Raw genomic sequence first — 72,089 nt, 5'->3', positions numbered from 1 at the left:
TAGTCATGCATTCTCGTAACCATGCGTTCTGGAAGCTTCGTAGTCCTATAGCCTCGCGATGACGTAACCTTGAAGACGTGCAATCGCATAGTCTCGTAACCTCATGGCTCGTAGTCTCTTAGTCATGATGTATTGGAGCCTCGTAGACTTGAAGCTACGTAATCAAGTAGCTTTGTAATCTTATAACATAATGCTGATGGCGTGGATGTAGCAAAAGAGAAAATTCCATCGAAGACAGATGTGTCAATTGGAGCCTTGTAGACGAGTAGCTTCGTAGTCAAGAACTCATGCAAACTTGTATTCCTGTATCCACGCAGTCACGTAAACTCGTTTTCTAGAGGCTTCGTAGCTCTGTAGCCTCACAGTCTCGTAAACATGAAGATTCGTAGTCACGTAATCTCGTAACCTCATGGCTCGAAGTCGCGTAGTCATGAAGTCTTAGGACCTCGTAGAATTGAAGCTACGTATCCAAGTATCCTCGTAGACTTGAAGCTACATAAGCAAGCGGCCTTGTAATCTTATAACATAATGCTGGTGGTGCAGTTGGAGCAAAAGAGAAAATTCTGACGAAAACAGATGCTGTAATTGTAGCCTTGTAGACGAGTAGCTTCGTAGTCAAGTACTCATGCAGACTGGTAGTCCTGTATCCTCACAGTCACGTAAACCTGTGTACTAGAGGCTTCGTAGCTCTGTAGCCTCGCAGTCTCGTAAACTTGAAGATTCGTAGTCACGTAGTCTCGTAACCTCATGGCTCGTAGTCGCGTAGACAGGATGTCTTGGGACCTCGTAGAATTGTAGCCTCGCAGTCTCGTAACCATGCGTTCTGGAAGCTTCGTAGTCCTATAGCCTCGCGATCACGTAACCTAGAAGACTCGCAATCGCATAGACTCGTAACCTCATGGCTCGTAGTCTCGTAGTCATGATGCATTGGAGGCTCGTAGACTTGAAGCTACGTAAGCAAGAGGCCTTGTAATCTTATAACATAATGCTGATGGAGCAGTTGGAGCAAAAGAGAAAATTCTGTCGAAGACAGATGCGGTAACTGGAGTCATGTAGACGAGTACCTTCGTAGTCAAGTACTCTTGCAGACTTGTAGTCCTGTATCCTCGCAGTCATGTAAACCTGTGTACTAGAAACTTCGTAGCTCTGTAGCCTCGCAAGCCATGTATAACTCGTAACCAGCTAGATCATTTTAGACTCGTAGCCATGTGGTCTCATAGTCTCTTAGACTCGAAGAATTCTAGCCTAATATATTTGGGGCCAAAAGACTTTTGGAACCAAAAGACTGTAGGTGTAAATGACTGATGGAGCCAATGAATATTGGAGTCAATGAATATTGGAGCCATTGAATATTGGAGCCAATGAATATTGGAGCCAATGAATATTGGAACCAATGAATATTGCAGTCAATGACAAATTAATGTGCTTCCTTTTCGTCGATGGTGCTGCCTTTTCGTTGTCGGTGCTTCCAAATGTGCTTCCTTTTCGTTGGCGGTGCTGCCTTTTCTTTGTCGGTGCTTCCAAATGTGCTTCCTTTTCGTGGGCGGTGCTGCCTTTTCTTTGCCGGTGCTTCCAAATGTGCTTCCTTTTCGTTGGCGGTGCGGCCTTTTCGTTGATGGTGCTTCCTTTTCGTTGTCGGTGCTTCCAAATGTGCTGTCTTTTCTTTGGCGGTGCTGCCTTTTCTTTGTCGGTGCTTCCAAATGTGCTGCCTTTTCGTTGTCGGTGCTGCCTTTTCGTTGTCGGTGCTTCCAAATGTGCTGCCTTTTCGTTGTTGGTGCTGCCTTTTCGTTGTCGGTGCTTCCAAATGTGCTGCCTTTTCGTTGTCGGTGCTGCCTTTTCGTTGTCGGTGCTTCCAAATGTGCTGCCTTTTCGTTGTCGGTGCTGCCTTTTCGTTGTCGGTGCTTCCAAATGTGCTGCCTTTTCGTTGATGGTCCTTCTATTTTTAATGTTGTTTTGACTCTGGTATTATAGTAAGTGGTTCTTGATTTGACTTGCGTATTATTCCATCCGGTGCATGTATATAAGCGAGTCCTAGACAGCAGGTCGCTCAGTTTGTTACTGTCGTCGACGGTGTAAGGATCACCTAGATTATTTCATCTGGTGAATAAGTCGCGTAATTACCTGTTCTTGAGAACTCGATGGCATATTTACCGACTTTAACGCCGAACTCGATGGACGTTGTATCATCGTCTACGGGAACCTTGACGACAGCGACGACAATGGTGGAGCAGATCCCGTTGGCAACGACGACGATGTCAACATTGGAGGAGATTTCAACAGATGTGTTACCACCAGCAGAAGATAGCTTAATGACTACTGAGCTGGATGTGCAGGAAACCACGACGATCGACGATACGACCTCGATGGAGACTTCAATGGATGCTGATTTGACAACTAGCGAACATCGGTGCTGTTACTGTGACAAGATTTTCTCAAACAACAGCAATGCTCGGCGACACGAGAGGAGCGAATGTGCCAAGAACCTATATCGTAAAATGTTTGTTTGTGAGAAATGTCATAAGCAGTTTGCCAGAAAAGATAATATGAAAACGCACATGAAGGCATGCAAAGGTCCTGCTGTGCGGCAGAAAGTAAAGGTTTCGGCGCAACAACGATGCATCGATGTGCATAAGAGAATGCCTGGAAATGGTACTACTGTTGCAACGCCTGTATCTGGATCGGGTCTGAAAGGATCGTCTTCATCACCACGGTATCCTTGCAGCTACTGTGATACGTCGTTCGCATTTTACCATGATGCACGAAGACATGAGCGGAGCAAATGCGCGAAGAATCCTTCTCGCATGAAGTTTCGATGTGATGAGTGCCTTAAATGGTTTACTCGAATTGACAGTTTGCGACATCATGCGAAAAAATGTAAAGGTGGAGTCTGTGCTCCTACTGCTGAACTACCTGCCGACATTTCGACTCCTCGCTTTAGATTGGAGACACGAAAGCGTACAACCAAAAAAACAGATGCCCAGCAACCGATTGTTATGACGTCTGAACATGGAACTAAACCTAAGACTGTGTTCGTAGCATTACAAGTGAACGATAATGGCTTCTACTTGGCGCAGTCTGCATTTCGTGGAACGTTGAAAGACTACTATTATCTAAATACGTTCGGTGAGTCGAAGGACATTTGTAATTTTCTTGACGATATCAGACAGAAGATAATCAATCAGCTTACTGATGATGTAGCAACAAACGGACCTTTGAAATATAACTTGTGGTTGGACTGTATATATGGAAAGCCATATCCGTTCGATGACGAAGTGAAGAAGTGTGCATTCAAGACATCTGCTGCAGTAATTTACAGTTCTAACGATGTGAAGCAAACTGTTAAAAACGGTATCCAGAAACTCTGTCAAGAAGAGGTGGACTATGTCTGTAAAGGTTCTGGCTGGACTCTGTCTAGTATAAACCGATTGGAGCTAAGAATTAGTCATTTCACACCGCTGCGGAACTAAATGATTATAAGATTGTTGGCTTTCGTAAGTGATCCTGTAGTAGAATAGAAATTATGTAATAAATATTATGTTTGTAAAAGAACTTGCGGTGTTTAATTCCTCGAACCTGTTACTATTATGTTAAATTGATGATATATTTAATTTTTTTTTTGCATCATCCTAGATCGTACCAAGGATCTTAGTCGATCTAATTAATCAGTATATTGATCGGAAATTTATTTAATGATTTCTGAACTTTTTCCCGGATCTCTAGCATTAAAATTACACATTTCCAATATGGTGGTCTTGATGTCTGATAGGATGGTGGTAGTAGAGGATTTAAAGTCTCTTTAAGAATGTTGAACATGGTTTATTTAAATTATTTTTTTTACATAAGATTAAACATTATTGCAACGATCGGGTATCGAACCGAGGACGGGAATCGATCGAATCAATATGTAAATTAATGAGTGATTTATTTAATGAATTTTGGAACTTTTCCCGAATTTCTAGCTGAATAATTACGGATTTTCAAGATGGCGGCCAAATGACAAGATGGCGGATGTCACAGTAATAAATGATTACTGCACTCTTGCGGATACGAATTAAACTAACATGTCATCGGCGCACTCTAGCCGACGATACAATGATGATGGCTTCCAGCATCGAAGACAAGATGGCGGCCATGACGTCATACTAGATGATGATAAAAAGTGGTGGGAGTCAGTATGCCTGCAGCCACCTCGGGGGAAGGATCGGTCGCCATTTTTATTTTTTTTTGCACTCGTCGGGTTCGAACCGAGGACTCCGAGCTCCGTGTCGTACATGTTTTTTAAATATTTTATTAAAAATTTTATTATTTAATTTGTTTTATGAATTTTAAATTTTTTTTCATTAAAATCGGATAATAAATTTAAAGATGGCGGCCGTAACGGAAATTGCAACGATGACGTCATAATTCAAGATGGCGGTCATGGTATCCTTATTCCTAGAAATGGCTTAACTGAGGCTTGAGTTAAGGATGCTTAAGCCAGTTTTAGGAATTTTCAGCCGCTGGGATTTTTAAGGACTAAAAACGGGAATTTTTCCCTCGAAACGGGAAATTTTTCCCTCGAAATGAGAAATTTTTAATTTGTGGAATTTTTTGAGATTTTTTGGCGGAACTTTTTTCCACAGAAATGGAAATTTTGGCGATTTTTGAGAAATTTTGGGCAAATTTTGCCCAATTTTGGCGGATTTTGGCGATTTTTGAGGATCAAATTCAAGGTCAAGGTCAAAGGTCAAGGTCACAACCATCCAAGATGGCCGCTGTGACGTCACAATCCAAGATGGTGGAGCCGGCTCTCGGCTCCACCGCCTGACGCCTGTTTCAGGACCGGCTATTATATACTACTCAAATTGTAGCGGCATTTAGCTATCCGCAGTGTCACAGACAAGTCTCTGAGAGTCAAGTCTACAGAACATGCAGACATGCGTCACTCTGTGTGAATGCTAAATAGTTTAGTTGGGCAATGCTTGAAGAATTTAGAGGCAGGGGTATGCAACAACAGTTTATTAGGGATAAATACAATAACAATAAAACAATCAATGGGTAGTGCTTCGATAGTTCAGTTTGCGAAATGGCCCCCCAAGGATTCTGAGTAATCTTGCACTGCAAACATGTGTAACAAAAATTACTGCCACTGCAAATAATACTCGGTGACTTTCTACAACTAAAGTTTTCAGTTTGTGAGAAACCAAATGGCGGGCCAAAACATGAAGGTAATTATGACTGATCAACCTTCTCTTAAAAGGCCTCAACCCGCATGCAAGTATAGCAGAAATATGGTCAACTGCAATGAACAGGGCAAAGATGAAACAAGACAATACAAGTGACTCGCTCGGGGCGTACTGCGCTGTCTCCAGGGCGTGGTCCCGGCGGGAGGCCGACACGAGCACCTGGTGGGGCGCAGCTCCGGGAGACGTCAGCCATGTCTTCCCTCCTCGTCGTGACGTCATGCTCCCTCGCACTGCTCCCAGCAGGGCTGCCCTGCGGCCGGCCAGGCGACGGCATGCTCCCGTCAGCCGGGCATGCACTCTCCTTTTTTTTCCTAACCTAACTAAAACTAAGTGTATTTGGGAGGGGTCCGGGTTAGGGAGGGACCTAGGTGCGTATCAGGCCGAAGCCTATACGCCTAGTCATGCTGGGATTAGCCATGCAGGGAGAGGGTCGCATGCATCGTGTGCTAGGAGGGGATTAGCCAGCCATGGCAGCGATTGGCGCCATGACTAACTCCCCTCACTCATAAATCTAGTAATCTAGACTATAACTAGAGACAGGTTGGGCCCAGGTAAAACCTGCACAGACACAGAGAAAACCCTGGGCACATTCATGCGGGATGTAAATTGGCATGCATTACGTGTAGGAATTTACAGGAGACAGAGTATGGTCTGGATGAAGTGTTGGACAGAGTAGAAAAAAGTCTACCATGCGGGGGTTGGGCACTTGGACTCGTGGTCCGCCTTGCTAATTGTCCAGTACTGGATTTAGTGACCAGGGACGCAAGCGCCCCTGGTGGTGAGTGGTTGCACTGACCACTCACTCCGCCGCCAGTCAGCACCTAAAAAACTAAGAAACTAAGACAGAAAACAGATAAATGACTTACAAACTAGGCATTTCGTTACGAAATATGCAAACACCCAACTCAGGGATGGACGTGCTGTTCTTAAGATAAAACTAAAATAAGAACAAGAAATATTCTTTTATTATTTTTATTTTATTTTTTTATTATTTTTTAATTATTATTTTAGAAATATATATTTCTGATGACTATTACTTATTATCTAGGACTTATTACTAATTTACAAATCTCTAATATCCACTACTATACTACTAGTTAAATATAGAGGAACTGTCGGTGTATAAAGTTACAGGTGAATTAAGTCAAGACCTATTCGCATTTTGGTATTTGTTGCAAGCTGGCAATTCAAAATCCCATGTCTTTCAGAAACACAACCGGCACTGGAGGTGAAGCCTGCCAAGCGGGCCATGCCCATCGTACATAGGGAGTCAGCCCTAACACAACAGGCAGTGAACTCCCGGGAGCCGAACCTACACCTGCGTGCTTCGGACCATTTTGAATTAGCTAATTATTCATTAATGTCTATAATTTAAGTTTCAACTCGCGGGAGACTGATTGGCCGATCGCTCAGCTAGCCACAGCACATTACGGAGGTCTGTGAGCCAAGATTGAATTAGGCATTTTATATTTTCCATGCAACTCTGGACCTTGTTCGCCCAGTGATGAAATATATGGGTTTCTGCTTATGGCACATTTATCATAGAATTTTTGCGCAGTTCGGAAATAATAATGTTTTAAAAGTTCGAGTTTGAGCTCTCTGTGCATAGCCCTTACGGGGCAATACACAGGCGCATCTGTCGCAATACGAATACTCTTATTCTGAAAACAAAGAAAGAAAACAAATTATGTCCAAATCTATGTTCAGTTACGTTGGGCACATGTTTATTAATTTTCATAAGTATATTTGTTATTTGCCTCCAGCTAGTCAGACACGAGACTCGGATTCCTAGGACTACTGGACCTGTGTGCGACAGTTTGATGAAATAGTTCGTTATATCTAACAACATTATTAAAAACACATCAATCGCTAATTCCGTGCGTGATTTTAATAGTGTTCACTGTGACGGAGCTATCGACTCGCGGCGCAAACGTCTCTAAATGATGGTGCAGCCAGCCATACCTGAGTCCTGGTACAAGGGACTTTCTCAACCTTATAATTCGCGGCAAAGTCGTCGCCGAGCGCTGCCTTCATTTGCTGACGTCCGGAGTGATTCGTTCTCGCGTTTAACTACACCTTTGTAGTTAGCCACGACGCTGGTTTGCTTCAAACTTCCAAATTCCGCACGGGAATTATCGCCGAATCACGCCATATTCCCGGCGTCAGGAGCACTTTTTTTCTTAATATTTTAAATTTCACATTGTCGGTATTAATTGGCCAATCCAAACGTCGACGCTAGGCGTCATTATTACAAGCGACCAACTACAATGTTATTGTTTCGAACCACGGCCGAATGTGGTTGATTTCATGCGTCGTTATGGCAACGTCCGAGGCCGCTGACGCTCGTGACCACGCCAAACAAAACACTGTCGAAAGTCCGGGAACGAAACAAAACAAAACAAATGAGCATCAAAAACAGTTGCAGTGAACCTGTAAAGGTGGGTTTACGATTGAAAATTAAGAATTAAGACTTAATACTTATTAGTGTACTTACCATATGACTCTATGTAAACTAGTGGAATGGTTTATGATTGTCGTGTGTAAATTTTGACGGGTCGTGTGCGAACCAAAGACTTAACAGAAATGGTTATATTTTATATTTTTCGTTAAGACTTAAGGGAAGCAACCAATCACAACAAACCGGAACCTTTCAACCGGAAGTTTATGTCTTATTATTGGACCGAGCGAGGCAGTATTTTGGGTTAGAATTCGTATATTTGTCATTTGTAATCATCATCCATTTCGAAAAATAGATATCCCATTTGTCAATAACCTATTTCAAAGCTGCTTCTCCGTTTCGAACAATGGCCGACCATGTGTTGTGTGCTGTGATTGGTTAGAATTAACGACTTCTATGCCAATCATAAACTGGAAAATGTAGTTTTGACTTAATTGTGTGCTCCATTTTAAGTTATAATTCTTAAGGAAATCAATCGTAACCCCAGCTTAAATTCCGTAGTATTACACACCACAACCTGAAGCCTGTCCCAGGATTTACATTTTTATACTACTACGGTAAAATAATGCAAGTAGTTGGCGGTACTAAATCGGTACAAAACATACAATTATTTTTATTTAAGAAACAGCGAAAAATTTTCAAATGAAACAATCAAAATTGATATATTTACAAACATGGAAAAAATTAAATCATTGTAGTTATCTTTAAAAGATTTGTGCAATGAGAGTGCATGACTTGATGTAAGTTTTTGGACATACGTCATTGCAAAGAACTTTTTCTGTTGAAGAAAAACTAATAAATAAAATAAATAAATAAAAATACCCAAAAAAGACAAAAAAAAAACACACAAAATTAAGCAAACAATTGCTGTTGTCAACAAGGATATGAACACCATAAAATATTCCGAAACAGGAATATGGTCAACAAACAAAGAAAAACAAAGAAAAATGTACTAAGAGAACGAAAAAAACCCACAAATGATGACGAGACAAAAAATTGAACCCAAAGTAATTCAGCACAACAATAGAAACGAGACAAAAACACGACAAAACGAAAAGACAAACAAATACAATAGGTTGTTTCTGTTTTGGTAAAACTATTGTATTCCAATACGATAACCGTTTCCATGCCATTTTCCCTCTGCTCAATCCTATTCCATCCCACAATTTTGGTGTATCGACCTTGAAACTCATAACGTTTTGGAACCCGTTTCCATGGACGTTTTCGAATCGGTAATTGTTCTTAAAACTTTTTAAACCCGACATGGAAACGTGGTAATTGTTACTGAAGCGACAAGTGCTGCGACGGGTGTGTCTAAATCAACGGTAAAAAGGATTTTGGCTGAGGGGAAAGTAAAAAGTAAAATTGGTCTGAACTTTTCAACACCTACTGGCAAAAAAAAAAAAAAGAACGCAAAAAAGGTTAGAAGTCGACGATTTTACGTGTGGTGCTGTGAGGAGAAAAGTGCATGAATTTTACACTGTCAGGAAAACTGTTCCAACTTTAAATAAATTAAAGACGGCTTTGCGAGATGATGGTGTTTTGGACTGCAGTAAAGAATTTTTGAGAAAACTGTTAAAGAGACTGGGATTCCGTTGGACGAAGTGTCAGTCGAGGAGAAGGATTTTGATTGAGAAGCCTGATATAGCAGCATGGAAGGGGCGTTTCCTACAAGAAATGCGCAAGTTTCGAAACGATGGTCGTTCAATCGTTTATGTAGATGAAACGTACATCCATGCTACCTACCCACAGCGTTAGTTCTTTTTGGCGATCGGACAATGAGCTGGGTGTTACAGAGCCAATCGGGAAAGGCCAGCGTTTAATAATTGTGAATTCAGGAGGAGAGGAGGGATTTGTACAGAATGCATTGTTGATATTACGGTCAAAACAAACAACGGGAGATTATCATAATGACATGAATTTCGAAAACTTTTCGAAATGGGTTACACATAAACTGCTTCCAAATTTGCCTGAAAACTTCGTCATTGTTCTCGACAATGCAAGTTATCACAATGTACAGACAAATAAGAAGTCGACTTCCGCTAACACCAAACAAGTGATTGAAGAGTGGCTAAAAATAAACTATGTAACTTTCTCCTCTGACCTAACAAAAGCCAACTTACTATTACTTGCGAAACAAGTGCCCACTTCCAAAACTTACAAAATTGACGAAATCATTAAAATGAACTCCCACGAAGTAATCAGGCTTCCACCCTATCATCCTGACCTCAATCCGATTGAGTTAGTGTGGGGATATATTAAAGGAAAAGTGTGTGAAGAAATATCATCCTCACTCGAAGACATTATGTGAACAGCTGTTTAGTAGCTACTCTAAAGAGCAATGGAAAGAATGCTGCCGGCATGTGGAAAAAATTGAGAATGAATACTGGAACAGTGATAGGTTATTAGATACTGAAATAGATAAGATTATTGTTAATCTTGAAGAATCTACAGACGAAGATTCCTCTAGTGAAACGGAAAATGCCAGCTTCACATCAGACTCAGATTAGGTAAATAACATAATATAATAACTATCTAACTATTAAAATATTACGTTGGCATCTTAAAATTATGTATCTATAATCAACACGCGTTTTTGCGTCGAACATTAGTGACGGAAAAAGTAGTGACAAAACGCAAATGTTATGTATTTTACCTTAAAAAAAAATGCTATTTTTACAGAACCCTTAACCAAATGATAATTTGATAACAAAGCCTTCAAAGAAAGAGTTATTTTAACACATGCAGCATTTTTGTTTATGATAATATAGTTTCTTCACAGAGAGATTTTTTATGACTGCAACAAATAGCGTGACTGTTAGCATGCTGATATTCTGTTATCTTGAGTTATTTTTGTAAATATGTATGTGTTTGAATGATCTGGACATGGGTTAAGGATGTAGTGTATTTTCCAGTTGCGATTACATGATGCAGTTCATGCGTTATAACCCTTGTGTCGTGTTCGTGTAAGACGGGCTGACACTCCATCGCCTTGATTTGGAGTCGCCACGCCTTCCCCTCCAGACACTGTCGTTGCGCTAGGGGCGGTAAAGGGGAAGGCAGACCATGCGCACAGCGATAACAGAGACGGTTCAGATTTAACTTTTCCCCCTATAGTAAAACGTTGAATTTAATGCAGGAATTAATATATTATATTATTATTATATTACGCAGATACCAAAAATGATGCTTGCATTTTAAGTTAGCCAAAGTTATTCGTATACAACAATTAAGTTAAAATCTACAATTAAATCTAATATTAATTTTAACTATGGAAATTATGTGAACTAATGAAAATATCTAATCATATAATTCACTCTTTCTTAGATTCATATAATCACTTTGCCTGCCAAATTTTAAACAGTACAACTGAAAAACCCTGCGCCCTTGTTGGCTAATTGTGTATGCATCTGTCATAAATTTATAATGTTTAATAACTGGGTGTATTTTGTCGACCAAACATCATATTTTGGTAGGAGGCCATGTGTTCGCCACATGTTACAGATTCTCAACTTCACAGTCATGTTGAAAGATTCGTCTGGAAAGCCTATTACTTGGGATTGCAAACTTACGTTGCGCTAACTTCAGTAACAAAGCAGTTTTATATGCTATTGTATTTTATAATTTGTAGTTAGATATGCTCACTGTCTTAACCGTCTTCTTCTTTTTCGTTGGTCGTAATGGTCTGGATCCGAAGTTAGGGTTTCAAGGCGTGGTTCACAAAGAAGAAAACACATTGAAATGTCACAGTTGTTTATTCTGATGAAATGTAACTGGAGTCAGGATGTGTGAGGCTGTTGGGATCCAGTGCCATGACACTGGTGGACAGGCATAGCTGGGAGGTAGCTGGGTCCAGGATGTGTGAGGCTGTTGGGATCCAGTGCCGTGACACTGGTGGACAGAGGGTTCTGGGAGGTAGCTGGGTCCATGACGGACACTCAGCGAGGTGCTAGATCATCAAGGTCACAAGGACACGAACTGGCTATTTCAACAGCACCTTGTACAACACGTGTCTGGCAAGTGGCGCATCCCTCTCGCGAGTGGCACTGCACTGGCACTCTCTCAGGCACGCCTCGGGCTGGGCGCTGGGCCCTGCCTCCTGGTCCAGACGGGGGCGGAGCGGCGACCGCGGCGGTGGTCCATGGCGCTGCACGCGCCTCGCTTCGTCACGAAGTAGTCTGCAACACCGGCACCTCGCTAGCACTTGCACACTGCGGTGTCCCTTGGCAGGCCTGATCCAAGCCAACACGACAACTTGCAAGGTTGCGGCAATATACGTGGTTCAAAGGAGGCTCGATTCAAGCTTTGTGTCCAAGTTACACAACAAGCCTAATGCAAGATTGTAAACTATCCGGGAGGACCCCAACCAGGCATATCTGAGGGAATCTCCTCAAGCGAGCGCCAATCACTGAGTAGCATAACTCCCCAATACCTATGTACTATATCAGATGGACTGAAAGCTTGTGAGGTCTTCTTTTATGCTCTGAAGGAGACTCTCCCATTAATGTGTGTGACCTAACATGTAGACATGCTAGGCCAGACTATATGGCTATGTGAATGCAACAGTGGTGGTTGATAAGGGCGATAGATTCAAAGGCTTTCACGCCAATATGGCTTAAGGTAGACCTTCAAGACGAGGCACAATCCACCGGGTCAACTAGTGTTCATCCAGGACTACCATGCACTAACAGTCCCATTAAAAAAAATACTTAAACATACATTCATAATTGCTTCTAACTCTACATTTTAAGGTGTGTTAATGACTATCATTATAGAATTATTTTTAATTTTATTCGAAGTTTCATGTATATATATTACATGTTAAGACTCATCATGGTAGTTTTTATACTTTTCCACACTTCCAGAAACCTAAGTGTGTGGGATTATGTCCTCCCATTAACCTGGCTCGTACTAGCTGGAGCCTGTTGTAACAACGGGATACTTAGGCAGCACGACACTGCCTGGGTAGCTCCTGTTGTTTCCCTGTTTCGCCTAACATGGGATAGGTAAGGAGGAAATGGAAAGAACAGAATAAAAACCCAGCGCCACTGTTCTCTGGTCCACATGTATTCAGACGAAAGCAGTACTGGTAAGCTGGAAGCAGGAAGCAGGAAGCAGCTAGCCGCCTCCCACACAAGCATGATCCGGGTGTGGTGCGTGAGCGTCAGACGGGGAATCCCCATTGGCGGGCCTGTCTGCCCTCGCATTAACTTCCCGAATATGGCCATATTGGACAAACATCTCTTGGCAAGAAACAATATACCTTTAGAAGTTGAAGAATACTGAAACACCTACTGCGTACAAATTTTGAGAGATAAGGAATTAACACCGACTTCAATGAAGTCAAAAAGCAAGCAAAGAGGACTTATGGTCGTTTCGTGTTCGACCATACTAAACCTTTTGATGGCTACAAGCTGGTTAAGAGAGAATACCCACTCATCGATGCAGTCTTGTTTACCACAAGGCATGAAACACGAAAAGAAGGAAATTTTAGAAGTGACAACTTCAGTGGCTGTTTTAAATGAAGACAACCAGAAGGAGCTTCTCTTAGGAGATTACTACAATCAATTTTACCAATGGACCAAAAGAAGAAAAAAGAAAGAAATGGTAGAAGTGACAGCTTCAATGACAGTTTTAAATGAAGACAACCTGAAGGAGCTTCTTTTATTGATGGACCAAGAAGAAGAACGTAGAACGGCAGAATGGGAACAGAGAGCTGGGGATGGAATGAGGCTGCGGATGCGGCTGAAGGACAAAGCATGGTTTTAAGGATAAAGTCAAGTTGGCAAAGAAGAGAAACACCCGAATGGCGGTGAGATCAGTTGCATGTTGCTGCGTCCAGTACAGGCAACCATCCTGTCACAGTGGCATGCGAGAGATCTCACGTGGTATGAGAGCAAAAGTTTTATAACAACCACCGCCGTGTTAAATTTATGTGTGGACACAAGAATGAAATGTATTTTATATATATATATTTTTTTTTTGACAAAGCTTTATTCTGGCTGCTGGCATGGCAGTGAAACAAAATGGATAAGTTATTTCTGGTAAAGGCCCTCAGAATGGTATGTTACACCATTCATATGATAACATGGAACATCAAAGACCTATAACCATCCATGGCACACCCCATGCTGGTGTGTGTATGAGTGGTTCTAAGATCAAAGTAGTGCTCCCAGTACACCGTAACGGGTTCAGCTCTAGGAGGAGGAGGTGCCCGGAATAACTTGTCTGCCCCTCGCACAGATCCTCTCGGGCGCTGTCGTCTGGAAGACTGCTGGCCACCAGCACCACTGCTGCGTGGAGGGAGTGTTAGGGTACTGAGCCGGGGAACTTTGATCCGGAGGGCTACGAGAACTTTCCAACGGGGGACCCGCGCAGGTATAAAAGGCGCTGCCAGCGAGTAGGACTGTGAGAGTGTCCAAGCGAGTACGTAGTATAAGATCCCCACAAACATGGTATATTAGTGTTAGGGAAAGAGCAGGAGCGGGAGGTGTTACCTCTGCCGAAGGTGCAGTTGAAGCACCTGAGGGCGCACTCGGAGGGGAAGGTGTCCACGTCACCGGTGGAGTCCTTGCCGCACACCGGCATGTTCCTGGGGCAGTTGCAGTTGCACTGGGCGGCTCGGGCGCCGACCACGGCCATGCAGACTGCACACAGCACACAACACTCGCTAGAGGCGCTGCAGTGCACGCAACACTCGCTAGAGGCGCCGCAGTGCACACAACACTCGCTAGAGGCGCCGCAGTGCACGCAACACTCGCTAGAGGCGCTGCAGTGCACACAACACTCGCTAGAGGCGCTGCAGTGCACACAACACTCGCTAGAGGCGCTGCAGTGCACACAACACTCGCTAGAGGCGCTGCAGTGCACACAACACTCGCTAGAGGCGCTGCAGTGCACACAACACTCGCTAGAGGCGCTGCAGTGCACACAACACTCGCTAGAGGCGCTGCAGTGCACCCAACACTCGCTAGAGGCGCTGCAGTGCACACAACACTCGCTAGAGGCGCTGCAGTGCACACAACACTCGCTAGAGGCGCTGCAGTGCACCCAACACTCGCTAGAGGCGCTGCAGTGCACCCAACACTCGCTAGAGGCGCTGCAGTGCACGCAACACTCGCTAGAGGCGCTGCAGTGCACGCAACACTCGCTAGAGGCGCTGGAGTACACGCAACACTCGCTAGAGGCGCTGCAGTGCACCCAACACTCGCTAAAGGCGCTGCAGTGCACACAACACTCGCTAGAGGCGCTGCAGTGCACGCAACACTCGCTAGAGGCGCTGCAGTGCACCCAACACTCGCTAGAGGCGCTGCAGTGCACGCAACACTCGCTAGAGGCGCTGCAGTGCACCCAACACTCGCTAGAGGCGCTGCAGTGCACACAACACTCGCTAGAGGCGCTGCAGTGCACACAACACTCGCTAGAGGCGCTGCAGTGCACACAACACTCGCTAGAGGCGCTGCAGTGCACCCAACACTCGCTAGAGGCGCTGCAGTGCACCCAACACTCGCTAGAGGCGCTGCAGTGCACACAACACTCGCTAGAGGCGCTGCAGTGCACACAACACTCGCTAGAGGCGCTGTAGTGCACACAACACTCGCTAGAGGCGCTGCAGTGCACCCAACACTCGCTAGAGGCGCTGCAGTGCACCCAACACTCGCTAGAGGCGCTGCAGTGCACGCAACACTCGCTAGAGGCGCTGGAGTGCACCCAACACTCGCTAGAGGCGCTGCAGTGCACCCAACACTCGCTAGAGGCGCTGCAGTGCACGCAACACTCGCTAGAGGCGCTGCAGTGCACGCAACACTCGCTAATGGCGCTGGAGTACACGCAACACTCGCTAGAGGCGCTGCAGTGCACACAACACTCGCTAGAGGCGCTGCAGTGCACCCAACACTCGCTAGAGGCGCTGCAGTGCACGCAACACTCGCTAGAGGCGCTGCAGTGCACACAACACTCGCTAATGGCGCTGGAGTACACGCAACACTCGCTAGAGGCGCTGCAGTGCACCCAACACTCGCTAGAGGCGCTGCAGTGCACGCAACACTCGCTAGAGGCGCTGCAGTGCACACAACACTCGCTAATGGCGCTGGAGTACACGCAACACTCGCTAGAGGCGCTGCAGTGCACACAACACTCGCTAATGGCGCTGGAGTACACGCAACACTCGCTAGAGGCGCTGCAGTGCACCCAACACTCGCTAGAGGCGCTGCAGTGCACGCAACACTCGCTAGAGGCGCTGCAGTGCACACAACACTCGCTAATGGCGCTGAAGTACACGCAACACTCGCTAGAGGCGCTGCAGTGCACCCAACACTCGCTAGAGGCGCTGCAGTGCACGCAACACTCGCTAATGGCGCTGCAGTGCACGCAACACTCGCTAGAGGCGCTGCAGTACACCCAACACTCGCTAGAGGCGCTGCAGTGCACGCAACACTCTCTAGAGGCGCTGCAGTGCACCCAACACTCGCTAGAGGCGCTGCAGTGCACGCAACACTCGCTAGAGGCGCTGCAGTGCACACAACACTCGCTAATGGCGCTGGAGTACACGCAACACTCGCTAGAGGCGCTGCAGTGCACGCAACACTCGCTAGAGGCGCTGCAGTGCACACAACACTCGCTAATGGCGCTGGAGTACACGCAACACTCGCTAGAGGCGCTGCAGTGCACCCAACACTCGCTAGAGGCGCTGCAGTGCACGCAACACTCGCTAGAGGCGCTGCAGTGCACCCAACACTCGCTAGAGGCGCTGCAGTGCACGCAACACTCGCTAGAGGCGCTGCAGTGCACACAACACTCGCTAATGGCGCTGGAGTACACGCAACACTCGCTAGAGGCGCTGCAGTGCACCCAACACTCGCTAGAGGCGCTGCAGTGCACGCAACACTCGCTAATGGCGCTGGAGTACACGCAACTATCGCTAGAGGCGCTGCAGTGCACACAACACTCGCTAGAGGCGCTGCAGTGCACGCAACACTCGCTAGAGGCGCTGCAGTGCACCCAACACTCGCTAGAGGCGCTGCAGTGCACACAACACTCGCTAATGGCGCTGGAGTACACGCAACTCTCGCTAGAGGCGCTGCAGTGCACCCAACACTCACTAGAGGCGCTGCAGTGCACGCAACACTCGCTAGAGGCGCTGCAGTGCACCCAACACTCGCTAGAGGCGCTGCAGTGCACGCAACACTCGCTAGAGGCGCTGCAGTGCACACAACACTCGCTAATGGCGCTGGAGTACACGCAACACTCGCTAGAGGCGCTGCAGTGCACCCAACACTCGCTAGAGGCGCTGCAGTGCACGCAACACTCGCTAGAGGCGCTGCAGTGCACGCAACACTCGCTAGAGGCGCTGCAGTGCACACAACACTCGCTAATGGCGCTGGAGTACACGCAACACTCGCTAGAGGCGCTGCAGTGCACCCAACACTCGCTAGAGGCGCTGCAGTGCACGCAACACTCGCTAGAGGCGCTGCAGTGCACACAACACTCGCTAATGGCGCTGGAGTACACGCAACACTCGCTAGAGGCGCTGCAGTGCACCCAACACTCGCTAGAGGCGCTGCAGTGCACGCAACACTCGCTAGAGGCGCTGCAGTGCACACAACACTCGCTAATGGCGCTGGAGTACACGCAACACTCGCTAGAGGCGCTGCAGTGCACACAACACTCGCTAATGGCGCTGGAGTACACGCAACACTCGCTAGAGGCGCTGCAGTGCACCCAACACTCGCTAGAGGCGCTGCAGTGCACGCAACACTCGCTAGAGGCGCTGCAGTGCACACAACACTCGCTAATGGCGCTGAAGTACACGCAACACTCGCTAGAGGCGCTGCAGTGCACCCAACACTCGCTAGAGGCGCTGCAGTGCACGCAACACTCGCTAATGGCGCTGCAGTGCACGCAACACTCGCTAGAGGCGCTGCAGTACACCCAACACTCGCTAGAGGCGCTGCAGTGCACGCAACACTCTCTAGAGGCGCTGCAGTGCACCCAACACTCGCTAGAGGCGCTGCAGTGCACGCAACACTCGCTAGAGGCGCTGCAGTGCACACAACACTCGCTAATGGCGCTGGAGTACACGCAACACTCGCTAGAGGCGCTGCAGTGCACGCAACACTCGCTAGAGGCGCTGCAGTGCACACAACACTCGCTAATGGCGCTGGAGTACACGCAACACTCGCTAGAGGCGCTGCAGTGCACCCAACACTCGCTAGAGGCGCTGCAGTGCACGCAACACTCGCTAGAGGCGCTGCAGTGCACCCAACACTCGCTAGAGGCGCTGCAGTGCACGCAACACTCGCTAGAGGCGCTGCAGTGCACACAACACTCGCTAATGGCGCTGGAGTACACGCAACACTCGCTAGAGGCGCTGCAGTGCACCCAACACTCGCTAGAGGCGCTGCAGTGCACGCAACACTCGCTAATGGCGCTGGAGTACACGCAACTATCGCTAGAGGCGCTGCAGTGCACACAACACTCGCTAGAGGCGCTGCAGTGCACGCAACACTCGCTAGAGGCGCTGCAGTGCACCCAACACTCGCTAGAGGCGCTGCAGTGCACACAACACTCGCTAATGGCGCTGGAGTACACGCAACTCTCGCTAGAGGCGCTGCAGTGCACCCAACACTCACTAGAGGCGCTGCAGTGCACGCAACACTCGCTAGAGGCGCTGCAGTGCACCCAACACTCGCTAGAGGCGCTGCAGTGCACGCAACACTCGCTAGAGGCGCTGCAGTGCACACAACACTCGCTAATGGCGCTGGAGTACACGCAACACTCGCTAGAGGCGCTGCAGTGCACCCAACACTCGCTAGAGGCGCTGCAGTGCACGCAACACTCGCTAGAGGCGCTGCAGTGCACGCAACACTCGCTAGAGGCGCTGCAGTGCACACAACACTCGCTAATGGCGCTGGAGTACACGCAACACTCGCTAGAGGCGCTGCAGTGCACCCAACACTCGCTAGAGGCGCTGCAGTGCACGCAACACTCGCTAGAGGCGCTGCAGTGCACACAACACTCGCTAATGGCGCTGGAGTACACGCAACACTCGCTAGAGGCGCTGCAGTGCACCCAACACTCGCTAGAGGCGCTGCAGTGCACGCAACACTCGCTAGAGGCGCTGCAGTGCACGCAACACTCGCTAGAGGCGCTGCAGTGCACACAACACTCGCTAATGGCGCTGGAGTACACGCAACACTCGCTAGAGGCGCTGCAGTGCACCCAACACTCGCTAGAGGCGCTGCAGTGCACGCAACACTCGCTAGAGGCGCTGCAGTGCACACAACACTCGCTAATGGCGCTGGAGTACACGCAACACTCGCTAGAGGCGCTGCAGTGCACCCAACACTCGCTAGAGGCGCTGCAGTGCACACAACACTCGCTAATGGCGCTGGAGTACACGCAACACTCGCTAGAGGCGCTGCAGTACACGTAGCACTCGGTTTAGGCTACAGGCAAGTTCATTAAGTTTTGCAAATTTGTCTCAGGTTCTTAACTGGGGCGGTATAACGCCTGTTTGCCATTTATTGTGCAAGGAAAATTTTTTGGAATATAAGTGGCGGGATTTTTTTATATTTTAATGAATAACTGAGAAATGTGTACTGAAATTTTGGAACTCAACCTTTTATACTTTATCCACCTACACAATGTGTTAGTTTTTTTATAACAAAATTTTGTAATTTATTGTTAAAATTTAAATCTGTTAAAAGAAAACAAAAACTTTTTAATCTAGCCTTAGCTTTATTCTATTGTTGATTTATTATCTACTAATTAGTGTTTATTCAACTTAAAAAAAACAATTATTATTCTAGAAATACTTACTTAAAATGCAACAATTAAAAGTCTTGTTTTCTATTTTAAGAGTCACTTTAAAATCATTAAATTCAAACATTTAATAAAATTAAACATTAAAATTGTGATATTTCACAAAATTTTCTTCATCTACTGGCCTTCACGAAAGAATATTAAACGTCATTAATAATGATTTTTTTGGAAGTAATTAGTAGTAAAAATCAAACAAGTAGGAAAGGTTTACATTTAAGCATTAAATTTAAATTTTCTTCTTTTAATATAACTGCACTCGAAAAGAAGGGGAACAAACACACACACACACACACACACATATATATATATATATATATATATATATATATATATATATATATATATCGGCTAAACCTTAATGATTTGGTTTCTTGAAATAAAAAAAAACTCCCAGTTTTATTTACTTAATTTTTATGTAATTTATTTTTTTAAGAAGATGAATTCAACCAAATTCAAGAACATTTCCAATTTAAGTTTTACGAAATAAAAGAGGTCATTGTTTGATTGTACAAACGAGTTGTTATTCGTTCCCTTCTCTACATAAAAAAAATTCTTTCTTAAATTTTTATAACATTAAACTACTATTTTCTAACACTACTACTACATTTTTCATATCTGGATACAGAAATGTAAAGTCCTTTAGGTGTAAACATTTTCTGTATTTTTTGTCGAGCTGTAATTATTAGTTTAAAATGTACAAAAAGTTTCAATCTTCAATATCTCCTGAATACATGATTTTTTAAAAAAACACTTAACGGCTCTTTTATTGATTTGTAACAGTACTTTTGATTTCCAGAGCTTGACCATAAAGATATATTTTAGTGATGTGTCCATTCATGTCAACATGTCATCACATGTCAAAATTTTCCATGGAGCTTTCTGTTTATTAGCTGCAATTGTAAAAGCATGTATCTTGAGTCCATGATGAAGAAAGAAATACATGGTTGAGAAAAATATAAATTAGTTGGTTCGATTTTAGATGTTTTAAATATCTCAGCTCTCGATATGCAAGGCCTCTGGCAGGAGCTGATGTCAGTTTGATTGCCAGAGGGTTCAGTCCTGTCGACACGATATCATGAACTCAACTGAAATGTCGGCGGAGTTGCCGAACCACGCCTGCCTTGTGAGAGGGCCGGAAGCACTGAGGACACTGAAGACGTCAACAAAGGAAGTGGCGCGGTGACCGGACCTTCCCCGGAAACAGGAACTGCGGCGGACAAACAGGAAGTGGCGTGCATGCCGGTATCTTCCCAGGAACCTCTCCCGGGCGGCCCTGCCTTTCAAACCACCATATACCTTCCCCAACACTGGTACAAATTGATAGCATCATGTACACTTGACGTTCAAAAGAAGAGGAAAATAACTGTCTTCATCTGATTTTCATAAAAGAACACTCGCTAAAGGCGCTGCGGTGCACACAATACTCGTGATATTTCTAAAAATTCCCCCATCCTCTTTCTCACCCATTTAAGAATTTTTTTCACTTCATGAAGTTTTTCACGCTTGATGCTAAAACCTACCATTTTTCCTCGTTACACGAAGTTTAGAATTAACAACCCCCATTCCACTTGACTACATCTTAAAACAGATTGTCGCCAATTTAAGAAAAAGGTTCACTGAATTATTTACATCTTATTATGACATTGAGTCACCGTCGCACCTCTTCCTGTACACTCTCTTCAGGTTATAGAACGGGAAAATTCCCGGTGCAACATAATTCCGAATTAACATCTTAACGTCACTTTGTTTCGGATGACTTAGACTTCTCAAGCGTCAAATACAAAAAAACAATGTTATATAAAAATATTTTTTGACTGGTTTGTTGTATCAGTGCACGATACTAGTCTATTGTAGTTGTATAACGTTAAACCGTAGTTTTGTCCATGTATTTAAATTTGATAAGTATTTTTATGTTGAATTTATACCTGTATTGGAACATAGTAATAATATGATATAGAGGATGGCTGGAAGGCCTCAATCTCCACCATCTTTCTTCTGACCTCAACTTGCATTGCTGCTGGACTAACTGGGGAAGCTGCCATCACAACTTGCTTGCTAATAATAATCCATTCCAAGTAAGTTTGCATGTGTCGACGTATGCTTTGTATGCCTACACATTTCAAACAAAGATAAAAAAAAATTAATATTTTTGTTTAAATATATCAGAATTTTTTTTTCTCCATCGAATGGATGAGTTGCGTAGTTTTGACAACTCCACAGAACATAGAGACTGAATCAGTTTGGAAAACATGGACCGCAGATGTGGAACATCTAACCTCGATGATGAGCAAATCATTATGATTCAAATATACTTTAATACAGACACGAACGATGAATTTTTAAAAATAATAACGAGTCCGATAAATACACGCATATTGATTTTCCAACTAATTTTCATGGTATACAAAACTAACGAATATTTTTGCAAAACTCCGCGCCCCGGAGAAACCCCCGGATAGCCTCCGCATGGGGAGCCTAGAAAAGAAACGGGCTCCTCATTTGGAAGCCACCCTGCAAGGTTTGTTGTTTCCACCCACCGTCTCTTTGGCAGCCTGACTTGTCGCAAGGGATTGTATTCCTATCAGACAAATGCCGCCATCTGCCTGAGACAATCCGCCTTGAAGGAGCCGGGGCGCGAACCCGGGTCCTACGTCACAAGGCAAGCGCTCTACCCCAGAGCCAGAGTGGTAGAGCGGATACTTGCAGTCTTCTTAACACTGACAAGACGTTACTCCACGAGTTTACTGCAGTTAGGTTTGTCATGGATACGTGCTTACTTCTGGCACTTCTCGGACACAAAAGCTATCTATCGTAGAATTATTTAAAATACTGCCGAGCATTATAAATAAAATATTTCAAATACCAAAACTTCTGGCTGCGAATCACACACATACTTTCTGCGCCGCTAAAATTCGCTGCCTGAATCGTAAATATTGCTTGTCACCATCAAACGCAGACAGCAATTATCAACTCGAAACACCCGGAAAATTAACTCTATTAGAAACGACTCCGTTTTATTTTGATTAAAATACTATCCATATTGTTAAAATTCACTAAATAAACAGTTAGTACTATAAAGTTATCTACACGTTAGATGTCATACTTCTATTGCATTACATAATATTAACCTAAAACATTTTAAAACGCATATTATAAATCTAAGAATATGTTTGTATGTTAGTTTTTGCTTAACCGATTTAATAACGGCAGTTTGGGTTTTAGTCTTTCTTACGAGTTAGTGCAGTTAGGTGTCTTTAATGTCTGCTCGTTTCTGTTAACCTCATCGAGTGTCTAGCTGTTGTCATTTTAATTATTTATGTTAACTTAGTTGTTCTGATGTTTCCATGCGCGCGGCACTACGACCTTAGTAGATGTTTGTCATGCTAGCGTAGCTTTTCTCTGTTTCATGGGTTTTAGCTTGATTTAGAGCCATCTGCTCACTGTGCTCGCGGACTTTACTTGTTTGCTTTTCTTGCTTACTATTACTATTAGAGGCTGCCTGGTGCATTGTAACTTAGTTTATAGTTTACGCGTCGCGGCGCGCCGTATTAAACTACCAAATTAAGACATGTCCGTTGTACTTGAGTACGTTCAGGCGCAATTACCTTTGTTAGCTATACAGTGAGTTCGACTTAGAAAATGTTTGAACTAGTGCTAACAAATGCGACTAACAAATTATGTGTTTGAATTACAGACAGGCTCACTTACATTTGTTGATCCTTCTATTAATTCAAGTCTATGAACACAAACTTTAAAGGAAATGTGCTAACACATTATATATATAGAATATATATATATATATTGTTAAATAAACTAACACGTAAAGATCTTTATTTATGAATGGTGGTAAAATAACCTTTTGTTTAAAATATAGATGTAAACTTGAGTGAGCTATGATATTGTATTTGAGCGCGCTTATAAACCTGTATCCATTCATACCATACGCGCATTTAAAATTGTGTAATGTCATGATGTTTAAATACCTACCTAACTACCTACAGTTATGTGTAATAAAGAGTCTATTTTTCTTAAGTTCTTTATATCTTTTACGCTCTTTTGTAACTTGTAATCGTGGTTACAGTTTTTCTCAGAGTACCTTTCTTGACTTTATAATTTTAAATAAAATTCTTTCCCTTTTTATGATTTTTCTGAGTGTTCTTATTGGAGTGAGGTTAGGAGTATAGTAGGCTTTGCTCCAACCTTGCTTCAAAACCTTACTTCCTTGAGCTAATGCAATATTGTTATATTTCTAACCTATGAGGTTACCAAGGGCGTGCTCCAATGCTGTGCTAATAAACATCGGGGGAATTTAATGTAATCACTAATAAAAACATAAAAACTTCTAAATGAAAAAGAAACATGACAATTAGATAGAACATATTTTAACATTTTGGCAGCTAATGAAGATTGAGATCTTTGTGATTAAATATATTATTGAACAAATATAATCCTTAATTACTTGTGTAAGTTTAAGAAGAGTAAGTATGATTTTCAAAGTTTGGTTTCTTCTAAGAATATCATATAGTTTAACTGAACAGTGGCTAGTTGGTACAAGATGTTTCCCCTGTGAAATTGACGCAGGCCAGGGGCGGTCCGACTCCTCCCTTACAGGATTAAAAAAAACCGAATAAGTAATTCATAGCAAATCAACTACTTATAGATCATTTTATAGGGATTATTGTAACACTTAGTGGTCTACAATAATGTGTTTCCTCCCCATTATAGCCGGACAAGTCTCGTACACAGAAGCGACAGGAATTGTGTTTCCAAGTAGTTTATTTGTTATACCGGTTCGTACATGTGATACTGTAAGAATGTCTTACATACATTGTCATGTGTGTTTCATGTATTTAATAACATTGGTACATGTGTATTAATGACTTGTTTGAAATAAATCATTAAATAATTGACATTAACAATATTATGAACAAACTTCGAAAAAGTATGAATGTTCAACATTTCGTTTAAGTCACAGGACAGGATATGTAAAATCAAATCTTTTGGACAGTTGGTGATCAATTTAAATTATTCTTGCATTGAGTACGTATTGATGCATAATTATTCATACACTATATATAAACATACATAATTAAAAATAAAAATTATGTTTTTGTCATGCAGTGTTACTATTTCTGTTAGAACACACATTACATAGGTACTGTAATCGTAACGAAGTCAATGATTCAAGAAATAGCGTGTTCACACAGGTTTAATGACTATGAACGTGACTGAAAAATAACAGTGTAATTATAAAACTACAGCATTAGTATTTTAAATATAAATGACTCCGTGATAACATACCAAGATTGCACTTGATATTTAATTTAATTATCAAATCATGCTAAGGATGTGTGTGTCCTTCAAGGAAACATGGTCATATTTATCAAAACCTTATAAACAGAAAAAAGATTTTGAAAGCTTTTACAGAAATCACTTATTTCTAATTTCTAGCCAAGCAATTGTTATAAACAGTTGACTGATCCCAGAGGCAACTGGACCTAGAGGTCAGCACAGTCGCGACCATGACCCTCAGCTCTCGGAAGTTGCTCTTCCCGAGTAAGGTTTCTTCTGCGATAAGAGGGGAATTCCATAAACAAGTTGCGTAATGTTCATTTGCGACACTTCTCTATGCACGCATGCGGGTGTAATTCCGAGAGCTCTGAAAGATGGGACAAGGATGTTTGAGTGTGTTAGAATTCAAAAGCCGCTTTAGATTTTTACTACACATTTACTTTCCACAAAGTAAACAAGTGTTGCTCTTTTATAGAGAACACACTAGCATCTTTACTCCAACATAATAAACACAGAACTATACACCGACGCCATATTGTCTTGTATTGTTTGTCTTATGTTTTTGTTCTTTTACTTAAGAGCAGTACAGTGTAGGTAACACGGAACACATGATTGAGAATTACTTAACGGCATTACGGTTTGTATTCCAACCGAATGTTTCTCTCCTGCCATGACACATGACGCGAGCTGCACAGAGCTTTAACCAAACACGCTTCAGAAGTTGTTAAACCTTCTTGAAAAGGGGTCACTGACTTTGAACAGCACGCAGGAACTTATTTACCGCAAAAAATCGTCGTTTTGTTGTAAGTGTCTATTATTCGAACACCAATAATAACTAAAGCGCTGCCTTCACTCGACCGCTGAGGTAATGGTCGCCTCAAGTCGTCGCAGAGGCGGCCAGTGCGCAGGCAGTCGGAGCGAGCACTGCGCCGACAGCCTCGCCTAGCCTCGCGCGAGTGACCTCCATGGCACAGCCTGGCGACCTGCCCGCCCGACAGTGTGGCCACCTGCAGTATTGTGGCCGTACAATACACAGTGGCGGATTTACAAAATTTCAAGGCATAGGCTGTAAAGTTTTTGCCGACCTTGCCTCTACAATTTTCACGTCCTCGATTATTTTTACAATCCAACCATTACGTTGAAATTGCACGTAAAATATTTTTTGGGTATATTTTTGAGCTAATCAAAGCTCAATCATGTGGGCAGAGGGCGCAGAGGCCGATAACTGGGTGGAGGGGGGGGGGGCGAACTAGCTGTTTTACTCTAGAATATGGAAGTTTGCTACACGGATTCACGGAACGTACCATGATACGGGAGAGGGGAAAGTCATCGGCAAAATTTGTTGCAGACTTCTATCTGTAAAACATCAGAAAACAGAAAACCGTCATGCAGAAATCTTTTTGATTTCTATGAGGTAGCAAAAAAAAATCGGTCCCCAATTTGCCGCCCCAAAAATCAGCCACCCTAGGCTCAAGCCTACTCAGCCTGCTAGTAAATCCGCCACTGACAATAGAACCATGTAGTCCTAGTTTAATAACCATCAGTATAAACTTACAGTCAGAAACTCGAGTAGCCGCGGAATGAATAAATCCGTCATGTCTTCTGTGCTAGTAAATTGATTACCACCTTTCGTTGAATATATTAATTTATCGTTATAGCAAAAATAGACAAACAAATTCGATACCTGAAAACATACCAACGTCTCACTATGTAAAATTAGAATTTTTTGGGGTGCAAACACAACTGGGACTTAATGCTACGCAGGAATGAGAGGGACCATTACTGCCGCGCAGGAGTGAGAGGGACTATTATTGCCACGTAGAAGTGAGAGGGACTATTATTGCCGCGAAGTGGTGAGTTGGGCTAATGTTGACGCACAGGAGTGAGAGAGACTATTATTGCCGTGAAGGAGTGAGTTAGGCTATTATTGCCGCGCAGGAGTTAGAGGGACTATTATTGCCACGCAGAAGTAAGAGGGACTATTATTTCCGCGAAGGAGTGAGTTGAGTTATTGTTGCCGCGCAGGAGTGAGAGAGACTATTTATGCCACGCAGAAGTGAGAGGGACTATTATTGCCGCGAAGAAGTGAGTTGGGCTATTGTTGCCGCGCAGGAGTGATAGAGACTATTATTGCCGCGAAGGAGTGAGAGAGACTATAATTGCCGCGCAGGAGTGAAAGGGACTATTATTGCCGCGAAGGATAAAGTTGAGCTATTAATGCCATGCAGAAGTGAGAGGGACTGTTATTGCCGCACGGGAGTTAGAGGGACTATTATAACCACGAAGGAGTGACTTGGGCTATTGATGCCGCGCAGGAGATAGGGACTATTATTGCCGCGCAGGAGTTAGAAGGACTATTATTGCCGCGAAGTGGTGAGTTGGGCTAATATTGCCGCACAGGAGTGAGAGAGACTATTATTGCCGTGAAGGAGTGAGTTCGGCTATTATTGCCGCGCAGAAGTTAGAGGGACTATTATTGCCACGCAGAAGTAAGAGGGACAATTATTGCCGTGAAGGAGTGAGTTGAGCTATTGTTACCGCGCAGGAGTGAGAGAGACTATTTATGCCACGCAGAAGTGAGAGGGACTATTATTGCCGCGAAGGAGTGAGTTGGGCTATTGTTGCCGCGCAGGAGTGAGAGAGACTATAATTGCCGCGCAGGAGTGAGAGGGACTATTATTGCCGCGAAGGATAAATTTGATCTATTAGTGCCACGCAGAAGTGAGAGGGACTATTATTGCCGCACAGGAGTTAGAGGGACTATTATTGCCACGAAGGAGTGAGTTGGGCTATTGTTGCCGCGCAGGAGATAGGGACTATTATTGCCGCGCAGGAGTTAGAAGGACTATTATTGCCGCGAAGGAGTGAGTTGGGCTTTTGTTGACGCGCAGGAGTGAGAGAGATTATTATTGCCATGCAGAAGTGAGAGGGACTATTATTGCCGCGAAGGATAAAGTTGATCTATTAGTGCCACGCAGAAGTGAGAGGGACTATTATTGCCGCACAGGAGTTAGAGGGACTATTATTGCCACGAAGGAGTGAGTTGGGCTATTGTTGCCGCGCAGGAGATAGGGACTATTATTGCCGCGCAGGAGTTAGAAGGACTATTATTGCCGCACAGGAGTTAGAGGGACTATTATTGCCGCGAAGGATAAAGTTGATCTATTAGTGCCACGCAGAAGTGAGAGGGACTATTATTGCCGCACAGGAGTTAGAGGGACTATTATTGCCACGAAGGAGTGAGTTGGGCTATTGTTGCCGCGCAGGAGATAGGGACTATTATTGCCGCGCAGGAGTTAGAAGGACTATTATTGCCGCGAAGGAGTGAGTTGGGCTATTGTTGACGCGCAGGAGTGAGAGAGATTATTATTGCCATTCAGAAGTGAGAGGGACTATTATTGCCGTGAAGGAGTGAGTTGGGCTAGTATTGCCACGTTGGAGTGAGGACTATTATTTCCACACGGAGGTGAGAGAGACTATTATTGCCATGCAGAAGTGAGAGGGACTATTATTGCCGCGCAGGAGTTAGAGGGACTATTATTGCCGCGAAAGAGTGAGTTGGGCTATTTTTGCCGCGAATGAGTGAGAGGGACTATTATTGTCGCGCAGGAGTTAAAGGGACCATTATTGCCGCGAAGGAGTAAGAATAACTATTATTGCCGTGAAGGAGTGAGAGAGACTATTATTGCCACACAGAAGTGAAAGGGACTCTTATTGCCATGAAGGAGTGAGTTGTGCTATTGTTGCCGCGCGGGAGTGAAGGAGATAATTATTGCCGCGACGGAATGAGTTCGGCTATTGTTGCCGCGCAGGAGTGAGACTATTATTGCCACGGAGTGAGTTGGGCTATTGTTGCTGTGCAGGAGAGAGAGACTATTATTGATGTGCATTAGTGAGACTATTATTGCCAGGCAGGAGTGAGAGGGTCTATTATTGCTGCACAGGAGTGAGACTATTATTGGCACACATAAGTGATAGGTACTATTATTGCTGCGCAGGAGTTAGAGGGACTATTATTGCCGTGAAGGAGTGATTTGGGCTATTGTTGCCACGTAGGAGAGAGTATATTATTGCCACGCCGAAGTTAGAGAGAATATTATGTCCGCGAAGGAGTGAGTTGGGTTATTGTTGCCGTGCAGGAGTGAGAGAGATTATTATTGCCGCGAAGGAGTGAGTTAGGCTATTGTTGCCGCGCAGGAGTGAGAGACTATTTTTGCCGCGCAGGAATGAGAGATATTATTACTGCCGCGAATGAGTGTGTTGGGTATTGTTGGCGCGCAGGAGTGAGAGACTATTATTGCCGTGCAGGAGTGAAATAGACTATTAATTCCACGCAGGAGTGAGAGGGTCTATTATTGCCGCGCAGGAGTGAGAGAGACTATTATTGCCGCGCAGGAATACCAGATATTATTACTGCCGCGAAGGAGTGAGTTGGGCTATTGTTGCCGCGCAGGAGTTAGAGACTATTATTGCCGTGCATGAGTGAGATAGACTATTATTGCCACGCAGGAGTGAGAGGGTCTATTATTGCCGCGCAGGAGTTAGAGAGACTATTATTGCCACGCAGAAGTGAGAGGGACTATTATTGCCGCGCAGGAGTTAGAGGGACTATTATTGCCACGAAGGTGTGAGTTGGGCTATTGTTGCCGTGCAGGAGTGAGATATATTATTATTGCCGCGAAGGAGTGAATTGGGCTATTGTTGCCGCGCAGGACTGAGAGACTATTATTGAGGTGCAGGAGTGAGATAGACTATTAATGCCACGCAGGAGTGAGAGGGTCTATTAATGCCGCGGAGGAGTGAGAGAGACTATTATTGCCGCGCTGGAGTTAGAGGGACTATTACTGCCGCGAAGAAGTGAGTTGGGCTATTATTGCCATGAAGGATTGAGTTGGGCTATTGTTGCTGCGCAGGAGTAAGAAATACTATTATTTCCGCGCAGGAGTTAGAGGGTCAATTATTGCCGCGAAGGAGTGAGTTGGGCTATTGTTGCCGCGCAGGAGTGAGACTATTATTACCGCACAGGAGTTAGAGGAAAGATTATTGCCGCGAAGGAGTGTGTTGGGCTATAATTGCCAAGCAGAAGTGAGATGGACTATAATTGCCGCGCTGGAGTTAGAGGGACTATTGTTGCTGCACTGGAGTTAGAGGAACTATTATTTCCGCGAAGGAGTGAGTTGGGCTATTGATGCCGCGCAGGAGTTAGAGACTATTATTGCCGTGCATGAGTGAGATAGACTATTATTGCCACGCAGGAGTGAGAGGGTCTATTATTGCCGCGCAGGAGTTAGAGAGACTATTATTGCCACGCAGAAGTGAGAGGGACTATTATTGCCGCGCAGGAGTTAGAGGGACTATTATCGCCGCGAAGGAGTGAGTTTGGCTATTATTGCCATGCAGAATGAGACGGACTATAATTGCTGCGCTGGAGTTAGAGGAACTATTATTTCCGCGAAGGAGTGAGTTGGGCTATTGTTGCCATGCAGGAGTGAGAGAGACTATTATTGCCGCGCAGGAGTTAGAGGGACAATTATTGCCGCGAAGGAGTGAGTTGGGCAATATTGCCACGCAGCAGTGAGATGGACTATTATTGCTGCGCTGGAGTTAGAGGAACTATTATTTCCGCGAAGGAGTGAGTTGGGCTATTGTTGCCACGCAGGAGTGAGAGAGACTATTATTGCCGCGCAGGAGTTAGAGGGACTATTACTGCCGCGAAGGAGTGAGTTGGGCTATTGTTTCCACGCAGGAGTGAGAGAGACTATTATTGCCACGCAGAAATGACTGGGACTTTTATTGCCCGCAGGAGTTAGAGGGACTATTATTGGCACGAAGGAGTGAGTTGGTCTATTGTTGCCGTGCAGAAGTGAGAGGGACTATTATTGCCACGCAGGAGTTAAAGGAACTATTATTACAGCGGAGTGAGTTGGGCTGTTATTGCCACGCAGAAGTGAGAGTGACTATAACTGCCGCGCTAGAGTTAGAGTGCCTTTTATTGCCGCGAAGGAGTGATTTGGGCTATTGTTGCCGCGCAGGTGTGAGAGAGACTATTATTGCCACGCAGAAGTGAGAGGGACTATTATTGCCACGCAGGAGTTAAAGGAACTATTATTACAGCGGAGTGAGTTGGGCTGTTATTGCCACGCAGAAGTGAGAGTGACTATAATTGCCGCGCTGGAGTTAGAGTGACTTTTATTGCCGCGAAGGAGTGATTTGGGCTATTGTTGCCGCGCAGGTGTGAGAGAGACTATTATTGCCACGCAGAAGTGAGAGGGACTATTATTGCCGCGCAGGAGTTAGAGGGACTATTATTGCCACGAAGGAGTGAGTTGGGCTATTGTTGCCGTGCAGGAGTGAGATATTTTATTATTGCCGCGAAGGAGTGAATTGGGCTATTGTTGTCGCGCAGGAGTGAGAGATTATTATTGTCGTGCAGGAGTGAGATAGACTTTTATTGCCACGCAGGAGTGAGAGGGTCTATTATTGCCGCGCAGGAGTGAGAGAGACTATTACTGCCGCGCAGGAGTTAGAGGGACTATTATTGCCGCGAAGAAGTGAGTTGGGCTATTATTGCCGTGAAGGATTGAGTTGGGCTATTGTTGCTGCGCAGGAGTGAGAAATACTATTATTGCCGCGCAGGAGTTAGAGGGTCAATTATTGCCGCGAAGGAGTGAGTTGGGCTATTGTTGCCGCGCAGGAGTGAGACTATTATTACCGCGCAGGAGTTAGAGGAAAGATTATTGCCGCGATGGAGTGTGTTGGGCTATAATTGCCAAGCAGAAGTGAGATGGACTATAATTGCCGCGCTGGAGTTAGAGGGACTATTATTGCTGCACTGGAGTTAGAGGAACTATTATTTCCTCGAAGGAGTGAGTTGGGCTATTGTTGCCACGCAGGAGTGAGAGAGACTATTGTTGCCGCGCAGGAGTGAGAGAGACTATTATTGCCACACAGAAAAGAGAGGGACTATTATTGCAGTGCAGGAGATAGATGGACTATTATTGCCGTGAAGGAGTGAGTTGGGCTATTGTTGCCGCGAAGGAGTGTGAGAGAATATTTTTGCCGCGCTGGAGTTAAAGGATGGATTGACGCGCAGGCAAGTATGCTGTGCACTGCATGATGTTTTTCTTTCGGCCGTAAACTACTCGCACTTTTAAATACCCACCAGCAGCCATTCGAAGACAAACATGCTGCCAAAATCAGATACCGATGAAGGCATAAGAAAATAACCATTGTTCTCAAAAGAACTTTATATCCATAAGGAAAAAAGCATGCGGTCTCAATTAGATAACAATGATATAACAATGCAGCCATCAAAATATAACGTAGCAAACACAAGAAGACATGATAATGCAGCTACAGGAAGACGACTCTGTATTCACAAGATGACAACCATGCAGCTACAAGAAGACAGTCATTGAGTCACAAGAAGATATTCAAAGTACAATAGGATAACTATGCAAAAACAAGAAGGCAACGCTGCAAATCTCGTAGCCAAAAGAAGCTGATAGTTTTTTTTAAGAACTATCTTGTTACGACACATTTTTGCGAAGTAGTCTCCGAAATTATATCTTTAAAAAAATTTCGAAATGATGCCAGTTCCATGTTAAAATTTTTTGCGTGTTCGTTTTATATTCTCTGACTGCTTATTTTAAATAAATTGAAGTTGACAGTATTGACTTGGATAACAGTAAATATTATTTAAAAATTACATTTCTGTTACCCTCACGTATTTCCGCAGCGATGTACTGAGAAACACGCTAGTAAGCTACGAGCTAGAGGAAGCGAGGACCAATCAGGCGCGAGGACTCACCCAGGGCCACCACGAGCCACAAGCTGCGCATGCTCTCTACAGCGGCGACTGTGCGACTGGCAGCGACTGGCTGCGACTGCACGACTCCGCCTCGCCTCAAGGTCAGCAGTAGAGGGGGACCACCGTGCCGCCATAGAACAACGAGCCAGATAGACAAGTGCGGTGCGACTCTCACAGTGCAAACAAACCATGTGCGCGACATGTGACGCTATCTATCGTGTGTGCCCAGAACTAATAGCAAAAAAAGACGGACGGGAGTTGCCTATCCAAAGGGATATTTTCTTTCCAACCTACAACTAAGAACCAAGCGTGTTTGGGAGGGGTCCAGGTTAGGCCGAAGCCTATACGCTAAGCATTCAGGGTATTAGGTAGAATGTATCATGTGCCCGGAGGGGATTGGGGCAATGACTAACTCCTCTAACTTCATAATTCCAGACTAAAAACTAGATAAATTTGGCCCTTACATGCGGAATGAAAACATTCCATTCACTAAATACAACAGGTTTTTTTTTTCTTATTTCCTAACCTAACTTAAAGCTATGAGTGGCCTATACACTCTAATCATGCAGGTTGTGAAGGTAACTGCGCTAGAAACATTAATGCTGTTTTGTAATAAAATCGCATGTTATATATAAATGACTATAGGAGATGCATAATTTCTGATATGCCGCACCACAAAATATGTGGCTACCAAGGTAAAGTGAATGAATTTGTTTCTGTGTTTTTTTTTGCATGATAATAGCTTAGGCATTACTTCTCACAATCAATATAGCTATGTAAGTAATGTATAATGAATGGTGCTATCTAGCGGATGGGCCCAAAACTACTTAAAAAAGGGGGTTGTCTGCAAAGTCGGTTTACGGACGACAATTTAACGTGATAACGTCATAAGAAAACATTGATAAAAATTGCATACTTTTTAATTTTCAAATATTATTTACAGTTTTTGAAAAATTTAATTTAAATAATTTGTTTGAATATAATCACGAACAATTAGCAATAAAATTAAACTAAAATCAAATCGATGTCAATAAATTGTTAATTTGAAATGACGAAATTGGACAAATAAATCAAATTTTTTAAATTGCTGCTTTTAAAAAGCCCGCCTTAACCTGTTTGATATTATAGAAGATTTTCTCGCGCGGTGGGTGGCCGGTTCTTGCACACTCGGCTCAGGCGGAACGTGAAAATTAGTCATGCTTTTTCGTGCGTGCAGCCGGCGTTCATCGGTTTATAAGACGTTATCACGTCAAAAAAGAGAGTCCGAGACTCAGCAATGCTCTGCCTCGCCGCAGGATGCAGGATCTCGGCCGCGCCTAGCCAGGACTCGCGAAGGAGCTCTGCATTTCCACGAGCATGCTTTCTGTTTACCTGGACTTTAACAGATAGTTGATCGTTACACTATAATCGCAGGGAATGGTGTGCTTTTAGGAACTTCAACGTTTACACATAGATATTTAAATAGGTAATGATTATATTTTTTAGAAATAATACTAAACATTTAAAAATTTGAATTTTATTTAATACATTGTTCCTAAATCAATTCTTAAAAAATTTCGTTAAAACACTCAAAAATACATAACAAATATTAATGTCATCAGATACATGAAACACTCTTCCTTACAGTAAGTAACACATCTGCAATCCGGCCTTCCTAACGCTTCTGTGCATGAGATTTGTCGGGCTATAATAGGGAGGAAATGCATTATTGTAGGCCACTAATGATTACAATAATCCTTCCAAAATTATATTTTTGTAAACTGAAGCATAAGTTGCCATAATTTTCTTGTTCCCTCTTCTCGTGGTTTTTCTTCTTCTTTGAACTCCTGGAAGGGAGGAGACAGGAACCCCCCGACAGACGGGCTCCGGCAACACACAAGTCTTCTCCTGCTCGCTGGAGACCTGGAGACCTGGAGACCTGGAGACCTGGAGACCTGGAGACCTGGAGACCTGGAGACCTGGAGAACTGCCTGTGGACCGGTGGACCACTAGCCCCGACCCGCCACGGAGCTGGCGTGATGGAGCGGCTACACTTCCCTGCGGTCTCTCTGCGCTCAGCTGAAGCACCGGACACTTGGCAATGGCGTACCCCCGCCACGTTGTGTTTGCTGTGTGACCTAGTTATTGTCTTTGGGAGCTGCATGATCATTAATCACATCCTTTATCGATACTAAAATATAAATATGTACCGTATGTCTGTACATTTGAGTAATTTTGCCAATTTTGCGTGCAATCGTCATTTTATGGCACTGATCCCAATTATGCCGTTTTAAAATTGTTTGACTGTATGTGCCTATGTCTGCCTGTATAGCTTGACCGATCGTCTTGAAACTAGAATCATGCGGCCACGCAAATGATAGGCTATATATATATATCGATATATCATATCAAAAAATTATAAAAAAAATTATTTTTAAAAAGTCTTTTTCTTTGTATCTTAACATTTTGAATAAACATCCGTTTGTCTCAACTGTTTATATAACAAACGACCTACAGATTTGAACTTTAGCACAGATGTTCCTCACATTCATAAAAATCACCATTACTGTTTTTTTTCTTTCTTTCGAAAACTGACTCCCAGGAAGGTTGACAAGATTAAAATAGTTCCTTTTGTTTAACTATAAGACTTAGAGGATTGAATTTTGACACAAATTTTTCTTGCTTTCCTAAGGATTCGTTATTACTGTTATTTTTTTTTTAATCAACTCTCGTGGTATTTTGATTCCGTCTAAGGTAAAACTACTCCAGTTTCTCATAACTATGACAGACGTGAAATTTGTAACAGAACTTGCAATTTTTTTTTTTTCGACTTCGTTTTGTTTTGCGAATGAGTTTGGTTACGTGATAGGGATGTTTTTATAAGATTAACATTTTATGATTAAATGCATATAACGAACGAATACAAGTTACAACTGACATTACTTATTTATCTGTCTGATTCCGTACGGTTCCGAAAGGAACCTTATCTTACGCCTATTGAAGCGGGCGGGTATGGGATAGTAATATATAAAACCACATTCACCCTCTTTTCAATCCTTAGGTATCAAATTGATAAATAAAGAGCTGGTGTTTTTTTTTTTGCTTTTATTTTTCATACACAATATCATTGCTTGATAAGATTCGGTGGTATAAATTATTATTATAAAAAAAGGGGGTTGTCTGTAAAGTCGGTTTACGGACGATAATTTTACGTGATAACGTCATAAGAAAACATTAATGAAAAATTGCATAGGTACTTTTTTAATTTTTAAATATTATTTACAGTTTTTGCAAATTTAATTTAAATAATTTGTTTAAATATAATCACGAAAAATTAGTTGAAAAGAACGCCTTAACCTGTTTGATATTGTAGAAGATTTTCTCGCATGGTGGTTGGTTTTTGCACGCTCGGCTCAGGCGGAACGTGACAATGAGCCATGCTTTTTCGTGAGTGCAGCCGACGTTCGTCGATTTAAAAGACGTTATCACGTCAAAAATTTGAAACATTTTTAACTTCTTTACGGGTAGAGTTTCTCAAATGTATAAAATATTTGTCCAATACGTGCACACTCATCTGATGACACTACGTGACACTCGTCACTGCCAGTTGCAGCCAGCAGGGAGTGCGACATGGGCCAGGCCGCAGCTGTGCTCGTGCTAGCTGCAGCTGTCTCCAGAGACCCGGTGGAGCGCTGGTAGCACCTTGTCTACGGAGCTCGAGAATAGTGAGTGATGACTTGTGTAAGGAACTTGAACTGATGACTCGAAGTGAGGTCAATGAAGTTCCTGATTCTCTTACTCTGAATAGCGTAGGAGACGCGTGTCTTTATTGGACGGTAAGTGATGACGTGTGCTGAGCTGCTGTGACTGCTGCGTGCCTCCTGAGCACCCGTGTCTGTGCTCATCCCGGCTGTGCCATGGTCGCTGCTCACGTGCTGGGCACGTGCGGTGTCGGCGTCACAGATGTCTGTGCTGGGTACACTGCGCTCCGTCTCTGGGAAGTGCCAGACAGCTGCCGTCGCAGTTCACACAGCCTGTCTCGAGGCAAGCCATCCGCGTGCACTGTCAACACGCGACGTGAGTATTTACGACTCGAGTGGCGCCAGCAACGTGTGTGCCGGGACAACAGGCTCTGTGCAAGCACGCCTTATCTAAGTGGTTGCCAAGGCTTGGCCCCACACACCAAACAAGAGGCCCCAAACAAGAATAGTAACGGACCTTCGAAATGTAACGATTGCTAACGACAATAGTTTTTAATCGTCTTCAAATGTTGTTAGTTACTTAATGTGACATGTTTTAGACATATATTTTTTTTTTGTTTTTATGAGGAACCTTTGTTTTTTGGCATGTAAAGGTATCTAGTTGATTTTCTTCACAGAAATCTAGGCATGTAATGTTAAGTTTTCGTGCTCGCTTCGGCCACGTGAAGCCAAGAAAATATTAACTCATTTGAAATCCAAATTACAATTTTTATGATGTGCTACACAATATAACAAACTATATATATGAATAAACTTTACACGATTTGAAATGATGTCGTGGAGATGAGAACCTGATATTCATTTTGATATTTCAGAAAGTTAAACTACAAATTAAAATTGCATAAAATGCATAAAAGGGAACAAAGTTAAAATATTTCTAATAATATGAAACGGTAAGTTCCACAGGCCACTCACTCACTAGGTTATCGACATGCGCCTGGAGCTGACAGCAGCTGTCGAGTGGTCGCTACTCGCACTGACAGGCCATCGCACTGACATGCAGTCGCACAGGCCCGAAATATTCTGAGGTTTCTTCACCAACTTTTGCATCTTCTTTACCTTGCCTTCATCCGCTATTACTTTCCGGACGTAACTAAGATTGGAGTCGGGTGTAGCCGCCTGGTGGCAGACCACCTGCACGGGCCAGCTAATGTTTCAGAAGTTGGCTGCCTGCAAGACGTCATGTCACGTGGTCAAGTGGCGATCACAGAGTAGAAGAATCTGGGAATAAAAGGTCGTTACTGGGCTGGTGGTATAAATTCGGGTCCGACAACAGAAGCGTCTACTGAAGTCTACTGGGGTCTACTGGAGTTTACTGGGGTCTACTGAAGTATACTGGGGTCCACTGGAGTCTACTGGGGTCTACTGGAATTTACTGGGATCTACTTAAGTCTACTGGGGTCTACTGAAGTCTATTGGGGTCTACTGAAGTCTACTGGAATCTACTGTAGTCTACTGGAATCTACTGGGGTCTATTGTGGTGTACTGGAATTTACTGGGGTCTACTGAAGTCTACTGGAGTCTACTGGGATCTACTTAAGTCTAACGGGGTCTACTGAAGTCTATTGGGGTCTACTGAAGTCTACTGGAATCTACTGGGGTCTACTGTGGTGTACTGGAATCTACTGTAGTCTACTGGAATCTACTGGGGTCTACTGTGGTGTACTGGAATTTACTGGGGTCTACTGAAGTCTACTGGAGTCTACTGGAATCTACTGGGGTCTACTGTAGTCTACTGGAATTTACTGGGGTCTACTGGAGTCTACTGGGGTCTACTGTGGTGTACTGGAATTTACTGGGGTCTACTGAAGTCTTGCAGCAGTAGCTGCGCTCAGTCGCCGTCAGTCGCGATGCAGCGCCACCTCCTTTCATTTCCCCTACTCCCACTCTAGGTGTCTTGTTCCCCCTCCACCGCCTCTCATCCTTCCCCTTTTTTCCCTCTAGATTCAACACTAGCGACATCTGTGATTTTAGTTCTTTTTAGAGTATTTAAGCGGGCTCTCAGCTCTCTATAGTTGCTGTCTGCCCAGTAGGTCTAAGGGGACAGTCCGCCGGTTAGCGCTAACGAGTTACGTCTACACTCAGCGTCGTCATGCTGCCCGAATACGTACTGATCGTCATGAACCTAGATTCGCGTTTCGTAGATCTTGAAACCGTAAATCCGCGGCATAACATTTTGCAAAGTAAATGCTGGTAATAGTGCCGGCGATCGCTGAGTGTTGGGCCCGCCATTATTTGTATGCAATTTATTTGTTAGTTCGGCTCTCTACAACTGCGTGTTGTGCGCCCGCACTATTTAATTTAGCTTGCTATTTCGTTATTTACTCAGACGTTAGCGCATAGCCGGTGTAGGTAAATATACGCTTACATATTTACGAGAAAACTGTAAACCAATCCCAATGTACGTTAGGAACGTTTCCGCAACATGTTACGTAACATCATAAGGCAATATGCATATAGCATTGGTTCTACACATAGGCGGACATAGTTTTGCTTATGTTTGTTGTAAAGGAAGACATTAAAGAGCAGTTACTATTGCCTTGTGCCGTAAAAGTAAATCAAATATGTACAACATTCGTACTTAGTGAATGCACAGCATATAAAGAGATATATATATATAGGTTATACCCAAATTGTAAAGATTCGTATGTAAAGAAATGATGCTGTTAATGGTTGTAAATATAAATAAACTTATATTGATGATAGACGCATGTATTATTAAAGCACCATATAAACAAGATTTAGTTATACACACAACAATTGGCCCATGCTAAGGGATTTTAATATCTCATTCTTGTTCTTTGTAATCGAGGCACTAGTAGTCAAACTGCAGTTTTCTGGCGTTTGGCTGCAAGTTCTGCGCAACTCTGCTTGAGCGGCAGCTAAATTGTTGTTTTTTGTATGTTTGTTTCCATGGCTTCGACTGCGTCTTCGGTCGGGGTCGGTTGGGTCTACCAACTGCACCGAGCCGACCTCGTCCAATATTGTGAAGAAAACAACCTACCTGCAGATTCCAGTGATACCGTCGCAGTCTTACGCGCACGTCTGGTGCGTCATTTGCGTGAGTCTGTGGCTGAACCCAGTGAGGGCGACGGAGCTGGAGCAGTGGGCGGGCAGGCAGCCGCTAATGTAAGTGTACCTCCAGACTCATTCTCCCAAAAACTTTATTTTTCAGTGCTTAAGGCACTACCAACCCTTGATAGCTCCGACCCTGGGGTAGTATTGAAATTTTTTTTAGAGGCTGATCGCCTGAGTAAACTTAAATTAGTCCCTTCCGCCTCCCTTATGAAGGGGCTTCTAACTAAATGCGCAGGGGTGTATGTCAATAGATTGACAGAGGCAATTATTCAAGGCGTGGAATACCAGGCCTTTAAGACCTCTGTTATACGTGCTGTATGCCCACCCCATGTGTTGGATTCATGTAAACGTAGTTACGTTCTGCGATTACAACGACCCGATGAGAGCGTGTCCCAATTCGTTGATAGTGTTCTATCATACGCATCGGTATTAGAATTGGACACTGGTGACAACGAACTAATTTCTTTAATGTTAGGGAATGTGGCACCCCACGTCATTAGCATGGCTAGCATGCTGTCACCACCCAAAGACGTGGATGATTTACGTAGTTGGGCTACGGATGTGGACGCTCGATTAGCTGCGGTGTCAAAGTATGAAGCAACTTTTAGTAAACAGACAGGTTTACACGGCACAGGGTTACACGGGCATATGTCCGATAATACGCGGCTCGTTCCAGATACACTTACAGCAGGATATAAGCAGCCTGCGGTTCTTCCGCAGCAGTCAAGCAGTAATTATAAATATAATCAACTGCAATTTCAAGGTGCGCAAAGCCAAAAGATTACAGGCACTAAAACACCTCGTCCACGTATGTATCATATGACCACCCAACAGGGGCCTCACAAGGTAACTCCGCCTTGTGTAAGTGATCCGGGTGAACAGACACCGTCGCGGCCGCTTCACATCGCCCGCACTGCCCAGCAACTACAGGGCGACACGCAAAATACTCACCTACGATGCGCTAATTGTAGTAAATTTGGCCACATAGCATTTAAGTGTAAAGGGCCGCGTGTTGAGGCGCAAGAGCGTAAGTGTTTTAGATGCCAGGGAAAGGGTCACTATCGTGCGAATTGCCCAGAAAACTACAAGTGACGGGACGTAAAAGAGGGCGTTACCGTCGTTTTTTGGTGAAATCCTCTTACAGAAATTATTTACATTTCATGCCCATACAGATAAAAGATAAATTCTATCCGGCACTGGTGGATACTGGAGCCACACGATCTATAATGAGTGAGCATTTTGTAAAGAGCCTTCAGCTTAAATTTCCTAAATTATTTTCTGCCTCATCATTTGTTAGTGAATCTATAAAGCTGTGTGTGGCAAATGGGAGTTGTGTTCCCTCTGAACAATCTGTAATACTGCACTTTAAAATCAAACATTTCTCATGGTCGTGGAAGTTTGCCATAGTGGCGGGAATTTCCCCTGAGTTTATTATTGGTTTAGATTTTTTAGGTCAGTCACGTAGTGTTGTAGATTTGGGTAACCACGAATTACGGTTTGACTTTGCTCCTAACGTTAAGATTCCCTTACGTTACGACGTATGCAGTAACATTGTCGTAGCTGGTAGCGATGTGAATGAGTCTACGCGTGAGCAAACCTTACGATCTTTAAAGTCACAATTTGCAGACACCATAACTAAGAAAATTGGTAAATGTGATATTCTTCCCTATAAATTCTATTTACGTGACGAAACGCCAGTGTATAGTAAACCTTATCAGGCATCTCCGCCTAAATTGCAAGCAATGCGACAGATTGTGGATAAACTGTTAGCTGCAGGAGTTATAGCGCCCTCGACTTCGGACTTTAGTACGCCTACCTTTCTTGTTCGTAAGAAAGACGGCGTAAGCTGGCGGCTAGCTCATAATTATATTCCTTTGAATAAAAAAATAGCTTATCAGGACGTGTATCCCCTGCCCACTGTGGAGTCCGCTCTGCAACATTTAGGAAAGGCAAAATATTTTTCTGTTATAGATTTTAATAACAGTTTTCATCAATGTTTATTACATCCAGATTGTCGTAAATTCACTGCCTTTTCCACGCCATTCGGCCATTATGAGTTTAACAGGATCCCGATGGGAGTCACCTTTGGTAGCCAGGCCATGTGCCGAATTTTAGATCATATTTTGTCCGACCTTAAGTATAAATACGTATTTAATTACATAGACGATATTATTATTTATAGTCAATCCTTGCAAGAACACATAAGTCATGTTAAAGAGGTTTTGGAACGCTTAAGAAAAGCCCACTTAACAGTTAATCCGGAAAAATTTGAATTTTGTAAAAACTCAGTAAAATTCTTAGGTTACCAACTTTCCCAGGGGCGACTTACAATTGATCCAGAAAAAATAGCTGCAGTTGTTCAATTTCCTCGACCTATTAATCTAAAAGGGGTACAGCGATTTCTGGGCATGATAGGATATTATTCACGTTTTATTGAAGATTTTGCTACAAAATGCGCCCCCCTGAACGTACTTCGTAAAAAGGATGTAGTTTTTAATTGGGGGCCAGATCAGGAAAAGGCTTTTCAAAACTTAAAGAGAGCAATGACCACACCCCCAATTCTTATTCTTCCTAATTTTGAAGACAGATTTGCTGTACAGGTTGATGCGTCTAGTTTGGCCCTGGGCGCCGTACTCGGACACAAAGAAGGAAAGACAATCCGCCCTATAGCGTATGCTAGTCGTTGCCTATCTGAATCCGAACGCCGACTGGGTGTATACGAAAAGGAGGCCCTTGCCTGTTTGTTTGCCGTAGAAAAATTTGAGAGCTATTTAGATTCACGTGAATTTGATCTGTACACAGATAACCAAGCATTGAGCTGGTTATTTAATCATCCACACCAGCTGGCAAAATTAGGTAGGTGGATTTTACGTCTTTCACGTTTTAGATTTGTTATACATCACGTGCCCGGTAAGGAAAATTTGATAGCTGACTCACTCTCCAGCATGTACAACCCGGATGAGTTTGAACAGAACGACATTGACAATCAATTACAAACAGAACACGCACTGGCCTTCAAATTTATTCCAGAATCCTATTTTAATATAAAACAATGTCAACAACAAGACCTATCGTGTTGTGAAATTGTAAAAGAGTTGAAGTTAAAGAAACCAATTCCGTACATTGTAGAGCAAGGTATACTGTATTATACAGGAATAAATGGTAAATTACGACGAGCAGTTGTGCCTAGCATTTTACGTCCCATGGTTCTTACATACTTTCACTCGTCGGTCATAGGTTGTCATTTGGGCATTGAGAAAACATATCAACGTATTTGTAAATATCTATTTTGGCCGGATTTACGCGATGACGTCCGTAAATTCGTACGTTCTTGCATAGATTGTCAAGTATCAAAACCACCACGTAATGCTAAGGTGGGCTTGTATGCGGCAGACCCGCCAGTTGCCCCTTGGCATACCGTACATATTGACATTTATGGACCCCTAACACGATCAAAAAAGGGTAACATATGTTTGTTGGTCATTATGGATATATTTACAAAATTTGTAATTTTGTCTCCAATGAGAAATATGAAAGCCGAAACAATAGTTAAGGTTCTGTCTGAGCAGGTTTTTAAAGTATTTGGACCTCCAAATATCATAGTCTCTGATAATGCTCCATACTTTCAGTCCATAATATACAAAAATGCGCTTTTTGAGTGGTCGGTAAAACCCGTGTTTAGCTCACCATATTTTCCCCAAGGGAATATGGTGGAGCGAGTAAATAAAGTCTTAAAGAGCATCCTCATATCATTTTACAGGGATGATCAGACCATGTGGGACGCTGATATCGCCTTTATTAATGTTGGTTTAAATTCCGCCCATCACTCTTCCACTGGCTTCCCCCCTTGTCTTCCATTTTTGGGTCGAGATTTAATTCATCCTTTACTAAATCAGTGGGGCCTGCCTGCCATTGACTCCAGTCTCACAGCCCAACAGCTTGATAAAATTTTAAATTCTGTTGAATGTAATCTGAAACGGGCACGCAGTACAGTAGCCGAGGTCTATAACGAGAACAGAACAGTGGCTAATTATAAGGTTGGTGAGCTTGTTTTATGTCGCTCATATCGCTTACCCAACTTAGCTGCCCAAGTTAGTTCGAAATTATTACCATTGTACGATGGACCCTTTGTGGTCGATAGGATACTTGGCACCAACACATTATTGCTACGCTCTTGTAAATTTAAAAATAAATATAAAAAGTGCCATGTTAGTCAAGTAAAACCTTTTGTGAGTTAAGACTCTTTGTAATTAGTTTATATATATATATATATCAACATATTATAGGCTATAAGGTGTGAGATTTAGAATTTATTTATTCGTTGATTGTCCCCACTGTAGGAGTGTTCGTGTTTTATGTGTGTTCGGTGTTTGTCGCTTCCATTCTTTTTACAGCTGGTCGCGCCTCTCCTTCCTTCCCTCTACCCCCCCCCCCCCCCCCGCTGCATCTGCTGATTGCATCTGCATCGACAGCCCCATGCCGACCTCGCAAGGAGACGTCCTAGCGAGGCTCTTTTCGTCGCTTCCCCTCCCCGACCCCTGTCTGATCGAGACCGCCTAAGGAGTCTACACCTCAGCTCTGCGAGCTCGCCGAGGACGAGCTACGTGATTAGGCTCCTAGAGGACGACCGGGCGCATATCCTGGCGCTACTTCATATAGGATGGCTGCATAACCATCGGCGGCCCATTGCAGTGTCCGGCTCTTTGAGGCCTCAAGAGCGGGACACGCAGGACTGTCTGCCACCAGCCAGAGCCCTGCTGCAAGAAGCGTGCCGTGTGCTTGTTATTTTTTATTGTCTACGCACTATGTATGAGTACAGTGACGTAACAGTGTTATCGTTGTGTCCATGAGTGGACCTACCCGTATATGATGATTGGTATGAAGAGGATGGTTTTACAGCAAGTTGAAATTACCAAGGCGGACTATCAGATAGGCGCGGTCTTAAGGGAGGGGAGATTGCAGCAGTAGCTGCGCTCAGTCGCCGTCAGTCGCGATGCAGCGCCACCTCCTTTCATTTCCCCTACTCCCACTCTAGGTGTCTTGTTCCCCCTCCACCGCCTCTCATCCTTCCCCTTTTTTCCCTCTAGATTCAACACTAGCGACATCTGTGATTTTAGTTCTTTTTAGAGTATTTAAGCGGGCTCTCAGCTCTCTATAGTTGCTGTCTGCCCAGTAGGTCTAAGGGGACAGTCCGCCGGTTAGCGCTAACGAGTTACGTCTACACTCAGCGTCGTCATGCTGCCCGAATACGTACTGATCGTCATGAACCTAGATTCGCGTTTCGTAGATCTTGAAACCGTAAATCCGCGGCATAACATTTTGCAAAGTAAATGCTGGTAATAGTGCCGGCGATCGCTGAGTGTTGGGCCCACCATTATTTGTATGCAATTTATTTGTTAGTTCGGCTCTCTACAACTGCGTGTTGTGCGCCCGCACTATTTAATTTAGCTTGCTATTTCGTTATTTACTCAGACGTTAGCGCATAGCCGGTGTAGGTAAATATACGCTTACATATTTACGAGAAAACTGTAAACCAATCCCAATGTACGTTAGGAACGTTTCCGCAACATGTTACGTAACATCATAAGGATATGCATATAGCATTGGTTCTACACATAGGCGGACATAGTTTTGCTTATTTTTGTTGTAAAGGAAGACATTAAAGAGCAGTTACTATTGCCTTGTGCCGTAAAAGTAAATCAAATATGTACAACATTCGTACTTAGTGAATGCACAGCATATAAAGAGATATATATATATAGGTTATACCCAAATTGTAAAGATTCGTATGTAAAGAAATGATGCTGTTAATGGTTGTAAATATAAATAAACTTATATTGATGATAGACGCATGTATTATTAAAGCACCATATAAACAAGATTTAGTTATACACACAACAATTGGCCCATGCTAAGGGATTTTAATATCTCATTCTTGTTCTTTGTAATCGAGGCACTAGTAGTCAAACTGCAGTTTTCTGGCGTTTGGCTGCAGTCTACTGGAGTCTACTGGGGTCTACTGGAATCTACTGGGGTCTACTGTAGTCTACTGGAGTCCGCGCGCTGTCAGGCCGCTAGTGCTGCGCTGTGGTCGAAGGAAAGCTGTGTTCACACCGCCCCGCCCGCCGCCGAGCCGAGCTTACAAGATGTCACACTGCCCGAGCTCCTGGACTTGCCCTTCATCGCTGCGGACGTCTGCAGAGCTTGGAACACGCCGAAGGAAGAGGTAACGAGTAGCGCAACTGAAGGGTATGCTCACTTCAGGAATACGGAACTTATGCCGTAAGGGTCAACTATGAAACTCGGTCGTTAATAAACCGAAGAAATTTTGAGTTAGACCAGTATAAACTAACTCGAGAGAATAAGGAGTACCCACTGATGATATTAGTGTCTGTAATAAACAATTCACCTCTGGTCAAGACAGTATCCTGGTGCGTGTCATTAATTTATACAAGAAACTTTGGAGTACATGGCAGTTACATACGTAATGCTCGGTAGGCATGGGGGCAGACGGCCAGTGGCGGATCCAGGATTTTGGTTTGGGAGGGGCTTGACCCAGCTGAGGCTAGGCTTTATCAAGGCAAACACTAAAACAATAGTGGACCCAGATACTTTTGGAGGGCGCTTGAGCCCCTTAGCCCCCCCTCTGGATCCGCTACTGCAGACGGCTGAATTGATTATTCTGTGGCAGTGACATGTGCGGTGTTTATGGAGGTGATAACCTTCGAGCGACATTCGTTGCTGTACAGAACACAAGTTCGTGGTATTGATTAATTGTTTGTTTCAGTTGGACGCTGTGCGGAGGCGACTCAGAGGCTAGTTGCACGAGTCAGCACCCGAAGTGGCCCGTGAGTGCGTGGGAGGTGATCGTTGTGACAGCGAGCGAACAGAGCGACCAGGTCGGCGAGTGACGACTCCACTCGCTGATACGCCTCTTGTGAGTCGGCAGTCGCGACGACTAACGAAGGCGAGTGCCGGCCATGTCCGAGGTATCTAGCAGTGCCACACCTGGCAGGAGTTCGAAATGACAAATTGCCGTTGTAGTCGAAGATGCTGTTGGACAACGAAAGCATTTGCCACTCTCTTTAATTTTATTAACTGTTGTAATATTGCTTACAGGGAATTAAACTTGTAGTGGAGTTTTAATAATGGTCATGTTGCCATTGATGTATTTTGATGCATATGATATTAGAGAGATTTGAGTCTCCAAAAATATTTTGATATATAAGTATTTGTTTTAAAAGTTTGCTCTAACTGTGATATATTATTTCGATGATTAAGCTGTTTTTCAAAATATTTTTTTTAAATCATGAATATAACGATTTAGGCCTATTATTGTTATATTCATATGAACACAGCTGAACAGATTTAAATGAATGTGGCTGACCTGCTAGATCAAGTCAAATTAACAAAAATAAACATGTCAGTAGTTAATGTTTGTAGATAAAATATGTTTGAAAAAAATGAAAATATATGCTTAGCACTTAACTGATTATTTAACAAAAACTATATATGTTGTTGCACCTCTTGAGCAGTGGCGTCTCGTCAGGGCAAGCAAGGCAAGCAGTGCTTGCCCAGGCAGTTTCCAGACATTGTATTTTTTAAATAAATATTTTATTCAGAATAGTATTTTACTTTGGCTCGTGCAGTTAGGTGTATGTATTTTTTACACTATCTTCTTGGGACCCAATACTGTGCGCTGTGCGCTATAAAAAAAGAACTCGTTGACACAAAAACATGCTGTTTTAGAAGCGTTGCTAGGTTTAGAAGCGCTGGCAGGACCGCTTTCAGCAGGAAGGCTGCCGCAGTAGTTTCCTTACGGGAGGGGGGGTGGCATGGTACAAAGGTTCAGGGAGGGGATTGGCTGGAAAAATACGCGGTAGAAGCTACGAAGGTAACGCTTTCTTGCCGAACTGGAGCGAACATGGCCGAAGCAGACTGTGGAATTTTTCCGCCGACTGCTTCGGCTATGTCCGCCACAGTTCGGCAGGGCAGGTGGCGATGTCGCGTTTCAGTCGGCGGTCGTCTCTCGGGGCGCGCGCATCTCTCCCGCGGGCTGTTGGCTGGCAGTGCGTGGGGGATTTGTGGGCGTACGATGATACTCCACTCCCACTTAGTATATAAGTAATGTAGAGTAGGTATTTTACTATCAGAATAATGTAAGTCAATCATTATTTTTCAAAAATAATGTATTTAAAAAAAATGTCAATTTTTCTACCTGTGGAATAGTCAATGTTCAGTTAAGAAAACTACTTAAATAGCACCATTTTGTACCTTGAAATCCATATTTTCCCGGCGGAGGGCCCCCAGACCCCCCCCCCCCCCCAACCTCATCATGTTTTGGTGTGAACAGAGTTATTGCTTCCCCTCATGTAAACCTCACGCCTCGCCACTGCTCTTGAGATACAGTAATAGGCAATAACCAGCATCTATGCGCATGACAAACTTCTCATTTCTGTTTGGGAAAACCAGCACCGGAGTGGACATCTATGTTTGTTTCCCTCCGGTGAAAACCACCTCGCACTCAGTATCCTGTCAAGTGACATGGTCAGTCCCAGTAGCCCCACTCTGGTAACATGCCTGTCCCCACTCTGCTACCAGGCCTGTCCCCACTCTGCTACCAGGCCTGGCCCTGCTCTGCTACCAGGCCTGGCCCTGCTCTGCTACCAGGCCTGTCCCCACTCTGCTACCAGGCCTGGCCCTGCTCTGCTACCAGGCCTGGCTCTGCTCTGCTACCAGGCCTGGCCCTGCTCTGCTACCAAACCTGGCCCTGCTCTGCTACCAGACCTGGCCCTGCTCTGCTACCAAGCCTGGCCCTGCTCTGCTACCAGGCCTGTCCCTGCTCTGCTACCAGGCCTGGCCCTGCTCTGCTACCAGGCCTGGCCCTGCTCTGCTACCAGGCCTGGCCCTGCTCTGCTACCAGGCCTGGCCCTGCTCTGCTACCAGGCCTGTCCCTGCTCTGCTACCAGGCCTGGCCCTGCTCTGCTACCAGGCCTGGCCCTGCTCTGCTACCAGACCTGGCCCCACTCTGCTACCAGACCTGGCCATGCTCTGCTACCAGGCCTGTTCCCGCTCTGCTACCAGGCCTGGCCCTGCTCTGCTACCAGGCCTGGCCCTGCTCTGCTACCAGACCTGGCCCTGCTCTGCTACCAGGCCTGGCCCTGCTCTGCTACCAGGCCTGGCCCTGCTCTGCTACCAGGCCTGGCCCTGCTCTGCTACCAGGCCTGGCCATGCTCTGCTACCAGGCCTGGCCCTGCTCTGCTACCAGGCCTGGCCCTGCTCTGCTAACATGCCTGGCCCTGCTCTGCTACCAGGCCTGTCCCCGCTCTGCTAACATGCCTGGCCCTGCTCTGCTACCAGGCCTGGCCCTGCTCTGCTACCAGGCCTGGCCCCACTCTGCTAACATGCCTGGCCCTGCTCTGCTAACATGCCTGGCCCTGCTCTGCTACCAGACCTGGCCATGCTCTGCTACCAGGCCTGGCCCTGCTCTGCTACCAGGCCTGGCCCTGCTCTGCTACCAGGCCTGTCCCCGCTCTGCTAACATGCCTGGCCCTGCTCTGCTACCAGGCCTGGCCCTGATCTGCTACCAGGCCTGGCCCTGCTCTGCTAACATGCCTGGCCCTGCTCTGCTACCAGGCCTGTCCCCACTCTGCTAACATGCCTGGCCCTGCTCTGCTACCAGGCCTGGCCCTGCTCTGCTACCAGGCCTGGTCCCACTCTGCTAACATGCCTGGCCCTGCTCTGCTAACATGCCTGGCCCTGCTCTGCTACCAGGCCTGGCCATGCTCTGCTACCAGGCCTGGCCCTGCTCTGCTACCAGGCCTGGCCCTGCTCTGCTACCAGGCCTGGCCCTGCTCTGCTACCAGGCCTGGCCCTGCTCTGCTACCAGGCCTGGCCCTGCTCTGCTACCAGGCCTGTCCCCCCTCTGCTAACATGCCTGGCCCTGCTCTGATACCAGACCTGGCCATGCTCTGCTACCAGGCCTGGCCCTGCTCTGCTACCAGGCCTGGCCCTGCTCTGCTACCAGGCCTGTCCCCCCTCTGCTAACATGCCTGGCCCTGCTCTGCTAACATGCCTGGCCCTGCTCTGCTAACATGCCTGGTCCTGCTCTGCTACCAGACCTGGCCATGCTCTGCTACCAGGCCTGGCCCTGCTCTGCTAACATGCCTGGCCCTGCTCTGCTAACATGCCTGGCCCTGCTCTGCTACCAGGCCTGGCCCTGCTCTGCTACCAAGCCTGGCCCCTCTCTTCTACCAGGCCTGGCCCCACTCTGCTACCAGGCCTGGCCCTGCTCTGCTAACATGCCTGGCCCTGCTCTGCTACCAGGCCTGGCCCTGCTCTGCTACCAAGCCTGGCCCCTCTCTTCTACCAGGCCTGTCCCCACTCTGCTACCAGGCCTGGCCCTGCTCTGCTACCAGACCTGGCCCTGCTCTGCTACCAGGCCTGGCCCTGCTCTGCTACCAGGCCTGGCCCTGCTCTGCTAACATGCCTGGCCCTGCTCTGCTACCAGGCCTGTCCCCACTCTGCTAACATGCCTGGCCCTGCTCTGCTACCAGGCCTGGCCCTGCTCTGCTACCAGGCTTGGCCCTGCTCTGCTACCAGGCCTGGCCCCACTCTGCTAACATGCCTGGCCCTGCTCTGCTACCAGGCCTGGCCCTGCTCTGCTACCAGACCTGGCCCTGCTCTGCTAACATGCCTGGCCCTGCTCTGCTACCAGACCTGGCCCTGCTCTGCTACCAGGCCTGGCCCTGCTCTGCTAACATGCCTGGCCCTGCTCTGCTACCAGACCTGGCCCTGCTCTGCTAACATGCCTGGCCCTGCTCTGCTACCAGGCCTGGCCCTGCTCTGCTACCAGGCTTGGCCCTGCTCTGCTACCAGGCCTGGCCCCACTCTGCTAACATGCCTGGCCCTGCTCTGCTACCAGGCCTGGCCCTGCTCTGCTACCAAGCCTGGTCCTGTTCTTCTACCAGGCCTGGCCCCACTCTGCTAACATGCCTGGCCCTGCTCTGCTACCAGGCCTGGCCCTGCTCTGCTACCAGGCCTGTCCCCACTCTGCTACCAGACCTGGCCATGCTCTGCTACCAGGCCTGGCCCTGCTCTGCTAACATGCCTGGTCCTGCTCCCTGCTGCAATTGTCCCTTTGTCTGCCAGCACAAGCATGTCCTATCTGAGTTCGGTTATCATTGGTCGTGTGCGGTGTTTAATTAAGTTAGTTACGTAGGTAGCTTAGGTTTTTGCTGCATATCGACGAGTTCTTATTGCATCCAACTGCACTATTTCGTGGATGGTGATTGCAGTCGAGTTTCTGTCAGTGAAGATGAATTTGGCAGTTACGTTTCTGCTTGCAGTCACTGCAAGATTGATGACTTCAGGGAAAATAACTGGTTTGTATGAGCTGAAAACCAGCTTCTGTCAGCCTGGAAGTGGTGAGATGTGACCTAGTCATATTGCTGATCGGAGTAAAGTTCAATAAGATATGTGTGTGTGTACTCTGTACAGCACCAGGCAGTTGCAAAGGCATCACAGCTAATATAAGAAACATCTTCAATATTACCATGTACTCTCTTATTCTAGAAATCGTACAGTTATTTAGTATGTTTTGTTCAGTTATTATATATTTTTTTTGGTGCGGAGCATTTATTTCTGTGGATTTAAATATTGTGAACTACAGTATTTTCTAATGTACTGATAAAAATTTATATCATACGAACAAAATGTATTTATTTTAAAATAACACATTATCATCACATTTTCCATGATAAAGATTTTCCATACTTATAATTTTAAAATGTTTACAAGTAATATTATACTTTACTAATCTTAGTATTATTATCAATGTCTGCATAAAGTTTGTCCCAGAATACAGATTTCTTCGGTCGTAGTTTTCTGAGGTCACGTGTGCTGAGTTCTGTATCGATGTCAAGATACGTCTGACTGTTCAAGTTGAAAGGGTTCCAGCTGACATTCAGACCTTCAGTCGGGTTTCTGGGGAAAAAAAAATTATTTGCTGATTATTTGATAAAACATAAAATGCAATTAAAATAATAAAAAACAAAATGTTAAAAAAATTTATGAATTTTGCTATGCTTGAAAGAGTTTTAATATAAATACGTTCCATGTGGATAAAAGTTTTCTGAAGTTTTAGCAGGTTGCTTATACAAAACATTACAAACATCTCTTATCCTATCACAAACATAAATACTACAGCTCACCCAGTCTTGGCGAAGTTCGTCCACATTGTGGTCATGAGATTCCTTATGGCTTCATCCTTGGAACTGGGTTTGGAATTTATCCTTTTTATCCAAAACAAATGCCCCAGATCATCTGTATGAGCAGCACCTACAAAGAAGGAAGAAAAACTGCTGTTTCCTGCAATCTTAATCGTATATCCAGTGCATTGTAATTGTTTGAAAATACATCACATTTATTTTCTTTAAGACCATTTTGACTGGCTAATACATAGTTTTTTATGTGTTTCTTTAAATATATATATATATATATATATATATATATATATATATATATATATATATATATTTAAAGAAACACATAAAAAACTATGTATTAGCCAGTCAAAATGGTCTTAAAGAAAATATATATATATATATTACATGTATACAGGATGTCCGTGAAAGACTTCACGTTATTTTTTTTGATCAGATAGAGAATAAATTTCTGAGACAGGAAGTCTGCCGATTTTTCATCTGACCCATAGGTAATTAGTAATGAATTAAAATAGTTAACCAATGATTAGCGCGCTCTAAGAGAAAGAAGAAGAGTGGGGGGACTGTGCGTACCGGGAGAGAGAGAGAGAGAGAGAGAGAAGCGCGAGGTACTACTGCTTACTGTCTATCACGGCGCGCCAAGAGTATAAGGGGACAAGCAGCAGTAAGCAAGCATGTGTGTGTGCGCGTGTGTGTGTGCACGTGTGTGCACTCATCATTGGTTAACTATTTTAATTCATTACTAATTACCTATGGGTCAGATCAAAAATCATAACTTCCTGTCTCAAAAATTTATTCTCTATCTGATCAAAAAAAAAAATAACGTGCAGTCTTTCACGGACACCCTACATATGTATGGTTTGCCAAATATTATGTTTTGAGTATGTGTATGCATGTTGACCAGCTAGTATAAAAGTATAAAACGTGTACCTCTGAATGGGTAGCCGTAGTCGCAGAACTGGGACAAGCTGATGTCCCCCACGTAGCTGAACTGGTAGACGTACACTGGAGCCGAGCTTGTTCTCAGGAGATGTCTGGCGCTCCGGCGCGCACCCAGGATGAACCACTCATCAGTCGCCAGCTGCACAGAAACACATTACACTTTCCTGAGCTCACACTTTACACTTCACTGTTTCTAGATTCACAGGTAGTATTATGCTTACTTGAGGATAGTACTTGCTAAGGATAGTATAGTTAAAGATTTAAATGTGTAATGTTTCCAAATGTAAAATAATTATAAAAACTGTCGTGAGGCTGCCAGGGATGTGGCAGGCTAGCCGCTACATGGAGGGGCACTATGCTGGTAGCGCCTGTCCCTCCACCCCTCCATGGACTTTGCATTACCGGTGGCTTTCTGACCCCCACCCTTCCCCTCTCTTCACTCCTCCAGCATTTATCCATGAAGTCCAGGAGCATCTCCGTTTCTCTCGAGGATTGGGCAGAGATTAGAAAAGGATCCAGATGAAGCTTAAGTTCTGTTTCTGGGTGAGGGAGGTAAAGCCTAAAAAAGGAGGGGGGGGGGGGGGGTAAATCACTGTACTACACATACCAACATGGCGGCCACTTGATTACAAATTGTATAGTCTGTACTTGTATTTTGGGTTAAAATGCAGAAGATTTATGTGAAATTGATGGAATTTAAGAAATGTTCATGATATATAGAGACAAATTACTTCAGAAAAATTTTTTTAGAACAAAAACTGTGCAAGAGTCTATATATAGCAACAAAAAAAATTACACATATTTTATATCGTCCAGTGGTATTATAGTGCATTGAAAGTAAAATTGAAGAAATATGGAGAGGCCGAAAAGAAATGAAGGCACAAGAAGATATGCGAAACGAGCTAGTGGTCATGCAAGAAGATATGCGGAGTGAAATAGTGGCTGCCCAAGAATAAATAAAGAAGATGGATGAAACTAGCATTTAGCTTGAAAATAAGGTGCAGTGTTTGGGGCAACATCTAGCCGAACAAGAAGGACAATGCCACAACGGCTGGCTCAGCTTGAGCAGGCAACCTAACAGCATGTAGCTGTAGCTGTAACTGAATAATGTCGACGAATGAAATATACATAAGAATGAATAAAAATCTAATCCTCCTCAATCATACCTTCAAGAAATTTTAAAATAGATAATTTAAAATAAAAAAACTGAATTTTATTAAATTATAAGAAAACTAGATATATTAAGTTACAAATAGCATATCACACCTAATATACTACTGCTACACACCAGAAGAGTGTCTCCAGGGAATTAAAAGTTTAAGACTCTACTGAAGCCATTTCAAACACTCCAGAAACCCTTCAGGAATTTGAGGCTGCCATAGAGGCTTGTGTAACATTGCCTATCCACGGGCGCCTGCCGAGTTACAACAGTTATTACTAGTGCACATCCATAGATGGACTCGGGGATGCAGAAGTAGAGCAACTCTTCGTTTGGCCTGCCAAAAGAAGAACTGCGATGTCCTTATCCATGCAATGCCTTGAGAACACAGCAAAAAGACGAGGATAACGCAACTGTAACCATATGATGAAGAAAATTCCAGTAACACACCAAAAATGAAGGTGGTATCGCATACTACAGCAAAGCTTTATCTAAGCCTGAACTCTACTATTACGCACAATTAAAGAACTTCTACCGTAGTTAATTCCCTGCAGCAATTCCACAAGTATTTACATGAGAGTAAATCCCTCGTAGGCACTGAACATGCTGCACTCTAGAGGCTGCTGCAGTCCCAGAAGTCAGAGGGACAACTTGCTGGGTTAGGGACATGGCTGGCCAGTTAGGCCAGCACACCGGGAATTCCATCCAAAACAGAGCCCCCCCCTCTGCCTACCTGGAGGCGGATAGTGCCTGTGCCTCCACCCCTCCCTTTACTTACATGGACTTCGCAAACGTTCTCGAAGCTCTGAGTTTTAAGTCGACTTTGAGCTAAGTTGACTTCTGAGAGCTACTTGACGAGGCCTTTCCATGTGCCAAACACAGAAGTATAAAAGCGGGATCGACCTGCGAAATGCAGTGAAGTGAAGATGGTTAGTGACCCATGGCAAGCGATGGCAGATGATGAGATACGGGCTTCTTGTACAAGATCGGAGTCACGGCTCGGTGTCACGACGTGGCGGACGAAATAACAGTGCGTGAAATGTGTTGGGACCAAGTTGTGTGATAAGAGAAGAAAAGTATAGAGAGCCACTCTTGAGATGAGCTCCAGTGGGGAGAGTAAATATGGAGCCTAATGTTATAGAGCAATTTTGTTAAGAAGGTCTGAGGAAGTTGCAAGACCTAACATGTAGTGCCCATGTGGGTTGTACATTATTTATAGCAAATCTCCAACAAAACTCATAAAACCCTATGGATTAAACCCTGACGTATCATACTTCTTGCTTCACTTCTCATCATAACACTTAACACTACAATTTTTAAGTGCTCAATTACTGTTTTAAAATTATGTAAGTGTTTGATTGATTTACAGTCACTAAATCCTGAATGTTGTTGGTTGTCAGAGCGCCTTCGCCGAAGTACATGTTCTTGATCTCGGCAGCCAGCTCCAGTGACTTGGACGACCCCAGAGGAAGACCGAGATCTGGAGGAACGAATTGCTCCATTTTCCTTGACAGCTCTTCCCACAAGCTTTCGTTGCTGATGAGGGCTGAAACAAATTATTGCCAAACTACTACGGGTGTGCGTCCACAGTATTGTGTTTATTTTATTCAAAAAGTGAGTGTGGAAGTTTTCTTTACAAATACAGTAGTTTTTTGTTGTTGGTAAATTAGGAGTTTGCGATTTTACTGAGTAACCACATACATTACATAGCTACTGTTAACATCATGTTATGACTTAAATCGATTCTCCCCCCCCCCTTCTTTTTAAACCCTCCAAGATATACAACATATTTGGATCAAAATACATGGTAAGAGTTCAGTGTCATATTAGAATGTTTGTTTAATTGTCTTCGTAGAGATGGTTAGCAAATAAAACTGATACAGCGATTATCTCTGTAGCTTGCCAGAGCATATGCTTCTGGAACTAACGGTTATGTTTGAATTTAAGATTCTAAGGCAATCCTTTGTGGAATAAAAAAATCGTGATCTAGCCCAGAATAATAAGGGCAGCAGGACCGACAATTTCTGCGACATATGCAGAAAAATGGTAAATGATAGTTTATAGCATTCTCTTCAGCTTGTTATGGAAACTAAAACACAAAGTGTTTATTCTCTCAGCTAAATACAATGAATTTGCTATTTAAGTCTATATAGTACTTTACTTTTTCACCTATCTACCAGTTTCCAAACTACTTAATGATTTATAGGTTTATGCCACATCGATGAAAATTTAGTGCCAGATGTTTCGGCATGCCAAGTTGTAGCCATCCACATGTGCGAGTAACAATCTGAGGCTGGCTGCAACAAAGTATGCCGAAATGTGGGGCACATCATCCTGATGAATGTGACTTCTACCCATGAGCCAAGAAGTTGTAGCATAAGTTCTATACTCAATTTTCTTAAATTAGAATATACTTTGATAACATAAATGTGAGCACATCAGTTGTTTCAGGTAGTAATATCAAAGCAGGCTGCTGTCGGACAGTTGGTCTAGCCACTATGGTCTCTTCCACCCTAAAGACCACAACCCTCCACCATGTCTTCTGGCAAATGTATGTTGAGGCGCACACCTGTACTATTGTTCTGTGACCCATACCTTCTAATCCACATAACGTCACTCGTATAGCGTAGCATCACCACAGGGAACCTCCTGATTACAATTCGAGTTGATGTGAAGTGAGCGAGGAAGGAATGAAATGAATATGTAGAAGTGATAGGATTGGTGTATTTTTAACCTCGCTGCTGCTGGAGTTAATGGGAAGTGAGTGAAATGAGTCGTAGTGATGGATTCACAAACTAATCGACTAATCTCCTAGGAATAGCGAGAAATTACTTGGTGGTGGCTCAGGTACTGCCCATTCCAAAATGCTGAGCAACTCCACAGCTATTGCATGTGAATTTTTCCAATTGTATAGTCACAGCAGCTATCAATTTTTGCAAATAGCACTTTAAAAATTAATATATTTAAGCATGTTGAGAGTAAGTGAGTTGAAAGACAAATTCTTTGGTGTTTTCACTTAGAGAATATTTTTCAGTGATGAACTTCTCATTTGAGGTAATAATGTAAAGGTTTTATAAATATTTTGCCCTGAAAATACATCATTCATGCATATCTGATAAGGTATATTTTAATTATATAAATTAATTTAGTATAGGCTAGGACTATTTATAATATTTACCTGTATACGACATTTTAGTTTCTGCTGAGGTAAATCCGGTAATGTAAGGGACATGTTGGTATCTTCCCGACTTTAGAATGTTGATAGGAGAGTCCGGTAGGAAGATGTCTCTGCTGTGGGCTGAGGGTTCCTCCTTGGTTGGTTGGAACGGAATATCTACACTTCTAAGAAGATCCTGAGAAATGAGCAGATGTGATTCCTTTGTAAGCATAAATGGCAAATTTGGTTGGTATTAGCATTACCTAGTTACTATCCACTATCGAGGTCTTGTCAGTAGCTGTGATATCTTCAGTTTCTTTATCCAGGACATTAAGCTTAATAGTTTTGCACCATTAAATAAAATTATTTTTCTGTATGACTAATACAACCAATTTGCACAGGAACACGAATTTCTGCCCCCAAAAGTTAGCTTAACTTACATTCTAATCACGTGCCCAAGTAACAACTGTTGTACGCCCTTTATGATGGCTCGATGCCGGGCACTTGATCTTTCACTTGGACTTAACCTCAACCTAGAACCTCAGAAGAAGTTAGTGCACCTGGCCAAGAAAGACTACGATCTTTATGATAAATATTAGTTTGATTACGATTACTCAGACACATGCTGTTTTAAAATCTATCATATTGACGCAATTCGAATTCTCATTTCTCATATAATTTGTTACATGAAGGGTTATTGTTGTAGAATAAAAAGCAACATCACAATAACGAAATTTCAAATGATATTTTAAGAATATGTGGCCCAATGCAATTTCCCTTGTACATTGTACGAGAGACTCCAGAAAAAATTAAAAACGAGAAACCAAATTTCGATACTATTGAAGGCTTAAAGGCTTAAAGGCGAGGAGGGAGAGCCATAGCATGGCTGGGACTGCGGTAAGGTGTTTGGGAGCAGGTTTAATTACTGGAAATACATTAACATATGATTAACATTTGTTTTTAATACTGAAGTGTTAAAGAGAAAAAGTATGACAGACTATGTTTGTTTTTACGTTTACAAGTTTCACTTTAATAGTGACATTAATAATTGACAAAGAAAATACACGATGAATATTGAGGTGGACGAGCCATCTCTCAAGGCCAAGAAAAATGCAAGCGACACCTGCTTAACAGTGCATGGTCCCTAATCGGACCATCAAAAGGGACGTTATGTCCGGACAAGACAAACTCCTCAAATACGGAAAAGTTACATCGAATGAGACTTCAAAGACAAAAAAAAATACGCGAACAACAACATAATGCGTGCCAGGAAGTTACATGCTATTACAAAATTACTTAAATTATTTTACGTACTTTACGTACATTTTACGTACGTCGACACCTCAGGAGAGAACAATTACAACAAGTTAGTTCATTAAGTAAATTCAGTTAAGCCAAACATTATTTTCTAGGTGGTGGCCGAAAGGGAATTTAAACAAGACAACCTATTATTTTACGTTACATTAGGGCAAGGGCCACCGCCTCACTTGCAAACAAGAATAACAATTACATTATTTCCCCCGAGGTCGCTCTCGCACGTCGTTACAATATAAAGTTTAACAGACTACATGCCGCAACCGACAATGTAGCCACTCAAGCTACTGGACAAGACCAGTCGAGACGAGTGAATCAGGCTAACAAGAACGAATTACTACCTAACGGCAGCTTTTATTAAATCGGCGCGGCACAGCGCGCATGAGCCAACCCCAGGAGCGGAGGCGAGGAGAAATCAAACACACACTAGGAGGGGGAAGGAGGAAGGGGGGGAGGTGCGCCGACGTCCGCGCAGACGCGCGAAGTTGGTGATAGCGGACTCGACCGCTACACTATACCACTCATAAATAAATCAATGGAGAAGTGAAAGGCTGTACCAGGCAACTTAAAACCCACACCAAGCCACTTTAGTTGACTTAACATGCACTTGTAGTATCCCACAGCTAACAATGACAGTGTCATGTGAAATGCTGATGTCCCAGAGTCACATATTGGCCATCAGCTATCTCTGCAGACAGCATTGATGCCACCGCAAACATAAAAATATATTTTGTGGGCCAAAACTTGTCGTAACAATAAACAATCACAGCATGGAATGGTTTCCAGAATGTTGTGCGTGCATTACTCTTTTCAGTTACAGGAATTTGCAAACAAATTGATAGACCCTTGTTTAAGTAGGGTTTTTTTTCTTCAAATTCACGAATAAGGAAACTCTTCAATCCAGGGGCATGCTTTTGAAGGGTGTTAGCACTAACAGACCATATGAAGAGATGATATAAAATGTATTACAACTGCAATGTTCAACTATTGACTTACTTCTTCTGTTAGCGCTCCCAGCTGAGAGGAGACGAGCTGCTCCACAGAAGCGGCTTTCAGAAACCTTGCAAGTTCATCCTCGTCATTGGTTGTCAGCCCGAGCACCCGCCCCAATAGGAGAGCACGCTCTCTGGACAGGTTGGGCTCAGCGTAGGTCCAGCGGTCAATGGCGTTCCCACTGTGCGCTATGACCCCGTGGAAAAGACCTGGGAAAAATTATGTTATCAATGAACTATTGAAAAGAAAATATAAATTTGAAAAAAAAAAATCTTTCAATTTATGATTTTCAATCAAGAATATGTTACACCACACATTACTCATATTACAAAAAAAAACTATGAACAGAAATTTCCTATAATAATGAACAGAAACGTTTTCAATGCCCAGATGACTTCGCCCTCTCAAATTGGTACTTTTTTGTGTTTTGTCATGATAGTGTGGTTTTAACTTAATAAAAGCTGTAAAGGGGTAAACAGCACACAATAAATCACTAAACGTCATCTACATAACAGTCAAAGAGTGACAACCGGAATGTTCGAGTGCCGCCTGCGCTTGCCAGTCGTTCGTCTGGTGTGGCGAGGGTGAGGCGTTTAGCCTGAAGTGTTTCTTTGAGGTCAGACATCTGGTGTGGCGAGGGTGAGGCGTTTAGCCTGAAGTGTTTCTTTGAGGTCAGACATCTGGTGTGGCGAGGGTGAGGCGTTCAGCCTGAAGTGTTTCTTTGAGGTCAGACATCTGGTGTGGCGAGGGTGAGGCGTTCAGCCTGAAGTGTTTCTTTGAGGTCAGACATCTGGTGTGGCGAGGGTGAGGCGTTTAGCCTGAAGTGTTTCTTTGAGGTCAGACATCTGGTGTGGCGAGGGTGAGGCGTTTAGCCTGAAGTGTTTCTTTGAGGTCAGACATCTGGTGTGGCGAGGGTGAGGCGTTTAGCCTGAAGTGTTTCTTTGAGGTCAGACATCTGGTGTGGCGAGGGTGAGGCGTTCAGCCTGAAGTGTTTCTTTGAGGTCAGACATCTGGTGTGGCGAGGGTGAGGCGTTCAGCCTGAAGTGTTTCTTTGAGGTCAGACATCTGGTGTGGCGAGGGTGAGGCGTTTAGCCTGAAGTGTTTCTTTGAGGTCAGACATCTGGTGTGGCGAGGGTGAGGCGTTTAGCCTGAAGTGTTTCTTTGAGGTCAGACATCTGGTGTGGCGAGGGTGAGGCGTTTAGCCTGAAGTGTTTCTTTGAGGTCAGACATCTGGTGTGGCGAGGGTGAGGCGTTCAGCCTGAAGTGTTTCTTTGAGGTCAGACATCTGGTGTGGCGAGGGTGAGGCGTTCAGCCTGAAGTGTTTCTTTGAGGTCAGACATCTGGTGTGGCGAGGGTGAGGCGTTCAGCCTGAAGTGTTTCTTTGAGGTCAGACATCTGGTGTGGCGAGGGTGAGGCGTTTAGCCTGAAGTGTTTCTTTGAGGTCAGACATCTGGTGTGGCGAGGGTGAGGCGTTCAGCCTGAAGTGTTTCTTTGAGGTCAGACATCTGGTGTGGCGAGGGTGAGGCGTTTAGCCTGAAGTGTTTCTTTGAGGTCAGACATCTGGTGTGGCGAGGGTGAGGCGTTCAGCCTGAAGTGTTTCTTTGAGGTCAGACATCTGGTGTGGCGAGGGTGAGGCGTTTAGCCTGAAGTGTTTCTTTGAGGTCAGACATCTGGTGTGGCGAGGGTGAGGCGTTTAGCCTGAAGTGTTTCTTTGAGGTCAGACATCTGGTGTGGCGAGGGTGAGGCGTTCAGCCTGAAGTGTTTCTTTGAGGTCAGACATCTGGTGTGGCGAGGGTGAGGCGTTCAGCCTGAAGTGTTTCTTTGAGGTCAGACATCTGGTGTGGCGAGGGTGAGGCGTTCAGCCTGAAGTGTTTCTTTGAGGTCAGACATCTGGTGTGGCGAGGGTGAGGCGTTTAGCCTGAAGTGTTTCTTTGAGGTCAGACATCTGGTGTGGCGAGGGTGAGGCGTTCAGCCTGAAGTGTTTCTTTGAGGTCAGACATCTGGTGTGGCGAGGGTGAGGCGTTTAGCCTGAAGTGTTTCTTTGAGGTCAGACATCTGGTGTGGCGAGGGTGAGGCGTTTAGCCTGAAGTGTTTCTTTGAGGTCAGACATCTGGTGTGGCGAGGGTGAGGCGTTTAGCCTGAAGTGTTTCTTTGAGGTCAGACATCTGGTGTGGCGAGGGTGAGGCGTTCAGCCTGAAGTGTTTCTTTGAGGTCAGACATCTGGTGTGGCGAGGGTGAGGCGTTTAGCCTGAAGTGTTTCTTTGAGGTCAGACATCTGGTGTGGCGAGGGTGAGGCGTTTAGCCTGAAGTGTTTCTTTGAGGTCAGACATCTGGTGTGGCGAGGGTGAGGCGTTCAGCCTGAAGTGTTTCTTTGAGGTCAGACATCTGGTGTGGCGAGGGTGAGGCGTTTAGCCTGAAGTGTTTCTTTGAGGTCAGACATCTGGTGTGGCGAGGGTGAGGCGTTCAGCCTGAAGTGTTTCTTTGAGGTCAGACATCTGGTGTGGCGAGGGTGAGGCGTTTAGCCTGAAGTGTTTCTTTGAGGTCAGACATCTGGTGTGGCGAGGGTGAGGCGTTCAGCCTGAAGTGTGTCTTTGAGGTCAGACATCTGGTGTGGCGAGGGTGAGGCGTTTAGCCTGAAGTGTTTCTTTGAGGTCAGACATCTGGTGTGGCGAGGGTGAGGCGTTTAGCCTGAAGTGTTTCTTTGAGGTCAGACATCTGGTGTGGCGAGGGTGAGGCGTTTAGCCTGAAGTGTTTCTTTGAGGTCAGACATCTGGTGTGGCGAGGGTGAGGCGTTTAGCCTGAAGTGTTTCTTTGAGGTCAGACATCTGGTGTGGCGAGGGTGAGGCGTTCAGCCTGAAGTGTTTCTTTGAGGTCAGACATCTGGTGTGGCGAGGGTGAGGCGTTTAGCCTGAAGTGTTTCTTTGAGGTCAGACATCTGGTGTGGCGAGGGTGAGGCGTTCAGCCTGAAGTGTTTCTTTGAGGTCAGACATCTGGTGTGGCGAGGGTGAGGCGTTCAGCCTGAAGTGTTTCTTTGAGGTCAGACATCTGGTGTGGCGAGGGTGAGGCGTTCAGCCTGAAGTGTTTCTTTGAGGTCAGACATCTGGTGTGGCGAGGGTGAGGCGTTCAGCCTGAAGTGTTTCTTTGAGGTCAGACATCTGGTGTGGCGAGGGTGAGGCGTTCAGCCTGAAGTGTTTCTTTGAGGTCAGACTTCTGGTCAACTGGAGGCGGAAGCTCTAAACCTTGGTTCTCTGGTTCCTGTGTGGCGGTAGAATGCGCAATTCTCTGAAATACATGAACTTTTTGTATCCTAACCCATAACTGGTGATGCCTGTCAGCTTGCAGTGTTTTCTCTTAATGAAGAAGTTCCTTACAAGGTTCAGGTCTGATGGTGGCTTGTCTCTTCAACCTCAGGTGCAGCATTTCTCACTCGTGGCTGTCTCTTCATGGATTGCGAAAACCAAACTAAAATAGCAATTAACCATGCTTTAAACACTCCAGGTTAGCAACTGCAAGTAAAGAATATCATCAAAATCATATTTATACACAAATGTAATTTAAGTTCTTTACCTACATGTGAGCCAGCCACAAGAAACCGATACTTCTCCTGAAAGTCGAAGCCTGGAGGTGTAAAGCTATTCGTGTGAACACTTTCCCCATTTTACTCTTGTTTTAACATCGTCCCACAGTGACCATACCGGGCATAGGTTCTTGACTAAGTATGGTGTTTGGGCACGTTGATTACCCATAATGCAAGGCAGTGCAAATTTCATTGACAACATGCGTAAGATATCTGTGTGTTTTAACATGAACAGAAATATGCAATTTCTTAAAGTTGAGTCAAAAAGGTCGTTAGTGTTGGATCTGACTGCCCAATGAATGCTTAACAAGGAGAAAGCAGCATGCAAAAGAGCATGCATAAAGATGCATATGTACGCTAGTTCATTACATACCAGTAGATAACAGGGGCAGAAGGAATGGGATAAATTAATAAGATGAAGAAGGGTAGGATGATATGTGGAGGAGTAAGTTGGGGAAAGGAGAGAGAGAGTGTAGTGAAATATTGTATGGTGAAGAGATAAAAAAGGGAATCGATAGTTGATGTCTGAGGGTAGTTGGAGAGGCATCAAACGAAAGAGACTAAGCAAGTGAAGTGGTATTTGTTGTTGTCATTGAATGTTGTGTTGGCAACGCAGCACCACATGACTCACCCTTGGCTGCCGGAGACAGCATCAGGTAATCGACACTGGCTGCCCCAGAGCTCTGGCCGAAGATGGTCACCCTGGCCTTGTCTCCTCCGAACTGAGCGATGTTGGTCTGGACCCACTTGAGGGCCGCCACCTGGTCCTTGAAGCCGTTGTTCTTGGACACGAGAGAGCTGGTCACCCCGAGGAACCCTGCAGCCAGTGACGGATGTTACAGACAGGCCTTGCCGTCAATAGCATTCACCAAGTCACTCGGAAGACATCAGAGCTTCACCTCGGCGATATACAAACCAAATTTTTAGTTTCATTAGAAACTTAGGTAATGCATTTTTCATGTCGGTTAGACAAGGGTTTTTATCAAGCACAAACCTTTATTTTTTAAAAATCTTAAAAGCACTCTGATAACTACTTACAAAGTAGATAACACCATAATGCTATTTCTTACTAAGTGAACCAAATCCTTATAAGTAAGAACCAATACATAGCTTTGAGCACTTGGGGGTTGCCGAGCGTTCTTTGTCCTCTGCATAGTTGTTGATTCTAATACCTACTCACTATGGATCCAAAATCATTTGTAGAAAATATCTGTACCTTAGTGTCAAACCAGCCGAGTCCAAATTTGTTTTATATGAATCGTCATTCACTCAAAATATTTTTTAAAGGATCGAGCCTGTGTTAAATGTTTTAGTTGAGTCAAACAAAATTAAGTCTGGTTAAAATGTTATGTACCTGTAACTGTTGGAAAAATGCCGCCATTTTGAAACAATAAATAACGAGTTCTGTCTTGCCGGCCTTGCGAATGAGGAGGTTAATGGACAATACAGTATCATTTAATGGGAATTTTTTTTAATTCTCTTAAGTTGCCTGATTGTGACTTAGGAACTTTTAATTCTGAGGTACAGATATATTATTCTAGACTCCTGACGAATACAGTTTGTCTACTTTACTCCGCTGTGTGATCACTGACTCATGGAGTTGGATTAATTTTTTTAACAGTTTCTAGCATCTGTTCGGATGATTGCCAGTGTAGATCCTCAACAAGGCCTCCCTTAAGCCGTGACCACCGGCTGCTAGTCGGTGGCTGGCGGGAAGTGCATTTCCCCGAGGAATAAGTATCCGAGAGGCCTTGTTGGAGTGGAGCCGGTGGCAGTGCAACACTCCCGTGATCTGCCTTGATTCCCTTACGAGCTCACTGACCATCATGCAATTATTAAGGTAACTTGCTCAATAGTCACAGGTTGAAGACGAGGTTCGTGTGTAAATAGTTTTTGGGAGGCTACAACCAGTGACGTAGCTAAGATGACTGGCGCCACTGGCCAGAATTTAAAATGGCGCCCCCTGTCGGATTAAAAGAGGGGGTGGTGGGGGGTTCAGTAACGCGGCGGCCCCCCCTCCTGCTCCGGCGCCCCTGGCGGGGGCCATCCCTGCCACCCGCTTGCTGCGCCACTGGCTACAACTGGAGTGGTGCAAACCATATGCAATCTCTTCCTTCACAGGTACCTACATGCGTATATGTATTCAAAAACTAAAACAAACATGAGGTGATGCCAGGAGGACGAGTTGTGATGAATGTGCTGCATCCCTCAGGGACCTCAACTCTCTGTCGAGGGTGGTAGCAGCAGGGGGTCGTCTTACTAATCTTAGTAACGATAAGAAACAGCCAGCATTTTGTATGTGGATGGATTTCACATGCTTTTATCGTTATTTTTAATGGGGTAAACACACATTTGGGTAGAAATCTCTTAACCAATGTTTTCTCAGTCTGAACCACAGCAGCAGGAAGGCAGTAGTCGCCGGTGTTACTCGCCTAGCACTCCCAGCCGGTAGTTGAGAGTGACGAGGACAACATTCTTCCTGACCAGGAAGTCGGGGCCGTAGTTGATGCTGTTGCCAGACCCGTAGGTGTGTCCGCCGCCATGGACCCACACCATGACTGGCAGCAGCCCGGCGCGGCGGGCTCGGGGCAGCTGCAAGCACACGGCCGTCAGCGCGCTCTTGTGTCCGGGTTCACAAGTACTGCAGTTTACTGGAGCTCAGATGCATGCTATTCATTACAGGCGGCAACGCATACTACCAGAAGAAATCAAGTAATATACAGGCATGTTATTGCACCGTGAATTGAGGTCATAATTATGCTAAAAAAAATAATTCTATTTCGGGAAATCTAAGATTTAAACAAAATAAAAAATTATTAATTATTAAAAATCCAAAAATATTTAAGCTCAATATTTATAAAATATTAACAAAAAATATAATTTTCGAAGAACAAAATAATGTCTGGAAATTACAGTTACAACAAAGAAATTAAACAAGCTAATACGGGTGTATAAGAACGTTAGAAAAATATCAATAAAAGTTAACAATATTAAAAATAGTTTTAATTTACACTATTATTATGCTAAGTGAAACATGGTATGATTTAAATGCAAAATAGTTTAAAGGGTTATCTTCTAAAGTATGCAAAACTTTTAAATAAAAAAACTTGTGATGTGCCTATATTAAAAACCTTTGTAAAACACATTGGAATTAATTTTTAAAATGACTGTAACTTAAAGATATTATTATTCTTATGTATTGAAAAATATTAATTAAAATAATTACATAAAAAAAATATGATTAAGAAGCCCTGTCAACCAAAAATAAAATTTCAGATAGATTCCTGCAACAATGCAAATTAAAAGATTTAAGATATCATTTTTATAAATCTAGTAATAAAATAATTGTAAACACAGAATCTAATTACCTTGGGCGTGTAGACGTTAATGAAGAGACAATCCTCTGACCCTCTGATTGGTCCATTGTCGTACTGCGGGCAGATGGATCCCTCGACAGTGGCGTCCCTCACACCTCTCCAAGACTGGGCTTCTCTGGGCGCCTGCAAGCAGCACAGAAGTGTGGACTACACAAGCACGGCCCAGCTGTGGAGGAGAGCCTTGTCCCAGACTCCTGACTCCTGACTCTTGACTCCTCTGGGCGCCTGCAAGCAGCACAGAAGTGTGGATTACACAAGCACGGCCCAGCTGTGGAGGAGAGCCTTGTCCCAGACTCCTGACTCCTGACACCTGACTCCTCTAGGCGCCTGCAAGCAGCACAGAAGTGTGGACTACACAAGCACGGCCCAGCTGTGGAGGAGAGCCTTGTCCCAGACTCCTGACTCCTGACTCTTGACTCCTCTGGGCGCCTGCAAGCAGCACAGAAGTGTGGATTACACAAGCACGGCCCAGCTGTGGAGGAGAGCCTTGTCCCAGACTCCTGACTCCTGACACCTGACTCCTCTAGGCGCCTGCAAGCAGCACAGAAGTGTGGATTACACATGCACGGCCCAGCTGTGGAGGAGAGCCTTGTCCCAGACTCCTGACTCCTGACTCTTGACTCCTCTGGGCGCCTGCAAGCAGCACAGAAGTGTGGATTACACAAGCACGGCCCAGCTGTGGAGGAGAGCCTTGTCCCAGACTCCTGACTCCTGACACCTGACGCCTCTAGGCGCCTGCAAGCAGCACAGAAGTGTGGATTACACAAGCACGGCCTAGCTGTGGAGGAGAGCCTTGTCCCAGACTCCTGACTCCTGACTCTTGACTCCTCTGAGCGCCTGCAAGCAGCACAGAAGTGTGGATTACACAAGCACGGCCCAGCTGTGGAGGAGAGCCTTGTCCCAGACTCCTGACACCTGACTCCTCTAGGCGCCTGCAAGCAGCACAGAAGTGTGGACTACACAAGCACGGCCCAGCTGTGGAGGAGAGCCTTGTCCCAGACTCCTGACTCCTGACTCTTGACTCCTCTGGGCGCCTGCAAGCAGCACAGAAGTGTGGATTACACAAGCACGGCCCAGCTGTGGAGGAGAGCCTTGTCCCAGACTGCTGACTCCTGACTCCTCCGGCGCCTGCAAGCAGCACAGAAGTGTGGATTACACAAGCATGGCCCAGCTGTGGAGGAGAGCCTTGTCCCAGACTCCTGACTCCTGACACCTGACTCCTCTAGGCGCCTGCAAGCAGCACAGAAGTGTGGATTACACAAGCACGGCCCAGCTGTGGAGGAGAGCCTTGTCCCAGACTGCTGACTCCTGACTCCTCCGGCGCCTGCAAGCAGCACAGAAGTGTGGATTACACAAGCACGGTCTAGCTGTGGAGGAGAGCCTTGTCCCAGACTGCTGACTCCTGACTCCTCCGGCGCCTGCAAGCAGCACAGAAGTGTGGATTACACAAGCACGGCCCAGCTGTGGAGGAGAGCCTTGTCCCAGACTGCTGACTCCTGACTCCTCCGGCGCCTGCAAGCAGCACAGTGTGGACTACACAAGCACGGCCCAGCTGTGGAGGAGAGCCTTGTCCCAGACTCCTGACTCCTGACTCTTGACTCCTCTGGGCGCCTGCAAGCAGCACAGAAGTGTGGATTACACAAGCATGGCCCAGCTGTGGAGGAGAGCCTTGTCCCAGACTCCTGACTCCTGACTCCTCTGGGCGCCTGCAAGCAGCACAGAAGTGTGGACTACACAAGCACGGCCTAGCTGTGGAGGAGAGCCTTGTCCCAGACTCCTGACTCCTGACTCCTCTGGGCGCCTGCAAGCAGTACAGAAGTGTGGATTACACAAGCACGGCCCAGCTGTGGAGGAGAGCCTTGTCCCAGACTCCTGACTCCTGACTCCTGACTCCTCTGGGCGCCTGCAAGCAGCACAGAAGTGTGGACTACACAAGAACGGCCCAGCTGTGGAGGAGAGCCTTGTCCCTGACTCCTGACTCCTCTGGGCGCCTGCAAGCAGCACAGAAGTGTGGACTACACAAGCACGGCCTAGCTGTGGAGGAGAGCCTTGTCCCAGACTCCTGACTCCTGACTCCTGACTCCTCTAGGCGCATGCAAGCACCACAGAAGTGTGGATTACACAAGCACGGCCCAGCTGTGGAGGAGAGCCTTGTCCCAGACTCCTGACTCCTGACACCTGACTCCTCTAGGCGCCTGCAAGCAGCACAGAAGTGTGGATTACACAAGCACGGCCCAGCTGTGGAGGAGAGCCTTGTCCCAGACTCCTGACTCCTGACTCCTCTAGGCGCCTGCAAGCAGCACAGAAGTGTGGATTACACAAGCACGGCCCAGCTGTGGAGGAGAGCCTTGTCCCAGACTCCTGACTCCTGACTCCTCTGGGCGCCTGCAAGCAGCACAGAAGTGTGGATTACACAAGCACGGCCTAGCTGTGGAGGAGAGCCTTGTCCCAGACTCCTGACTCCTGACTCCTCTGGGCGCCTGCAAGCAGCACAGAAGTGTGGACTACACAAGCACGGCCTAGCTGTGGAGGAGAGCCTTGTCCCTGACTCCTGATTCCTGACTCCTCTGGGCGCCTGCAAGCAGCACAGAAGTGTGGATTACACAAGCACGGCCCAGCTGTGGAGGAGAGCCTTGTCCCAGACTCCTGACTCCTGACTCCTCTGGGCGCCTGCAAGCAGCACAGAAGTGTGGATTACACAAGCACGGCCTAGCTGTGGAGGAGAGCCTTGTCCCAGACTCCTGACTCTTGACTCCTCTGGGCGCCTGCAAGCAGCACAGAAGTGTGGACTACACAAGCACGGCCTAGCTGTGGAGGAGAGCCTTGTCCCTGACCCCTGATTCCTGACTCCTCTGGGCGCCTGCAAGCAGCACAGAAGTTTTAACTACACAAGCTCGTACTTTAAAAAGTCGTGAAAAATCCTAAAATTGATCTAAATTCCTCATCCACCAGCCGCCATTAAACTGCCGATGCTATCTTGGCCGCCATATTGTTTTCAGTAATCGATACAAGGAGCGCTAGTATCACTTAGTACACACATCATCTGCTAGAGTGCATTGTGACCATAGTAGTTCCATTTTTATCCGCTAGAGTGCAACAGTATTTAGTACCATAGAGTCCGCCATTTTTTGGCCATTGTGGCCGCCATCTTGAAAATTAATAGTTATGAAGCAAAAAATATATATATAAGAAAATTTCCAAAATTCATCAGAAATTGCTGCCGAGGTCCTGATCATAGTCCACGAGCGACGATTTTTCCCGAACATAGCCTATTCCTCACGACTGGAAAGCCAACAAGCCATCAAACCATCAAACCGTAGTCCCAAACAATGTCCAAAACATACTTTTATATACTACTTATAATGTATTCGTTGAATTGTTGCTGAAATAGTTTTGAGCAGTGAAAACAATGTATATAATCGCGTAGCTCGCGAGAGCCCTCTACATGAATGTTGAGGAATGGGGGATACATACTACTGACTGTAGCTGGTGACGAGCTATTGATGAACGCACACATGGGAGTGACATAACCTGCACATTCTATGGCACCAGCACGGCAGCACCTCCCTGAGTCACTGCGACTCCATGACACGAGTCCATCACCTTCATGTAGTCGCAGAGAACTACGAGGGAACTGCTCAACGTATTAGTACTTAAAGATGGTTCAACATTATTATTATTTTTAAAACTTCAGTGGCTTAAAGATAACTTTTATATTTCAAATAAACCTTGAGTAGGTAGTTTACATTTGTAAGCGTTTGTTCAGAAAATATTGCTTAATTTTATGTAGCCTATTAATGCAATCAAATACACATAATAATGGCTGAAATATTGAACATGTTTTCGTACCTGGAAGCGGAGGTCCCCCACGGGAGGCCGGGCGTAAGGTACTCCTTGGAAACTGTAGAACACGCCTCCTGTCTGCTCCGAGGTCACCTTCCTGCCCCGCAGGTAGCCCTGGGCCACGCTCACCACGGGGCAGTCGTCCCCACGATCTCGCTGAGGACAAACAACCAGCAGAGGTAAGACACGGACGTGTAGTCCACGCGAGACTGGCCACTCAGTATCCTCCCCCACGGACAAGCAGACAGGCGCGCGAGGCAGTGGGGTGGACACGGGTCATCTCGGCCAGAGGGACTGGCAGTCTCGCCTGGGGTGGATGCCGGCACTCAGCAGGTAAGCCATATCGCTCTCATTTTAACAATTGCGTGAATGAGCGAAGAAAAACGAAAACAATAGCCTAGTCAAGACAGCATGATCATCCGAAGGAAGTACCTGGATGGTAGTACATGGGATGGTAGTACCCGAGTGGTAGTACCTGGGATGGTAGTACCTGTAAGGCTATAGCTGGGTGTCATTACCTGGGATAGCAGTACCATGGAGGCCAGTACCTTATGTATCTGTACCTGGGAGGCAGTAATTTGGAGGCAGTACCTCGGATGGTAGTACATGTATGTCATTACCTGAGTATCACTACCTGAGGTTTCAGTACCTAGGAGAAAGTTCCTGTGATTGCAGTACCTGGATGGTAGACCCTGGGTGTCAATACCAGAAATGGTAGTACCTAGGATGCAGTTCCTAGGAGACAGTATCTGGTTATACTATTGGGAGGCAGTACCCGGGCTGGCAGTACCTGGGCTGGCAATACCTGGCTGGCAGTACCTGGCTGGCAGTACCTGGGCTGGCAATACCTGGCTGGCAGTACCTGGCTGGCAGTACCTGGGCTGGCAGTACCTGGGCTGACAGTAGCCGGGCTGGCAGTACCCGGGATGGCAGTACCTGGGCTGGCAATACCTGGCTGGCAGTACCTGGGCTGGCAATACCGGGCTGGCAGTACCTGGGCTGGCAATACCTGGCTGGCAGTACCTGGGCTGGCAGTACCTGGGCGGCGGGGGCTGTGGTGTTGTCCTGCACGTTGGACAGCGTGGCGATGAAGCACAGCTCCGGGACAGTCTGAGAGACCACTCCTCCCAGCCACAGCAGCAGCACGCCAGCAGACAACATCCCGCCAGGCGCCGGGTCGACAACTGCGCGGCCTGTGGTCGTGCGAGGCCTGTATGCCCGCGGTGACGTCACAGCTCCTGGAACCGCTTCCCGGGACTCCCCTCGGCCCGCTTTTCCTGTTGTGCGCCCTGCCCGCGGCTCACTGACTCCCGGTCCGGCGCCGTGCAGTGGCGCACATTCGAGCAGGCCCCCCACATCGTTCTGTGGGCCCCGTTGCTAGAAGTCATTATTCTCCCCCCCCCCCTTTTTTTTCTAACAGAGATAAAAAGAAATATTTTATTTTTTTCCTTTATGTACATTGTTTTAGTTTTTTTTTTTTTTACCTTTTCACAATTATTTTTAAAACACATTAAAACTAGTTTTAAGTCAGTGTGTCGATTGTCAACGTAAATATATTTAGAATAATGGCAAATAAAAATAAATGAGTGTAAGTGTTCTGCACTGTCAACATGGTGTCACGTCAATTGGTGGTGGTTTTGTTACTCACAGTTGTAGATTCAGACACGTTCTGTACGCACAGCATATTACGAATAATGTTACTCTGGTGTAATATTTCATCGGTAACTAAATTTAGGCTTTACGGTTTAATTGTTTTCTATGATTTATTTAAAATTGTCTACTTTTTTGTTTTAAGTTTTTTTTTTCCTTCGCAGGCCCCCTAGACCCATGGGCACCATTGCCATAGCAACGGTAGCACCGGCCATGTGGGGGCCCTGCATTCCAGCTAAGGAATTGTGCACCTACTTTAAAAACGCGTGTGGTCAGCTATTGTATGAACTCCGCACATATGACTCGCTTGTGTTCTCATTATATAAATTCCAGCAAGTGTCAGCAGCCCATACAGGTCCATAAACAACTCCGCCACCCGACTACGAGCCTGAAACAGAGCGAAGCGAACCTAAATAAACCAGGCAAA

General features: G+C 45.0%; 3 protein-coding genes across 6 annotated transcripts; 2 read left to right on the top strand and 1 right to left on the bottom strand.

The window, feature by feature from the left end:
• The first annotated feature begins 49,083 nt into the window (after positions 1 to 49,083).
• Positions 49,084 to 49,473, top strand: LOC134529995 (uncharacterized). The gene has a single exon (XM_063364521.1). It carries the CDS (start codon positions 49,084 to 49,086, stop codon positions 49,471 to 49,473), a length of 390 nt encoding a protein of 129 aa, XP_063220591.1.
• Positions 49,474 to 49,520: 47 nt separating this feature from the next.
• Positions 49,521 to 49,910, top strand: LOC134529994 (uncharacterized). The gene has a single exon (XM_063364520.1). It carries the CDS (start codon positions 49,521 to 49,523, stop codon positions 49,908 to 49,910), a length of 390 nt encoding a protein of 129 aa, XP_063220590.1.
• A 1,217-nt stretch (positions 49,911 to 51,127) lies between these two features.
• On the bottom strand, positions 51,128 to 71,711 carry LOC134530069 (esterase E4-like). Of its 4 annotated transcripts, none has more exons than XM_063364625.1 (12): positions 71,661 to 71,711; positions 71,036 to 71,374; positions 70,019 to 70,168; positions 66,161 to 66,292; positions 65,225 to 65,384; positions 63,424 to 63,609; positions 59,219 to 59,424; positions 56,930 to 57,104; positions 55,119 to 55,297; positions 52,581 to 52,731; positions 51,639 to 51,765; positions 51,128 to 51,411 (listed from the first exon to the last, which is right to left on the bottom strand). In XM_063364625.1, the coding sequence occupies exons 1-12, from the start codon at positions 71,694 to 71,696 to the stop codon at positions 51,231 to 51,233; spliced, it is 2,022 nt and encodes a 673-aa protein (XP_063220695.1). In that variant the 5' UTR covers positions 71,697 to 71,711; the 3' UTR covers positions 51,128 to 51,230. The 4 variants fall into 4 exon arrangements, with proteins under 4 accessions (XP_063220695.1, XP_063220696.1, XP_063220697.1 ...); XM_063364626.1 differs by having other exon boundaries at positions 71,051 to 71,374; XM_063364627.1 differs by having other exon boundaries at positions 51,128 to 51,765; positions 71,051 to 71,374.
• Positions 71,712 to 72,089: the final 378 nt, after the last annotated feature.

The sequence above is a fragment of the Bacillus rossius genome, chromosome 3 (genome assembly GCF_032445375.1).
Source record: "Bacillus rossius redtenbacheri isolate Brsri chromosome 3, Brsri_v3, whole genome shotgun sequence".
In the NCBI taxonomy this organism is placed as follows: Eukaryota; Metazoa; Arthropoda; class Insecta; order Phasmatodea; family Bacillidae; genus Bacillus; species Bacillus rossius.
This window is presented reverse-complemented; position numbering and strand designations above follow the sequence as displayed.

What these genes read in the sequence shown, in the direction of transcription:
- LOC134529994 (XM_063364520.1), top strand. Translation starts at nt 49,521, where the DNA reads ATGCCTGGTCCTGCTCTGCTACCAGACCTGGCCATGCTCTGCTACCAG.
- LOC134530069 (XM_063364625.1), bottom strand. Translation starts at nt 71,696, where the DNA reads ATGCTGTGCGTACAGAACGTGTCTGAATCTACAACT. An exon ending in ACGTGTCTGAATCTACAACT is followed by an intron (nt 71,375 to 71,660) that starts GTGAGTAACAAA and finishes CGGGGCCCACAG; the next exon opens with AACGATGTGGGGGGCCTGCT. An exon ending in GCTGTCTCCGGCAGCCAAGG is followed by an intron (nt 59,425 to 63,423) that starts GTGAGTCATGTG and finishes AATTTTTCCCAG; the next exon opens with GTCTTTTCCACGGGGTCATA.
- LOC134529995 (XM_063364521.1), top strand. Translation starts at nt 49,084, where the DNA reads ATGCCTGGCCCTGCTCTGCTACCAGGCCTGGCCCTGCTCTGCTACCAG.